General features: G+C 39.1%; 1 long non-coding RNA gene across 1 annotated transcript; it reads right to left on the bottom strand.

Moving 5' to 3' along the window:
- Nucleotides 1-42,128: 42,128 nt before the first annotated feature.
- On the bottom strand, nt 42,129-51,970 carry LOC113485902. Its single transcript, XR_003399493.1, has 4 exons — nt 51,959-51,970; nt 48,546-48,549; nt 45,299-45,300; nt 42,129-42,290 (listed from the first exon to the last, which is right to left on the bottom strand). It is a non-coding gene; the product is annotated as an uncharacterized LOC113485902 (long non-coding RNA).
- Between the last annotated feature and the right edge of the window lie 20,119 nt (nt 51,971-72,089).

Genomic DNA, 72,089 nt, shown 5'->3' with positions numbered 1-72,089 from the left:
TAACAGTGAATGTGTACAAGATGTCTGTACCATTTCCTAAGGAAATAAACACAGATATGTGTATGCAAAAATGAGTTTCCTAGTATATTTTTGTTTCAGTTTGTCTGTCTAAAGACCTTGACAGTCAGAACTGCATGCCAGATGACTTCCAAATGGCCCCCCATCACAACAAAAGATTTATCAGGAACAAATCAGCTTGATTTCAAAGTGCTTTTCCCCACTCTAGTCTGCTGTAGTTGGAGTTCTCTCCATCTTCTTTATCAGTTTTCACAGGCTTAATTACTTCATTAAAAACATACAAATGATGTAAATCAAACCACTAGTTCCATTATGCCTGTCCAGTATATGTCAGGAGAAATAGATTATAAAATAAGTGATGGATTTATCATTGGTAAGGTGAGCTTATGTTGACGGGTGGGGTAGCAATCATCTCACCTACATTTGGGCAAAATTACTTGCCTCATAGTTATCGGAATTAATCAATATAATACTTCCAAGACAGAATGAGTCTCATGAAGGTGCTGGTCATCTGACCTGTTTTAAACTTTTAATTTAGAATGAAATTACTGTCTCTCCTTTGGCTATACAGAGAATTCAGGAAATGTAGGAAGACTACCCAAGATTTCATGATCTACTTCACAGACATTAAAAAATCAGTGACTCTGCACCCATCTGTAGAAAAGAGGTGCCCAAATCCCCACCTGAGCATGACACACTCATGAACACTGGACTGCTTAGTATCTCAGAAAAGCATAAAATAACTGAAAGACCAGAGCTTTATCTAGTCAGAAATGTATCTTTCTGCAAATCCATTTCAGAAGTTGAACTGTGTGGAAGCAACAGTTAGATGATGAAAATAAAAGCTTTCACCTTTGAAGTGCATATAAATAATCACTTCATTTCTTTTATTTTTTTACTCTGTTGCCACTTTATTTGAATATTACAATAATCAATCCCAAAAGTATTTTTAAGGCAGTTCATTATTTCTTAAGCATTCAGCCTAGCAAACTTCTGGATGGCAATGGGCATTTCACAAAGCATTACAGATACATAGGTGATTCCAGATTATAACAGATAAGTATGAAGAATATAATTCTAATATGTGAATTACCTCCAAAGTGTAGGTGCCTTCTCCTCGCTATGCGGTGGAATAAATCAGGTGAATGAATTTCTGACTGCTGATAATGCTTACTGCAAATCTAAGCAATATTAAATAAAATATTTACAGAAAGTTTCATAATACACAACATAAATATATATATATATGAACATGCCATACAAATGTATGCCAGAAAAGTGCAAAAAAAAAGACAAAGATATAATGCATTTTCTCAAAAGCAGTCATTACTTGTCCATTCAAAAGAAATTGATTAATTCAGAGTGCTAGTTCACAAATACAGAGTGATGATCCCTTGATGGATAGAATTAAAAGACTCCCAAGTAAAAGGAAAAGAGTTTATTGGACACTTCCCCATTAAGTTCCTGTCTGCCACACTTGGGAATGGCTCAGCCAAGCACTATATTTAGATATTAAGGTTTCCTGGGCTCAAATTTTTAAAGACAAGATAGCCTTACAATTCTGTAACAAAATATGCCCAGCTCTTCATTTCCTTTACTTAGAACACTGAAAGATTTCATTTTGACTCTGCTTCATGAAGATTAAACAGTTTTAGTTGGATATGTATATATGTATGTATACATATACATGCATATATATATATATATATATTAGCTAGGGAATTAAATTTCTCTATGATGGGAATGATTAAAAGATTGATAGATCAAACTAGTTTTTAACCCTAAAATAAACCTTTGCAAGCCTGAAATTCCTTAATATTGTCTGTATTCTTAATTCTTAATACTCTATGCTAATAGTTCTTACTAATTTTCAGTCATTAGTGCTATGTAATCAAAGCAGTCAGCCCCTACCAACCAAATCCTACAACACCTTGGGGCTAATCTCATACTGTTAGCACCGAAGGCTATAGCCTTTGATGGTTTAATTGCTGAAGTCGAGATGATCAGGTTCACAAGCATGTCAATAAAACAAGCCAGAATTGAAGTCAGTAAATGCATAGGTAGGACTCAGCTCCACTCAAAGTGTTTAGTTAGGGATCTTGTCCCTTTGTAAGATGTTTGGCTTTCTGGAGAGTGACTACCCTTTGGCTTCCACCCTGGACTATGTGCTGCACAATACTTGGGGCAGGGGCAGAGGAAATGATTTTCCCAGATCACAATAGATGACTCACTCATATGGGCTGTTTTATTTCCATTGCTTTGTTGATGCTGCTTTTTTTTTTTAAAAAAAAAAAAAAACCAAAACAACACAAACCCAAACCAAACCAAACCAACCAACCAACCAAAAAACAAAAAACAAAAACCCCACACCTTTTTTCCCTATTCTGTTGACTGTGTTATTTCAGTGTCTAATAGCTGATCATCACCAAGTTGTAACTCTCAGGTGTCTCCTTGCAACCTGTGCTCATATTTTCAAAGCATTTACTGTTATCCCAGGCTTAAACTGTACATTTTAACACGAAAGACCTGTTATAAATATCTCCCCTCCACAGCAATTGCTTCTAACAAGTTGGTAACAAGACTAAAAGTCTGTGACTGGGGCCTTGCAAAATTAGCATAAAGTGCAGTTAGTGTAAGGTCTGTTACTAGCATGGCAATACTGGTTCAACAAGCTTGTATGGTTATACTAGCGTGCTTGTCTTTGGATTCAAAACAACCTAATAATGAATTCTGCACATTGTTGCACATTTATGAGCACAACAGGCCTCTGTTGTAGCTACACAATTATTGCAAAGAGAGTCTCCATATTCCTACTAAGTCTTGCGCTCTTCTGTGCTCAGCTTCATGCACCTTTTACTACCCAGGCTACCTAGCAGGCAAGAGGTAAAATGGCTGAGGTGGTTTATCAATACTCTGAGGTAAAATGACTGTTTTGTCAATACCTCTGTTCCTCTGGAGTGCATATAGGCCTCTTTTTTTGGAATACTCTGACTGCAGTAATGCAGTGAATTTTGGGGGGTTGCGGTGGGGGTGGAGGGGGCGGGAAGGTTTATTTTCTTTCCACCCCACATTTCTGAGAATCAAAACATTGGAAGGATAAGACTAGTTATAACAAAGAGGGGATAGAACTGGGATTTTCACAGACAGGACTACTGTATATCCAAGTATCTATGAATATAGTTTTGAGGTTTTTCCATCTTTAAAGTCAGTTGAGACTTAATGTAAGGGATTTGTTTATTGTAAGAGGTTTAGGGTATTCATTAGTGTTGTCATGTCTGAAGTGTATGTGGACAAATAAACTCTGTGGCACAAATAGAAAACTCTTAAGAATGAGATAGAGCAGTAAACCATTTCTTAACTCGCAGGTTGGTTCCAGTGTATAAAGAAAAGCTACTGCTAGGATGTGATAAATTAATGGTGATGTACAGAGGCTGCTGAATTATCTCCCAAGCTCGCTCCTGCCTGTCTGATAGGAAATCTGTCCTGTTGCTATCATCTGGAAATGTATTACCTTTATGTCACAAACAGATTTGTTTGAGAATATGTTCCAGTGGGTTGAATAGGCCTTCACTGTCAACGGGAAGAATCTTATAAAGATGGACTATATACAGGTGATGGGTATGTCTCAAAGGCAGTCATTAATCATCAAGCTTTCCCACTGCAACATTCTCTAGAGCCTCCTTTTTTTTTATATAAGGGAGTATCTTTTTTCACTTCTGTGAAATATCGTTGGGTAACTCTGCCTCAATAGGCTGTTAATGCTAAACCTATCCTAACAGATTTTAATTAAAGACCATATTCTGCATCTTTAGTTAAAATCAAACACAATGGCGGTTCTCAACCTTTACTTGCACACTAAGGGGTATAAGTCAGAATGTCTGAATAGGTTCTTTTTTAACCAAATATGACATTTTAGTTTGATGTATAATTTATTCACATGGTTTAGAAAATACATGTTACGCTATAACCAAAACTCAGTAGGGTAGCCCAAAAGTAAAGCTAAATAAGAGGAAAAAAAGAAAAAAAAAAAAAAAAAAGAAGGTGGACTGGAAAATATAATTAATTTAAAAAATAAAAGTCTAGTGTTACTTTTTTATGCCTATAAATAAATCACTTCTTCCTTAAAATCACTTTCAATCACCTAAATGGAAGATTTCATAAGAAATCCTTGTCAAATAAGAAAGCACAAAGGAATATTTTTTTGAGGGTTTTATGTACAACATTAATACATACTTAAAAATAGTTTGAAATACATAATGCTGAAGAAAAGACAGTTCAGTCAACGTAATAAATGTTTTGATGTAAATTCTACATCATTATAATACAAAGCACAAAATACTAAACACTGAATTTGACAGTAAATCTCAAGCCTAAATTCCATCTAGGGGAAAAGAATAAAAAGAATTGTGAGAATGCTGTCAAATATAAACTGAAAAGTAAGTTCTGTTATAATTCTTTGTCTAAGAGATTTAAACCATAAGGAATAAAGTGAACTCTGTTCTAAACCAAAACTTACTATTCATAGAGACCATTGGGTGGTTTGTTGGGGTTTTTTTATTATTTTTCTTTTCATTTTAATCATATACCCCTTGTGTCCTGATTGGTAGAAATTGTTCAGATCAATCTCAAAATGTCAGGCTGGAAGAGGTCCTTAATTAGTGCATTTAAGCATTTGATAAATGCATTTTTCTGATCATACGTATGTTTGAAATTCTTAAAAATGCTAAGTGAAAAATTCCGGCAAGATACCATGTTTGTCTGAAAATACAATTATATGTTGTGACTTAAAATAATTATTGTTTGTGTTTCCTTGACAAATGCTTCCTCTCCTACCCCAGTTTTCTACCCTAATTTCTCTTATCCCAATGTCCAGGACTCACAGAATCATAGAACATCCTGAGCTGGAAGGAACCCATGAGGATCATTGACTCCACACAGTGCATCTTAAAAGTTAAACCATATATCTAGGAACATTATCCAAATGCTTCCTGAATACTGACAGGCTTAGGGCCATGACCACTTCCCTGGGGAGCTTGTTCCAGTGCTTGACTACCCTCTCAGTGAAGAACTTTTTCTTAATGTCCAACCTGAACTTCCCCTGACATAGCTTTAAGCCATTCTCCACGTTCTATCATTGGACACCAGAGAGAATAGCTCAGCTCCTCCATCTCTGCTCCACCTCATGAGAAAACTGTAGACAGCAATGAGTGTCAGTCTCCTCTAAGCTGAACAAACCTCTGCTGCTCTTCATACATCTTGCCCTGTAGCCTTTTCACCATCTTTCTTGCCCTCCGTTGGACACATTCTGGTATTTTTATATCCTTCTTATATTGTGGAACACAAAAATGCACACAGTACTCAAGGTGATGCTGCACCAACACTGACTATATTGGGACAATTGCTTCTTTCAGTAGCTTGCTCTTTTGGCCATCAGAGCACATTTTTGACTCATATTGAACTTACCATCAGCCAAAACATGTTTTTCTGCAGGATTGCACTCCAGCCTTTTGTCCCACAATGTATACATACATCCAGGATTACACCATCCCAAGTGCAGAATCTGGCATTTGTCCTTGTTAAATTTCATGTGGTTGTTGATTGCCCAGTGCTCTAATTTATCAAGGTCTCTCTGTAAGGCCTCTCTATCCCTGAGGGAGTCAACAGGTCCTTCTGATTTAGTACAGTTGACAAATATAGTGTGCTTTCAACTCCTGTGTCCAGGTCATTGATAAAAACATTGAAGAGAAATGGTCATAAACTTGAGTCCTGGGGAACACCACTAGTGACTGGCCACGAACCAAATGTTACCCCATTTACTACAACTTTTTGAGCCCAACCCTTCAACCAGCTGTTCACATATCATATTGAATAGATGTCTCGATATATGCTGGACATTTTGACCAGAAGGATACTGTGAGAGACAGTATCAAAAGCCTTTCTAAAATAATTTTTTAAAACCCACATGTTCACTGCCTTCATCCATTAAGCTGGTAACCTTGTCATAAAAGTAAATGAAGTTAGTAAAGCATGACTTTCCCTGCATGAATCTAGGTTAGCTTTGGCTGGTGACTGCATTGTCTTTCAAATGTTTTTCAGTAATTTCCAAAGTAATCTTCTCCACAATTTTACCAGGCAGCGAAGTGAGACTGACAGGCTTATAATTAGCAGGGTCTTCTTTCTTGCCCTCTAGAAGATTGGAATAACATTTCCTAGCTTCCAGTCAACTGGGACCTTTCCAGGTTCCCAAGATCATGGAAAAATAACTGAGAGACAACTTGCAATAACATTGGTTAACTCTTTCTGTACACTGGTATGAATCCCATAGACTTATGTGCATTCTGTTGCAGCAGCTAATTCCTCCTTATATCAAACAAAGAGTTGAGAAAAGATGTGAGTAAAATGCTGGCAATACTGGATGCAGGTAATGTGAGCTTTTTAAGGTCTTAAAATGTAGACCACTGGCACAGAAATGAGCTCTGCTACTGCTGACTGGGATAAATCGTGTTCCCAGTCTATGTCTCAGTTTCCCCTAATGTTCCTTTTCTTCACTTGATAAAATCTGTGGGGAAAGGATCAATCCCTCGCAGTGCATTCTGACAGTATGGCTCTGTAAGACCTGCACTCAAGTGAGTATGTCTTGAGCACAGATAATGGTAATTTGAGACAGTATTTTTTCCAAAGTAATTTCTTTCTGTCACTTCAAGTTAGTCTTATTACCTCACTCTTTTTTTTTTTTTTTAAATTCCCTGAATCTGGTGACACTTAGGAGAAAGAGAAGAAACTGGAGGCATGACAGAGTTGGACCTTAAAAATATAACTCTATTTAACAATGTAAAATCAAAATGTTCTTAAAAGAACCTTTTCTAATTGCTGGTCATTAGCAATGAGACTTCCAGAGCACAGCTGTCCATGGCAGTTTGAAATCTCGTTGGATGCCAGGCCAGAAAATTAAAGATAAAGGCTCATCTGTTATGAAAACCAATTAAAAATTCCTCACAGCTATGCAACTGCAAGATATCTGAAGGAGGAAAAACTCACATAGGCAAATGTCCCAGGTCATGCGCTTTCTGGCCGGATTCTCTAGCTCTTTTTCCGTGAAACTAGTAGAAAGGAATTAACGGCACAGTGGTCTCACAAAGAGATTCCTTTTCATCACCTTGGATGGCAGTGAATTATCAGTTCTCACTAATGAGCCAAGACAAAATAACAAGACAAAATGACTGGGAGTGTGTCCTTGACTATCTGCAGGTCATGAATCATGCACAGAACATGGGGGATTTGTCAAACTAACAGAGCTATCATCCACGGCTCATGTAGCCATTGCCCCAGGTTGTTCCCTAGGAAGACAAAAAGGAAGTATTTTGTATCAAAGGGAGGGAAGAGAGCTGCAGGATTAAAAAAAAAAAAAGAGAGAACAATTAGACAATTTTAAATTGTTCTGAAAAAAGACAACCACGATCTATTATTGTTCTCTTCTTTGTCCCCTCTCCTCACAGAGTAGGAGCTGTTCTGCTGGGAAGCTCCTCTACTGGCAGCTGCAGGAGACTGTTTAGAGAAAAGATGTTCCTAGAGTGCTGAGGAGGGCCACAAACAAGCCAGGTGTGGCAGGGACAATCCACATAATTTATATTTTTTCAAACTCGGTTAATGGAGATGAAGATACTCACGAGTTCAGGTGAAATCACTTATCATTATGTCATACCAAAAATGCTGAATAGCATATTCTCTCAGAAACTGTTCCTATTCCTTTTCCCTCATTATTATTATTATTATCCCTATTATTATTGTCGTTGGTTTTGTTGTTGTTGTTGTTATTATACACAGATCTTGCAGTAGATTCTTTTCCTTCCCTTTTTGGGCAGAACTTCAGTTCTACCAACCTCTTTTGCAAGAATTACCCTTGTCTAAAATCAAAAGATACCATGAGGTGTATGAAATACTTATTTGTAAATGCCATTATTTCCAAATGAAACCATTAAATATTAGAAAACTATTCTAGCTGTGGTACTTTATTTATCCTGCCAAGGAAGCTGGAGGATTCTACTCTTATCCTAAACTCAAATATTTATTTTCCTATTTATATAAAGCTGCTGTGAATACAGGTACTGCAGGTAATCCTGTCCAACCCATCAGGATACACCCACTTCTGATAGAAATCTAACACTCAGTGATAGAGATTTCCCGAACTCACCAGACAATCTGTACTCATACTATACTATCTTTAGAACATCTTTTCCTTTGTATCACCCACATTTTTCTGCTGAAAGTTATAATCTAAATATAAGTAATGGTTCACATTCCTCCAACATTTGTCTGAGTAGGCAGCTATCATAAATGCAGGTTTTCCTATAAGCACCAAAGAACACCAGATGCTGAGCATGTCTTAAAATCAACCCATCCTCTGTTCAAGCTTGCATGACACAGATTTCACAACTGATTCATAATCAGACAAATAAGTGGTCTGGATTTTTACTTCATTAGGAGTAACAAAACACTCAACATACTTAAAAGTAAATTAACTCTACTGAATACTGAAATATTGAAAGAGATCCATAATTGTACACACTCAGTTTTGGAAGTGTCTAAGGCACATATCTTATTAATGCTTCCTTTTTACTCCTGGGAAATTATTGGATAGTGCAAAAGTTGGTGATAACTAGGGCATCTGATATGGGTATTACTCAGCCATTTTCATGGAAATATTTCTTTGAATAATTGTCTATTTTAAAAACTAAATTAGCATACTTTGAATAACTTAGAAATCCTCAAATGCTAAGTAATATGTTGACTATTGTACCATCAGCTTTTTCGCATGTACACTGGCAGACAATTTCTTGTGACTGAAAAGAACTTATGATACTCTGACTCAATTTTATGTTTTGTTTCCATTCAGATGTCTGGTGAATCTTGTTGATAACAGCAGCACCTATCTTGTCTGCAGAATCACCTTTCAAAGCATTAGCACATGTACAAATTTCAGTATTTAATTACATGTACTGGAACAAAACTAAGGGACTCTACCCCAGGAGTGTGGGAAGTGATTCATCATTCCTTTCCTATTCCGACTTCCCCATTATGATAGATCACTGGAAGATAAGGGTTTAAGTTTTTTTGCCTGCCCTTCTTCAGCGTACTAGCATTAAAGAAAATCTTCTCCACCCTAGGAGTTGCCCAGTGCCTAGCATAGGCTGTTCAGTGAAGGGGTCGCTCACTCATTTTCAGTGAGGTACTGGCAATTCATGTAAATGTTAGCTGCAATGGCTGTTTAAATTTATGGTTGTGTGAGTACTGAAATTACTTTTAAATAGTTTAAGTTGACAAAACCAAGATTTTTGTCTAAATGAGGTCTTAGTTTAAAACACAAACAATCAAATGAAAAGTTGTTTAGTACCTCAACATCTGACAGCACTGTCCTTATGAGCTTGCTATAAACATTTTCTTTGCAGAGGCACAGAGGAACTCTTGAATGTACTCATACTAAGGCATTGTTCGTGTGTTTCAGTTCTGTTGATGCCAACAGGATGCAAATACACATACACAGGGTGTCTTGATGTGTGAAGGGGGTCTTTGAGTGAGTTTCAGAAACTCAGAGGCAATGGCCAACATTTATACATGAAGTAGACACAGAACAGGGAAAAGGCTGTACTTACAGTGCACCATGCATATGCTTTGATTCCAGTCTAGAAAACACACCTTCGCTGTACTGGCTCCAGCATAACAGAATTTCACCTGGAGAATGCAAGAGAGATGTTGTGTACAGCCTTCCAAGCCTTGAGCTAAAATTGAAATGTTTATTCTGTTTATTTGTTAATGGATGGGATAGTCATTATGACATATATTCTTTTCTATTAGTATATCATTAGCAGATGACCTAAAAGTTATACGCTCTAAAAGCCTCTTAGCATTTTGATTCTTCCTCATTCTTCTACTCCAACAGATATCATATTTATACAAGAAATTGTGTACAAGTTCTACAAATGACTTGCCTTTTTGTAAATCAGTTTGTTTCTTTCAGTGCACGTTTTCAACTATCTCAAAAACCATTGCCTACTAGGTAGTGTGTTTTGCAATATGAAGAAGAATAATCTTTGTTTCTAAGGGATAACTGAGCAGTAACACCATAATTTCCATGTGGTTTACACCAAGACTTATGTCTGTATTTTAAGGCAATGTGGGCACAACACACTGAAAATTGATTTTCAGTTAAATATATTAGTCATTTTCTGACCTTAGGACATCACTAGATAATCTTCTGAGCTCCAGCCTCTTCAAAAGAATCTTCTTAAATTATCAATTTTACATATAAGTGATGGTGTATTTCCAGTGAGTGTACTGTGTTTCTCAGAAAGGAGCTGACCTAAATTGTTATTTTTCTTTTCAGGTTGTATAGTTAAATTTACACTTTCATGATTTTTAAAAAAAAAAAAAAAAAAAAAAGATTTTTAAAAAAAAAAAAAAAAAAAAAAGGAATCTTTTTCAAGTGAATGAAGACAATTTTTTCTTGCTTTCTGAAATGCTGGGGTTTCAACGCCAAGCCCCAAATTAAGGTTGACATATGGGTGATTCCCACAGCCCTTCACAAAGGGATGGTGAGTTTGCCTTTAGGCTTCCCTCCAGGGTGCAGCCAGCCTGGCAGGGAGAGCCATTGGGTAAATGAGCCCCAGGTGTCCCCCATGAAGTAAGCAAAGGTCAGGTGTCCCACTGAGGGATAAAAGCTGGGACCACTTGCAGGTAGGGGCAGTGTCTGTCTGTGAGGTGGATGCACTTTGCAGAGTTTCTTGTTGGGGAAGGACCTCCTGTCTCCCTGGGACTGGGCTCCAGTCAGGTCTGGCTTTTGTAAACATGGGCTGTGTAGAGATTCAGTATGTGGCTTCCTTGGTCTTATGTGTTTGTTTTGTTGACTTGGTTGTCTCCTGTCCCTTTATGGGAGACTGCATTTTACCATTTATTCCACCCATTGTTGGTTGTGCGGTGTCATTGTTGGGGTCAGTGGGATTGATGTCAATTATGTATAGTTTGACTGACTTGTTTGCACCATAGTGCTAACCCATGTACTGACCCTTTTGTATCAAATACAACTTAATTATTGGTTCATCTTTATGCTGGCTGTGTCCTTTATGCTAGGCCTGGTAATTAGCAAAACACTTTCCCAAAAGGAAAATTTTAAAATGAAAACAAGTCATTTTGTTGCTCTTTACTCTCAAGCAGCTTGTCTTGTCCATGATAATAATCATGTTGGGATATTTGTTTTCTTCCCCCCTCTTAATCCCTTATCAGTACTTTTCAAGAGTTTTACATAATTTTGCTTCCAGATTTAATATAAAGTATACCTTCTAGGACTAATATCTTCTAAGTGGCTCCAAGCAAACAACAAATAAAGCATGTTTTCAAACTTGGTTTACTTTTCCTGAAAACTCAATTTCAGTGTTGTTTATTGATATGGACCCAGGCCTAATGAAGTATTCAGGTTCTTAGGAAAGATTAAGGCAGACTGCATCTCATGGTTCCTGTTCTACTCCTACTGAGTGGTCAGTCTGTGTTTATTTCTATAAATCTGTGACAAAGTAAAATGTTGCCGCCTTAAACTATTTTTCATATTCCCTTTCCTAGGTATAACTGTTGCCACAGCTCTGCTAGGGAAACATATAATTAAGCAAAAAAAGGAAGCTGTTTTGGACATGTCTGTTGCATATTAGAAAATATTTCTATACAGCCCTTGATATCAGCAAAGCTATAGAGCTGGAAATCTTCAAAAGGCAATAAATGAGGAGCAGTTGGGATAGGTAAAAGTTTCACAGCTGGATCCAGACGACAGCATCTGTCCATGCTATTTTGAGCCCTCCAGCTCATGATTCTTATGGAGAAATTATGACTCTCTAAGTATTTGCTGTATGCAGCTTCTATTTAACTTCCTAGCACTGTTGGCTTAGCACATTCATCACCTGTGGGATGTTCTGACACAGCCTGGACTTCATTTATGACAGGATTGGGCCTGGCTCATAGTATTTGAAGAACTGAAGGAAGAGGATAAATGGGTACATTGTCAAATGCAAATTGACAGAGCACTCATCTGCCCTCATTCTTTTATAATCTTTTGACTACAAATTCATTTAGCCATGGCATAGAAGCCCTTGATCTGCTTATGCTTTCCTTACATTGTTAACTCTCTCACTGATACCCATGGAAAAGTGTGTAGCGTGAAATCTCTCATTACAATTTGTCTTTAAGCACTGTTCCAGGCACTGGAAAGCATAAATGACAGCACATGATTCCCATTAATGGAATAGTTCAAAAGGAGACAAAACTATATAAAAAAAGTCTATTCATCATAGATTCCAATAAATGGACAACATACTATAAAAGATACAATAATTCAATCCCCCACGGGTTTTTTCCTTCTTGTCTAAAACTATATCTTCCGGAAACCTCACCTACTCCATTTCATTAGAGTATTTAATACATTTTGGAAATATAATAAATAATAATAAAAAAAAAGTCTTAGTACAGAGTTTAGCAAGAGTCTCACAGAAAAATTTGCGGATCTCAGCATGCAGGCATATGCCTGAACACAACTGGCTGGAGTTTCATGGTCAGTTAGAGAGATCGTGGTAAGAGAGGAAGAAAGATGCACAACCTGACTGTGTAATCCCAGTTTGTAAACTAACTGTTGAGCCTGCAAAGAGGATTGAGTAAGCAGAGGAATAAAATAACAAAGCCTTAATATTTGTAATTTGAAACATCTAAGTACCCCAAGCCATAGTAAGCAATCTGTGGAAGGCAGGGATGTGATGCTGTTTGTGCAGGATGATTGTGTATTAAAAGGGAACAAGATCCTGAGAGGAGGTTGTGTTCCAGTGCATATTGCAATCTGATCTGCAATGTTTCAGCATTTACTGATTACTGTATTGCCTAAATAAGGTAATTTAACTGATAGATTGGATAGATATCCTAAGGGCCTATGTTTCTGAATGATGAGAAATATGACCCTTAGAAAGATGATGGTTGTAAAGTCTTGAGGTTTGTAAGTAAATATGTTTTTTTTCTTAATTTACTCCCCGCCAGTGTTGTCTCTTGCATCATTAACTGTTCTGAGTTATCTGTTTAATTGTGCACATATAGGGTAGCAAGTATAAGGGGCTTCTTTCTTTTGAGCACTACAGAACATTTTAAGTATGTCCCTATTTATTCTGTCTCATCGAATGAGGAGATCTAGGACTCTGCGACACAGGATTTTTTAAATCTAGGACAAAGGAGTTAAATTCAAATTCTCCTCTTGTTTATTCTTACATACCCAGGGAGTAAAGTCCCCGAAATGAACAGGATAATCCTGGTGTAAATAGGAAGAGATAAATGCTTCTTTAGTTTTATAAATATTCCCTTCAGAAGATAATTTTAAAGTGTAGAGGTGATTGACCTTTGAAAGCTAAAATATTTTCATTATGGACAAATAAAGTCTTTGAAAAAGGCTTTTTAACTTTTTCTCTGTAATGTTCAAAATTACTCTGTGGGAACTAGCTCTTTAAAAAAAACAAAACAAAGGAAACTGAAATCTCCCTCTCCCCCAGAACCTTAGGGGTTCAAATTAAGTCAATCAAAATCAAGACCTTTTGTGGGCTAAGAGTAAATGCTGTTTTTCTCTGCAATCTGTGACCTCACATAGGCCCTTTTCTTTCTAATCCCATACTTACCATGCTGTGAAGAATGAAATGCATTTAATTCTTTGACTCAGCCTCCCTTTATGTCTGTGTGAAAGAGTTGGTGAAAATTGTAGGTAAAGTTTAGTAGGGAAGAATAAAGAAAAATTGGTCTCATGCACATTCCCCTATTCCTTGCAAGTGTACACACAGCATGGGAGATTACCTACAGTGAAAAAATTCAAGGGTTAGAAAGAAATTAAGTTCTGGAATGATAAGAAGGGGAGATCATGGACTTGGGTTGAAAAGGAACTTCAGGATCATCCAGCTCCAGCCCCCTTGCCATGGGCAGGGACACATTCTACTAGACCCAGCCTGGCCTTCAACACTTCTGGGGTAGGATCATCCACTGTTTATCTGGGCAACCTGTGCCAGTGTCACAGGAAAGAATTATTTTTCATATCTAATGTAAATCTACCCTCTTTCAGTTTAAAACTGTTACCCCTCATCCTATCGCTACACTCCCTGATAAAGAGTGCCTTCCGCTTTTCCTGTAGCCCCCTTTAAGTACTGGAAGGCAGCTATAAGGTCTCCCCACAGCCTTCCTCTTCTTCAGGCTGAACAACCCTGACTCTGTCAGCCTGTCCTCACAGGGAAGGTGCTCCAGACCCTGATCATCTCTGTGGCCCTTTGGACCTGCTCGAGTAGGTCCATGTCCTTCTTATTGGGAGCCCCAGAGCTAAACACAGTACTCCAGGTGGGGTCTCACGAGAGCAGAGTAGAGGGGGAGAAACACCTCCCTTGATCTGCTGGTCACACTTCTTTTGATGCAGTCCAGGATACAATTGGCTTTCTGGGCTGTGAGTGCACATTGCTAGCTCATAGTCAGTTTTTCATCCACCAAACCCTTCTCTGCAGTGCTGCTCTCAATCCACTCATCAATCAGCCTGTATTTGTGTTTGGGATTGCCCCAACCTATGTGCAGGACCTTGCACCTGGCCTCGTTAAACTTCATGAGGTTTTCATAGGACCACGTCTCGAGCCAGCAAGGTCCCGCTGGATGGCACATCCCTTCCCTCCAGCATGTCGACTGCACCACTTGGCAAACTTGCTGAGGGTGCACTCGGTCCCACTGTTAATGTTACCAAAAAAGATGGTAAACAGCATGGGTCCCAACACCAACCACTTCTCATCGCTATTTTCCACTTGGAAATTGAGCCATTGACCACCACTCTTTGAGTGCGACTGTCCAGCCAATTCCTTATTCACCGAGTGCCCTATCTGCCAAATCCATGTCTTTCCAATTTAGAGACAAGGATGTTGTGCTGGACAGTGTCAAAACCCTTGTGCAAGTCCAGGTAGATGATGTCAGTTGCTCTTCCCTTATCCACCAGTGCTGTAACCCCATCATAGAAGGCCACCAAATTTGCCAGGCATGATGTGCCCTTAGTGAAGCCATGTTGGCTGTCACCAATCTCCCTTATTTTCCATGTGCCCTAGTATAATTTCCAGGAGGATCCACTCCATGATCTTGCAAGGCACAGAGGTGAGACTGACTTGCCTGTAGTTCCCCAGGTCTTCTTTGTGTCTTTTTTAAAAAAAAAATAGGATTTATGTTACACCCTTTCCAGTCAGCAGGAACTATATTGGACTACCACTACTTCTCAAATATGGTGAATGGTGGCTTAGCCACTTCATCCTCCAGTTTTGCAGATGCATCTCATCAGGTCCCATGGACTTGTGCCACCTTCAGGTTCCTTAGGTGGTCTCAAACCTAATATTCTCCTACAGTGGGCTGTTCATTGTCCCAGTCCCCGCCTTTATGTTCTGCAACTTGGATGTTGTGGCTGGAGCACTTACCTGTAAAAACTGAGGCAAAAAAGCTGTTGAGTACCCCAGCCTTCTCCATATCCCAGTGACCAAGTCTCCCTTTTCCTTCCAGAGAGGGCCACATTTTCCCTAGCATTCTTTTTTTTTTTTCACCAACGTACTTGTAAAGGCTTTTTTTTGTTGCCCTTGATGTCCCTGGTCAGATTTAATTCTGTCAGGACTTTGGCCTTCCTAGCCTGATCTCTGGCTATCCAGACAATTTTTCTGTATTCCTCCCAGGCTATCTGTCCTTGCTTCCACCCTCTGTAGGCTTCCTTTCTTATGTTTGACCTTGTCCAAGAGCTTCTTCTTCATCCATGCAGGCCTCCTGGTGGTCTTCCTCTTTGTCAGGATGAATCATTCCCGAGCCTGGAGGAGGTGATTCTTGAATAACAACATGCTTTCTTGGGCGTCTCTTCCCTCCAGGACTTTATCCCATTCTACTCTGCCAAGCAGACCCTGAAGAGGCCAAAGTCTGCTCTCCTGAAGTCCAGGGTAGTGAGCTTGCTGCACACACTCCTCACCACCTTAGGAATCTTGAACTCTACCATATCATAATCACTGCAGGCAAGGATGCCCTTGAGCCTGATATTCCTCACCAGCCCCTCCTTGTTGGTGAGAACAAGGTCCAGCATAGCACCTCTACTCATTGGCTTCTTTATCACTTGGAAGTTGTCACCAACACATTCCAAGAACCTCATGGAATAACACATTTTATTTGCTTAGGGTGGAAGAGGATCTTTGAATGACTCTAGGACTACCTCTTCAGTGTGGAATGGAATGGAATGGAATGGAATGGAATGGAATGGAATGGAATGGAATGGAATGGAATGGAATGGAATGGAATGGTTGGAAGGGATCTATAATGATCATCTAGTCCGACTGACTTAACAGCAGCATAGTCTTTACACCAGAGCAGTTGTATTATTTCCCTCTGACTTGTGGGGAGCTGTAACTCTCTTTAGCTGTTTGGGAAAGCAGATCGTGTGTCAATGCGGTGATTACTTCTTTGCTTCTCATGGACCTTCTCTGCTGGACCATTTTTTTACATGTCTACCTGTGGATGATAAAAATGTTTCGGAGTTTTTGAAGAAATATCATGACTTTTAGCCACTGCTGCTCTTTGGAACAAGATGGATTGGTTTTATCTATACTGGTAAAAGAAATATGCTCAGGACCATGGTTTGGAACAAAGCAGTTCATACACACCTCATGAAATATTTTTATTTCCAAAAGAGTGTGTGTGCATGAAGACAGCCTACTGGGAACAGTGCTTGATGCATGCTAAGCTACTGAACTTGGAAATGCATGAAAGTCTTTTCAAGGACAATTCAAATAATTTTAAAGTATATACTATTATTGCTAGCACACAAGAAAGTTTCTAGACACTGTTTAATTTACTAGTAGAGGTGTAAGCATAGAAGACCTAGGGTGTGTCTGGCTGTGACTACGCATTTGTAACCTGTATTTTACTTTTTCATCCTCAATATTTCTATGTAAACATCAATATACTTCTTTCCATTCTTGCACTAATGCTCAGTGCTTTGTTTCCTCTAGCCCCTAATATTAATATTTTTTTCCCTGCAGTGCTCTTAGTATAATTCTTTATCTCATCTCACCTTTCCTGCTAGTTGACTCTTTTCTGCCATATGCAACTATTTTACCGTAGTCCCACATATGTATGATTCTTTTCCTCACCTCTTTGTATCTTTTTTCTCCATAGCCTAGAAAGAAGAAGTTCTTTCATTTTCATCCTCTCAATACTTATCTTCGACATTGCTGGCTCTTTCTTTATCTTAACACATAACTGAAGATGGATATATATATTATGGAATTATGCTAGCTACCTATATCATAGAGGGTAAGGACTTAATAAGAAATGGAAAATATCTAATGGAAAACACCTTTCTGAAACAGTGAATCAAGTCTGTTATGGAAAATTCTAATATTTCCTCAGTGAGGTAATGACAAAGACTCCACAGAAGTGGAATTTTCTTACTGCACTATTAACTGTGTAGAGTGCTGCCCAACACTCCAAGTAACATTGTTGTGGCTCTTTTTGTGATGACAAAATTATGTCCCCAGTCTAATTTTCCTCCATCTTCTCCCTAAGATATTCATAGAATCATGGCATGGTTTGGGTTGGAAGGGACCTTTAAAGATCATCTTGCACAACCCGCCTGTCATGGGCACAGGCATCTTTCACTAGATCAGGTTGTTCAAAGCCCAATCCAACCTCACTTTGAACACTTCCCCAGAAAACTTGTGCCAGTGTCTCACTACCCTTAATGAAAAAAATTTCTTCTTTATGTCCAATCTAAACATACCCTCTTCCAGTCTAAAACCACTGCCTGTTGCTACAGGTCCTATTAAAAAGTCTTTCCCCAGCTTTCTTATAAGCTCCCTTTAAGTACTGAAAGGCTGCAATACTGTCTCCCTCGACCATTCTCTTCTCCAAGCTGAACAACCCCAACTCACTCATCCTTTTCTCACAGAGAGGTGTTTCAGCTCTCTGACCATTTTTGTGGCCCTCCTCTGGACCTGCTCCAACAGGTCCACGTCTTTCTTGTACTGAAAAACTCAGAGCTGGATGAACTACTCCAGATGGGGTCTCATGAGAGTAGAGTAGAGGTGGAGAATCACCTCCCTTGACATGCTGGCCAGGTTATGATTGTCTTTCTGGGCTGAAAATGCACATAAAAAGATTTTTAGATGTAAGTTTATGGGCCAGAACTGGACTTCATACACGGAAACATGCAATAAGCAGAGGCACAGAAAGTCAGCAAGAGATTTTCCAATGTCATGCTGCCAATAGGGGAGTAGTAGAGGTTTCCAGCACACTCATGTGCTAAGTTTTCTGTCTTTGGTGTTCTGCCAACACCAATCAAGATTTAATTTGAGAAGCAGTATTTTGTGGCATGTGGCATCTCTTTTTCAGGAATAATAAAGGCATATCACAAGCTGGCTTTTTAAGCTATAATATGTCACCTTTTTCTAAAATGATTGTGAAACATGCTTTTCAGTCCATTCTACATGTCATAAAATCCTGCAGTTGCCTCTGATTTATTGATTTTTTTTTCCAGTATTGTTAGTCCTTCTTCCATCAAGGAAAATAGTATAACACAAATAAAGTCACATATATAAGTAGCATGTATCAAACTAAAATTCAAATACATTTTAAAAGAAGTTTTATTGTAATTATTATTGAAAGAATGGACCGAGGGATAAGTATAACTCAGTGGCTGTATATTTTTGTTCTGTATCTTCATATCTTGCTTTAATCTTGCTTTTTTTTTTTTTTTTTTTTTTTTTTTTTTGACCTAGGATGGACCTGGAATTCCTTTAACTGAAAGCCATGGTAAAGTTACAAGACACGGTATTTTTCAAAGAGTAGAAGAAATGAAAGCCAATCAGATAGGTGTTCATAATTCCATGATCCTTAAAAAAACCCACAACTATTGCATATATATTCGACATCTGTGCTGCCCTTCTATGATCTTACCAAAATTATCTGGAATATTTACAGTATAATAAGAATTATTTATCTCTCCACTGCCAATGCACCTGAATCTGCTGTTATGTGATTGTCTTTTTAGAGTGAAATATATGGCAGTTCTGTCATGTGTCAAGGCTATGGTTATATTTGACAGGAGTACATGAAGAGCTGACAAATAACTCAGAAATATTTATCTTTTAGAAAATTAAACCTTTCCAGGAATATTTTTTAGTACAAGCAGTGTATAATATCTAAATGATAAATCAAGCAGTAACCAACCACAAGTATTTCTCTTGATGAGACAGCCATCAAGCCCTAAAGATCAAGACAATTTCAACCTCTGGATAATGTTACATATTCAGATTGCCAAGCCAGAATGACAGTTTTAATTCAAAACTGATTCCACTTAGTTTTTGGCATTGAGAGCATAGAGCAAATGAGAAAACTCTGGGCATAACCAGCAAGAGATTCTCAACTCTATCATGGACACCTAAAGATGCTTGCTAAGGCAGTCTGTTTTGCCCCACTATACTGTCAGGAAATCCTAGATGACCTTTAGCTGGATCCTTAACCAAGCTGCCCAGAGGTGAATCCCATACAAAGCTTAGTGATCAAATAAGAGCTGTTATACTACATGAGAAGATTCAGAGTGTTCCTTTCTTACATGTAAATAGCTTATACATTTTTGATCAGCATCAAAGGAGGCTTTCAAAGCAGAGTCTTGACAATATCCTCAACTTATGATTTATTTACTGTCTTTATTTTATTAGTTTATTAATTTATTTATTTTAACTTAGAAAACCTAGAGAAATCCACATGTTCTGTTTTTATTTCTTAGTGATGAATTCCCGTTATGGATGTGGTGGCACGGACACTTACTTTACACCAGAAAAAGACCACAAAATCCAAATGGCAAAATCTCTTAATATGAACCATTAACAATCACAACAAAATCACATCTGATCATTACCAAATCTCAGCTAGTTCTAGGACAATAATAACAAAGGAAACTTTTCCAAATTGTTCCCAAAATCCAACTCACTTCTACTAACAGCTTGCATGTTTTCTTTCAGGAAGAAATGATATCATAGATACTCTGAAGCACAAAAAATAACTCTTGGGGTCATTCAAGGTTGAAAATGTAGTAACTTAGCCAAAAACTCATACCAGACTGATTCCAGTCCATATTGACAGCAGATGTCAGTATTTCTTAGGGGTTATGCATATTAGAAAGGAAAAAGTGCCTTGAGGCTTTGAACAGGATTCTGGGTATTTGTGAACACTCCAAGTGATCTAAATTTGTGAGCAACAGATTTTGTTGTTTTCATCACCTTATTTTTAAAATGTGTTGAAGAAGGTGTTTGTCACTGAACCAAAGGAGTAACAATTTAAATTTATGTATGGTCTCAATTCTGAGTGGTGCTGAGTAGCCTGAACTCAAACATGGCTGTAGCTGGGGTTGGAGGAAGAAGTTGCTGTCATTCCTAAGCAGCTCCCATCACAGAACAGTCAGTGGGGGTATGATCTTAACAAATGGAGGAAATAATTAGGTCATGATTCGGGAAGGTGACCTGCTAATCTCAGAGTGGGATGAAAAATACTGTGTAAACTTTTAGAATTTAAGTTATTAAATATAGAATAAAAGTTGAATATAAACCTTTCAGAGAATATGATGTTATTACCAAATAACTTTCGAACATATGTGTAAAACAGATTTTCATCCAGATTATTCAATCCTTATGACATTTACTCAAGCACACACATCCACTAAATTCTTTGAGACTACCTATGAGAGTAGTTGTACAAAAATCATTAAAATTCACATAAAACTGTAACATCTTTCCTCATATCATATAACCTTGAATGACACGTTGGAAAAACTTGTTACACCTATACAGGCTGAGGAGCTGGCCCGAAGCTCTTACCAAAGGAAGAGAAACATACTGTCTTCAAGGATCAGCTCCGAATGTACCTAGCAGCTGCTAATGCTTTCTAACAGTAGGGAGTCAAGAACTACAAAGCCTCATGTGGTGCCCGCGAAGAACAGTTACAGAATTAATGTGGTTCTCGCAACTACTCAGCATTGAAGTAATGTCAGAAATACTGTGCACTTTTCCAAAATGTTGTGTAATTAGGAGGGTAGCTGTAGACAATAACGACGAAGACATGGTTACAACGTTCCCCAATGCAAAGAGAGAAACATGCATAACAAATAAAATGGAAAAATTTTTAAGATTTTTTTTATTTATACAACTCTAATTGTTTAGTGGGATTGCTGATGTGCAGCATACCTGGATTCATGAAGTATAAAATCAGACACCACTTTATATTCTGAAAGATCCCAAGCAATGTAAAGAATATAGAATTATAGGCTTACTTTGATCAGATTCAGCTTGCAGGTGCAGAACTGGTTTTATCTGTGTATTTTCTTGTGCTTTGTAGAGATGAGATAAGAAATCCCCTGAATGACATTTCTAGCATTTCTGGAGCTGCTGACCACAATCACAATTATACTGAAGGTAGAAATGGGATTTTTATCACCTAACTTTAGATCAAACCAGTCAGTCAAGTTTCTCTTTACAGCCAGTGGAGAGAAATAAGCTGTTTTATAGTGTCATTCCCATGACCAAAGGTGGATATCTTTAGGAACAGAAGATTCCACCACAGAAAGTGCTTTTTCTTCCCAGTAGCTATAATGAAAAGGACCATGGAAAACTAACACAGATGTAGATGCTTTCTGTATAATCTATATTGTCATATGTATTTGCTAAGCTTCATTTCAGATGAGAGATTTTGTAACAGAATGGACAGTATTTTGCAGATCAGAGACCACTCATTTCAGGTACCCTTCTACTGAACCTCTTACTGAAGCCGACTAAAGCACAACTTTTGAAAAGTCATGTAGCTTTGATTTCAAGACATGAGATATGGGGAACGTGCTTTTTTTCCTGTGATAAATATTTATTTTGCTATGATTCATAGTATGCTATTAAGAAACAGTCACACCTAATTTCTGCTTGGAATTTGCCTGGTTCTGTGTTTTGATGTCGTAAGTCTCTCCCTAATGGATTAAAGAACTGAGCCAAAGGCAATTTCTGCTTTTAAAATGTCTACATACTGTAATGAAGTAGCCTCTTGGTTCTCTAAGCTAAATAGTTTAGGCTCTTTAAGAGTTCCTATATAATTTTCCACCCTGAATGTAAGTTTTATGACTCTTTTTAACCCAAAACACAATCTTGTTTTGTGATTTGAAACTGGGAGAATCTCGAATCTGATGAACTGAGGCGATCAGATTTATTACAAGTTCAGTATGAAACAGCTTGAGTGGAGTTAAATTTCACAAAGTATTTGTCACACAGATAAAAAAAGCATCTTAAAATCTTCTGTCCAAAATAATTGCTTCAAAAGATTAAATACAAGATATTGTCATAGTATGCAAGAGAAGGGGGCAAATGAATCTCATTTTACTCTTTCAGTGTTTCAAGCTGTCTAAACATCAAATGACTGAAATTTTATCTTGAGCTATTGTATGAAAACGTAAAAAAAATGACCAACTAAATGAAGAATGAGCAGAAATGGAAAAAGTAATATGAGTACAACTTCAGTAAACTCTGAAATTAATGCCATCAAGGGCACTCAACAGTGACAACATAACTTGATGGCTGTGTTCTACTCAATACAAGGTCAGGCTAAATTAAAAAAAAAATATATATATATTTACTAATCTTTAAACGAAATCATTCTCTAAGTTTAGTCCTGGGGGCACCCCTCTGACTGGTTCTCTTTATCAGGTACAAAATTGGCCATGCATGTTCAAGTGATAGAAATATTAAAGATTTCCACATTTAAATTACTTCTGAAAACACAGTGAAATCTTTCCCCATGTTTGCAGATATTTCACTTCCATGAGCTACACTCAGTTCTGCTTACAGATTATGACTAGGATCCTGCCTCCTTTGTTTGGGAGTTGGATGAAGTCTCCTGATCTTTAAGGGCAGCTCTCTAGGCAGTTTTAAAGACAGTGGTAGATACGGAAAAGGTTTTCTAAACAATCCTGTTAGGTGTTAATAGGATCAGAATGATTAACTCTCTTATCATACTGAAAATGCACCCTCAGAGACGTTTTTCTTCATGGTATTTATACTTAGGTAAGCCTGCTGCAGAAGTTTCAAACCAACCATGACTTTGAAGTAGTATAAGTCTGCACAGGGCAACAAGATGTTAGGACACACGCAGTCTGCAGCAGAAGAATAAGCTTTTACATAATCTCTCTGAAACTTGGTATAGGTTTTGCACCATCCCACAAATCCCAGTTCCTGTTTATAAGGAGTGAAAAGAAACAATGTTCAGAGAGCAGAGACTTCTGGCTAATTTGGAGTAGCAGAGAGCTGTCAATCAAGTGGTATTTTATGTTATTGCTTAGTATTTCCACTTTGAGCAAACTAATTGGACTAGAGTTCAAACTAAATTTAGAAATGCCAAGACAAGGTGGAGGAATTGGGAATGAAGCAGTGAAGTTGAGCCTAGGAAAAAGGGCAGGGAGGAAAGTGCGATTTTAATTGTTTGCCACTATCCAAATCTATTTTAATTAGTGAAAAATCAAATTAATTTTCTCCATGCCTATATTGCCCATGATGGTAATTTGTAAGTGATAACTCTCTCCTTAATCCAACCCATGAGCTATTTCATCTTCGTTCCTCCCCATGTCTTCCTTGAGGAGAGGGATGCGTGAGAGTGGCTAGGTAGGCATCTGTTAGCAGGCACTGGTCAAGCCATCACAATATCCATTTCTTTATTCCATACTGCATATTATTTTGGAATCAGAATTTTCTATCACAAAGCATCATATTTTTTTTGCCGTAATTTTCTCTTAGTCATTTATTATTCTCATAGTCTCCTCTTTAAATGAATGTTTTCATACATCTCCTAGAAATACACACAGGCATTACTTTGAACCTTGGCTTCAGTAAGTCTTTCAGGCACACTGCTCCATTTCTAATTGTCTCTTCTTCGTTCTGTTTTATTTTATACCTCCTCTACTTAGAATTTAATATTTCCTGTCTTTATCCTGAATAAAGTCTGGCTATGATATGAACCAAAAATAACATATCCTATGACATTCCAAATGTATAACGTGATAGACACAATGAAGTAAAGATTACTGTCTGCTGAGTTCTTCTCATTGCATTTCATAAAAAACAACCAACCAAACAAACAAAAACAAACCAACACACCTTAGAATGTCTATGGGACTTGTCCTAACTCTATAAGACCTCAAGTTCCATGACCCCAGCATAAGAAATAAGCATTGCAGTCAGATACTTAAACCACTTTAATGAAGGTCTTCAGGTCAACACCTCTCAATGCCTTGAATACTGCCTTACAGGGAATGAGAAACCTGTGCAAACTCTGGAAATCAGGGAGAACAAAGAACCAAGAGGCTATTTGATCAGTGTGACAGGCAGCTGTGAAAATGCTCTGGCCACTCTAGTTCAGTACCTCGGTTAAGTTTTCTCACAGTAAATGAGAACTTCAGGAGCTGATCTGAAAGACAATTTTAAAGTTAACACTTATGATTTGTAAAAAAAATTTCAGAATTAAACACTTTATGCTTAGTAATGCCAACAGTATCATTAGCCCACATATTAAACTCATATTGGTCTGAGATACTCACAAGATACAAGTACCTGAATAACCAAAATGGTAATATATTTATATATTTACACCTTTTTGGAACCATACTTTTCTACCCCAAAACATCACTTTTTTGCTTTGTATCAGATTTTTTGCAGATATTAATATGGGTAGTAAGGACAAGAAGTAGCAAAGGAGCATCAAGTGCGTCTGAAAAATTCAATGCATAGGCAATGGAGACTGATAGCAGGGGACGACTTGACATGATAGTTAACCCATTGAAATTGAATGAGGGGTGGGTGATTGCTTCAGTTGCTGGACTGAAAGAGACCCGATACCATACAGGCCACTGAACTGAAAAAGTAATTATCTTCACAGCACAAAGCAGGAAGCATAACAGTCACACAATATTCTGAAGAACGTTTTTGAACAGAAAACACTGGAGATGCCAGGAGTAACACTACCAAATCATGTATATTTTCACAAATGTATCTACATGCTACCAATTATTTCGAGGTACTCTCCCCATATCTAACAGCTATTTGTCTTGGTTTTCTTTTTGATCTAGACATTGATACATAGACATTCACAGCAAAGTTCTGGATAGCTTTCTAGAACATCTTATTTATCATATCCACCATTTAGACAGCAAGCAGACTCCTAAATATCACATCTCTGTATAGTGTCTAACAAGAAGCAAAATAAACCTACATGTCTCAGTCTTTAGACTTGACCCATGACTCTTCCTTGCTCAACCCCTCTTCTTACAGCCCTGCATTATTTTTCCCACAAAAATTTGGATTCTGATAAAATATTTACTTATGCCTTCCATTTCCTCTTGACTGTTTGAATACTAAGATATTTGGCACAAACTAGACTTTAATAAATATCTAGAGTTTGAAGACATATAATACACGCATAATTCATGATCAGACTAAATCAGGTAAGATGCTAAAGACTAGATCTCATCTTTTTACAGATGTAGTTGGTATTTTATACAAGCTTTGCTGCTTTTGATCTAAGAGGATATTAGAGATGTAATGAAAGAACTATGCATTTGCCATGTCCTAAGACATTTTTTGTGAAAAAGGAAATATAAAATTTTCTCAGAAAGTCACCTAAAAACAAAACAAAACAAAACAAACAGTATTTTACAACTCATCGCAGTCATAGGACAAAATTCAAATAACAGGTCATTATATTTTTTTTTCCCCATAGAATAGTTTCTAAATCTGATTTTAGAAGGCTGAATAAATATGGTACCAAAGACATCATTGATGGGAAAACAGAAACACTGAAATAAGTATTTTGGTGGCATTTTTTATTTGTTTGGGTTTGGGGTTTTTTACTTCATATGTTCATGAATAAATAAACATGAAATTTCAAAGCAGAAAATATGTGGGTGTTTAAAGTCCAGAATTATGAATATAAAAGTTATCATCTTTATTAATATCAGCTGGTTACCTAAATCGCCTATGCTGATATCATTAGCAAAATTGCCTCTCAAACGTAGAAGAAATATCTTAGAAAATAATTAGAAGAACTCAAATTAAGTTTTGCTTTTATGACAGTGTCTTCTGCTTTAATGAGGGGGTCATGAATGATACATATGCCTATGCATAAATGTATAAAAGTGTTAAAAATGTCTGGATTCAGTTTGTTCTGCTGATTATTGGAAAATAAACATATTCTCCAGTACTCCGGAAATTTTATTAAATTGAATATTGTTAGTAAAGTTAGATTAATGACAATTTTAAAGTTAGCACTTCTGATTTTTTAAAAAATTCAGAAATGAAAAAATTTGTGTCTGAATAATACAAAGAATGTCATTAGCCTACATATCAAATGCATGCTGGACTGACATATTCACAAGGTCTGAATAGCAGAATGACAAAAACAATAATATGTTTATGCTTATCCATGAGTACAGAATGTGTTGTCATGCAAAGAACAACTCCAACACTGGGATTTCCTAAACTAAAACAATATAAATAGTTCGTATTTACAATCTAAAAAATAACCTTGAAAATACCAAATTTCCAAACAATATTATAAGTAATAACTTTTGGAAGAGAACATAATTTTACACAGAGTTCCAGAACCACAGAACCACAGAATCAACAAGGTTGGAAAAGACCTTGAAGATCATACAGTCCAACCATCAATCTAACATTGACCGTTCTAAACTACACCATATCCCTCAGTGTTATGTCAGCTCCACTCTTAAACCCCTACAGGGATGGGGACTCCACCACCTCCCTGGGCAGCCCATTCCAACGCCCAACAACCCCTTCTGGAAAGAAATGCTTCCTAATATCCAGTCTAAACCTTCCCTGGTGCAACTTGAGGCCATTCCCTCTTGGCCTATCGCTTACTACTTGGTTAAAGAGACTCATCCCCAGCTCTCTGCAACCTCCTTTCAGGGAGCTGTAGAGGGTGATGAGGTCTCCCCTCAGCCTCCTCTTCTCCAGACTAAACACCCCCAGTTCCCTCAGCCGCTCCTCGTACGACCTGTGCTCCAGACCCTGCACCAGCTTCGTTGACCTTCTCTGGACACGCTCGAGTCATTCAATGTCGTTTTTGGAGTGAGGTGCCCAAAACTGAACACAGGATCGAGGTGCGGCCTCACCAGTGCCGAGGACAGGGGTCAGATCCCTTCCCTGTCCCTGCTGGCCACGCTATTGCTGACACAGTCCAGGATGCCATTGGCCTTCTTGGCCCCCTGGGCACACTGCTGGCTCCTGTTCAGCTGGCTGTCAATCAACACCCCCAGGTCCCTCTCTGACTGGCAGCTCTCCAGCCACTCCTCCCCAAGCCTGTAGCGCTGCTGGGGGTTGTTGTGGCCCAAGGGCAGCCCCCGGCATTTGGCCTTATGGAAACTCCTCCAGTTGGCCTCAGCCCATGGCTCCAGCCTGTCCAGGTCTCTCTGCAGAGCCTCCCTACCCTCGGGCACATCAACACTCCCACCCAACTTGGGGTCATCTGCAAACTGACTGAGGGTGCACTCGATCCCCTCGTCTGGATCATCAATAAAGATGTTAAACAGGAGTGGCCCCAGCACCGAGCCCTGGGGGACACCACTCGTGACCAGCTGTCAACTGGATTTAACTATGTTCACCACAACTCTTTGGCCTCGGTCGTCCAGCCAGTTTTTTACCCAGAGAAGCGTGTGCCCATCCAAGCCTCGAGCAGCCATTTTTGCTGGAGAATGCTGTGGGAAATGGTGTCAAAGGCATTATTAAAGTCAAGGTAAACAACATCCACAGCCTTTCCCTCATCCAATAAGCAGGTCGTCCTGTCATAGAAGAAGATCAGGTTTGTCAGGCGGGACCTGCCTTTCATCAACCCATGCTGACTGGGCCTGATCCCCTGGTTGTCCATTATATGAATTTTAATGGCACCTAAGGTGACCTGCTCTATGACCTTCCCTGGCACTGAGGTCAGTCTGACAGGTCTATAGTTTTTGTGGATCATCCTTTCTGCCTTTCTTTCACAAAATAGTTGAGGCTGGAGATCACATCCTGAGATGATCTAGTCTGATCTCGCCTCTCAAATAGGATCACCTATAGCTGGTTTCCCAGGATCACGTTCAGCCAGGTTTTGAATACCCTCTGTAATGATTTACCACCAGCCATTAATTGATTCTCCCTCACTCCTGCCACCTAGTGGGATGTGGGACACAACCTGTCAATCAGGGGGAGAGACAATCAAGAGATTATCAGGAAAAGTGAAACTCAGGAAACTTAATAGGACAGAAAAGGAAGGGAAAATAATAATAGAATATAAAAAACAAATAATGCACAAAACTGTTCCTCACCATCCACTGACAGATACCTAGGCAATCCCAGAGTGTTCCCAGAATGCAGTGTCCCCCATTCAACTTCTCCCATTTTATATACTGACCATGACATCATAAGGTATGGAATACCCCTTTGGCTCATTTGGGTCAGTTGTCTTTGCTGTGCCCCCTCCCAGGTTCTTGTGCACGCCCAGTCTCTGCTGCCAGGGCAGTCTGAGAAGCTGAAAAGTCCTTGAATTAGTATAAACACTGCTCAGCAACAACTAAAATATCAGTTATCAACATTATTCTCATCTTAAATCCAAAACACAGCAATATACTGGCTACTAGGAAGATTAACTTTATTTCAGCCAAAACCAAGACACCTCCCCATGGATGGAGTCTCAGTTACCTTCCCAGTCAACCTCTTCTACTGAGTGACAACCCTCACAGTCAAAAAATTCAGAAAATATATCTTGTATTTTTGACTGTGTTTATTGTCTCTTGTCCTGTCACTGGGCACCACTGAGAAGTCTCTAAAACTGCCTTTTTCACCACCTACCACCAGGTATTTATAAGTTGATAAGACCTTCACGAGACTTCTCCAACTGAACAGTCCTATCTCTCTCATCCTCATATGACAGATACTCCAGTCCTTTAATCATCTTTGTGGCCCTTAGCTGGACTCTGTCCGTTATGTTCACATCTCTACATGTTCAGCCCAGAATTGGACCCAGCACTCCAGTTGTGTCGCACAGTGCTAAGTAGAGGAGAAGAAACATCTGCTTTGATATGCTGGCAGATCTCTTCTTAATGCAACTCAGAAGGCTGTTGTCCTTGTTTGCCACAAGGGCACACTGTTGATCCCTGGGTCAGCTGTGCTTCAATTGTCTCAATGTGTCATCCACCAGGACCCCCACGTCCTTCTCTGCAAAGCTTTGCTCCAACTTGCCAGCCCACTGATCAGCCCCCAGCCTGGGCTTATTCTTCCCCAGAAGCTGTTGGCCACAAAGGAATATTTCTGGTCCGTGGTATATTTGTTGTCCACTAGGGCCCAAAGGTCTTTCTCTGCCAAGCTGCTATCCAAAGTTATTCCTCCTTATTCCTCCTTAGGTGCAGGACTTGGAATTTCCCTTTATTGTAACTTTGTAAGATCCCTGTACACAATTTTCTCCAGATTGTTGGAGTCCGTCTGAAAAGTAGGACAAGATTCTGGTCTAACAACCACTCTTCCCAATTTTTTATCATCTCTGAACTTGTTGAGGGGTCCCACCATCCAGGTTATTAATGAAGCTGAACACTATTGCCACAGTATCAACCTCTGAGGTACCAAGGGTGACTGGCTTCCAGATGGATTTCATCTCACTCATCACAACCCTTTGAGTCTGGCAGTTCAGACAGTTTTCAGTCCATCTCACTGTCCACTAGCCCATACTTAATCAGGTTGTTGGTGAGGATAGTATGGGAGACAGTATCAAAAGCCTTACTAAAGGCTACCAGGTTGGTTAAACAGGATTTCCCATTTATAGACCCATTCTAAGTATTCCCCATCAGCTTCTTGTCCTTCATACGTTTGAAAATTATTTCCAATATTACTTGCTCCAACAACTTCCAGGGGAGTGAAGTGAGGCTGAGGAGCTGGTAGTTCTCCAGATCCTCCTTCTTGCTCTTCCTGAAGATAAAAGTAATATTTGGCTTCTTCTAGGCCTCAGAAACGTTTCCCAATCCCTATGACTTTTCAAAGACAATCAAGAGTGGCTTTGCAATGATATCAGCCAGCTCCTTCAGCACTCATTGTGTCATATGTAATTCTCTATGTCTAGCTTGTTTAAATGTTCCCTGACCAGATCTTCATCTACTGAGGGCAAGTCTTTCTTGCTCCAGACTTTCCCACTGGCTGCAAGAGCCTAGATTCCTTGAGGTAGATCATACCAGTAAAGACCAAGGTGAAGAAGGCATCCTCCATGCCTTCAGCCTCATCCACCTTTGTCAGCTGGTCTCCTGCCCCATGCAGCAGGTACACATATTTTCTGGTCTTTCTTTTGTTGCTGATACACTTGTGGGAGCCTTTTTGTTGCCCTTCACATACCTCCTGATATTCAGTTCCAGATGGGCTTTTTACTGCACACCCAATGTCTCTATATTTCTCCTGGGTGACTTGGCTTTCTCCAATTTTATACTTTCTTTTAATGTTTGAATTTTGTCACAACCTCTTTCTTCATCCATGCAGGCCTCCTTCAGTCTTTGCTTGACTTTCTGCATGTTGGGACTGACCACTCTTAAGCTTGGAGGAGGTGATCCTTGAGAAATCAACAAGCTCTCCTTGACACCTCTTCTCACCAGGACTGTAAGCCATGTGATTCTCTCAAGCAGCTGAACAGACCAAAGTTTTCTCTCCTGAAGTGCAGGGTTTTGATCTTGATTTCTGCTTTTTTCTCCTCCTCTCAGGATCCTGAACAACACTGTCTTGTGTTCACTGCAGCCAAGACTTGTCTTGACCTTCCCATTGTCAGTTAATTCTTCCTTGGTTATAAGTCTTAGGTTCAGCAAAGTGTCTTCCCTCATTGGATCTTCATTCACCTGTGTCAGGAAGCTATCACCAGTGCACTCCAGAAACCTCCTGGATTGCTTATGCCCTTCTTTGTTCTCCCTTCAGAATATATTGTGTTGAAGTTTCCCATGAGCACTGCAAATTTTAGAGTTTTTTTCAGTTGTCTGAAGACAACCTCTTCTACATCTTGATCAGGCAGTCTGTAGCAGACATCCACCACAGTGTTTCCTGTTGGTCTTTAAACCTTTAAACTGAGTACCTTTATGGCAAAGAAGGATGACAGTATGCTGGGCAGCACAAGCAAGTGTGCACCCAGAAGGTCCAGGAAACTGATTCTCCTCTGCCATTCATTGCTTGTGAGACCACAGCTAGAGTACTGCCCAGATTTGAGCTCTCCAGTACAAAAAAGTCTTTGACAAAGTCGACAGAGTCCATCAGACAGGCACCAAAATGGTCCAGAGAATGGAAAAGACAGTGTATGAGGAGAGTTTGAGAGAGCTGGGTTTCCGCTGCCTTAAGAAGAAAAAACTGCTGTGAGACCTAATTAGCCTCTAAAATAACTTAATGAGAGCATATCAGGCAGAGGAAGATTATTCTCAGAGCTGCATAGTTGTGGGACAAGACAAAATGGTCCACAGTGAAATACAGGATACTACAGTTAGACATGAGGGGAGGGGGAAAAAATCACCATTAGGGTTCTCAAACACTGTCACAAGTGCTCAGGCAGACTGTAGAATCTCCATTCCTGGGCAAGGCCTGAGCAATCAGATAAAAATTGTCCTTTGAGCAGGTGATCAGACCAGATGACCTCTAGAAGTCCCTTTTGACCTGAATTATGTTATTATTTTGTGATTCTGAAGCAAAAAATGCTCCCAAAGTACTTTATGGGGCTTGAGTTTCAGAAAATACTGGACAACAGATATCCAGAATTGAAACCATGGGGGCTCACAATCGCAATCCAACAAGACATATATGACATCTTCAGACTGAAAGTTTCCTGGGCAATAGTCACTCAGAGAAGGAGACATCCAATCAAAAGTAGATGAAAACATCTTTGTTCATTGTCATTAATTGACGTGATGATGATGATGATGATGGTAGTGGTGGTGGTGGTGGTGGTGGTATATTTGGAGCCAAAAGGATGGTTGGGACACTCCAACACTGTGTTGAGAGGAAAGGGAACAGAGACAATACCAGCTTTTCATAATAACATTAGAGGTACCCACATTTCCTACATTTTATTACAATTATGTACAATCAAAAACTATATACAAAAATTATATACTTTTTTTTTTAAAACCATTTTAACTTTGTTTTCAGTTTAATGACAACTTGAAATCATGGAAGAACTAGGGTAGAATTCAAAATATTATAAGAAATATTAGTTAGAATATTGGCTTTTGAGACTTTGTAGTGGTACACCTAGAAACTGTTTCTTTAGTTAACTCCAGACATGAAAAGCTTTTCATCATTACAGTTTCACAGAATTATGAGATACTTCTTAAACCTTCAGAGAGGATAAATTTAATTTTACAGAATTTGCTAAGCTGAACATTTCTCTTTGCTTGTACACCTAGCAAAAATAAATATGCACCATCCAGATGGATGTTCCAGGTTTGGATCTGCAAGAATTTGTCCTTCTGGGAGATACTGTCTGGAGGAGAAACTGAAACTTCTCTTACAAATATTTAAGTGTTGTGCCAATACATTGAAGAAAGACAATAAGTCAAACAAGACCAGTACAAACACAGAAGTAAAATTAGTGTATAAATATTTCTTACCAATATTTTTATTTATGCCTATGTAAAAATAGATGAAAATCAAACACACACCACTGACTATATTAAATATCCATGAAAACTCCTAAGAGTAGCTAGTGTTAAGTTTAGAACTGCCTACTGACTATTTTACTTTTGTCTCTGTTCTGCTACCAGTATTAACTTTTTGTAAGTGATTACTAATTTTTTCTGCAGGAGTGGAAAATTATGACAAAAAAGCCTGAGACCCAGACCAATTAAGACTTTAAGTACCTGACCCATGCCGAGCTCTGCCAGTTAGATCTAACTACTACCAAGGATTCAGACCTGAGAAACTTTTCAGCATCTCTGAAAAATTTCCTTGTAGAGTGTATAGTTTCTTAATTGAACTGCTGAAGCATTAAAAAGAAGAGCTAGATGGAAACCATCAAGGTGAATGAAACCACTTTTTTTTTTTTTTTTTTTAGCATATAGAAGCAGAAATAAAGGAAACACAAAGGCGAATATATGCTAATGAATGAGCTCAGTATCTGTAAACTACATTATATCAAGCCTGCTGATTAAACATATTAGATGAACCATTTTCCTAGGATTTTATCATGATTCACACTGAATTCCTGCTTCAGCAGAAGCCAATCAATCCTTTGTCAAGGAGCTGTGATGGGTTGCTCATGGCTGGCTGTCAGGTATTCACCCAGCTTCTCTTTTTCACAGAATCACAGAATCATCTAGGTTGGAAAGGACCTTGGAGATCATCCAGTCCAACCGTTTACCTAGTACTGACAGTTCCCAAATACAGCATATCCTTAAGCTCTAAATTGACCCTACTTTTAAACACCTCCAGGGATGGGGACTCTACCACCTCCCTGGGCAGCCCATTCCAACACCTAACAACCCCTTCTGGAAAGAAATGCTTCATGACATCCAGTCTAAACCTTCCCTGGTGCAACTTGAGGCCATTTCCTCTTGTCCTATCGCTTATTACTTGGTTAAAGAGACTCATCCCCAGCTCTCTGCAACCTCCTTTCAGGGAGCTGTAGAGGGCGATGAGGTCTCCCCTCAGACTCCTCTTCTCCAGACTAAACACCCCCAGTTCCCTCAGCCGCTCCCCGTACGACCTGTGCTCCAGACCCTGCACCAGCTCCGTTGCCCTTCTCTGGACACGCTCGAGTCATTCAATGTCCTTTTTGTAGTGAGGGGCCCAAAACTGAACACAGGAATCAAGGGGCGGCCTCACCAGTGCCGAGGACAGGGGTCAGAACCCTTCCCTGTCCCTGCTGGCCACGCTACTGCTGACACAGTCCAGGATGCCATTGGCCTTCTTGGCCCCCTGGGCACACTGCTGGCTCCTGTTCAGCCGGCTGTCAATCAACACCCCCAGGTCCCTCTCTGACTGGCAGCTCTCCAGCCACTCCTCCCCAAGCCTGTAGCGCTGCTGGGGGTTGTTGTGGCCCAAGGGCAGCCCCCGGCATTTGCCCTTATGGAAACTCCTCCAGTTGGCCTCAGCCCATGGCTCCAGCCTATCCAGGTCTCTCTGCAGAGCCTCCCTGCCCTTGAGCACATCAACACTCCCACCCAACTGGGTGTCATCTGCAAACTGACTGAGGGTGCACTCGATCCCCTCGTCTAGATCATCAATAAAGATGTTAAACAGGAGTGGCCCCAAAACCGAACCCTGGGGGACACCACTCGTGACCAGCCAACAACCACATTTAACTCCATTCACCACAACTCTCTGGGCCCAGTCGTCCAGCCAGCTTTTTACCTAGCAAAGTGTGCCATTGTCCAAGCCTCGAGCAGCCATTTTTGCTGGAGAATGCTGTGGGAAACGGTGTCAATAGCCTTACTAAAGTCAAGGTAGATAACATCCACAGCCTTTCCCTCATCCAATAAGCAGGTCACCCTTTCACAGAAGGAGATCAGGTTTGTCAGGCAGGACCTGCCTTTCATAAACCCATGCTGACTGGGCCTGAGCATCTCGTTGTCCTGCATGTGTTGTATGGTGGTGTTTAGGATGAGCTGCTCCATCAGCTGCCCGGGCACCAACATCAAGATGACAGGTCTGTAATTTCCCAGATCATCCTTCCGACCCTTCTTATAGATGGGCGTCACATTGGCCAATTTCCAATCTGTCAGGACCTCCTCGGTCAGCCAGGACTGCTGGTGAATGATGGAAAGAGGCTTGGCGAGCACCCCAGCCAGCTCCTTCAGCACCCTCGGGTGTATCCATCCGGTCCCATAGACTTGTGTGTGTCTGTGTGATGCAGCAGGTCATGATCTCTTCCTGGAATGTGTGTGGGGGGTTGTTTTCCCAATCTCTGTCTTCTGGCTGAGGAGGCTGGATTCCCTCAATACAACTATCTTGCTATTAAAGACTGAGGCAAAGAAGGCATTAAGCACCTCAGCCTTTTCCTCATCATTTGTCACCATATTTCCTCCTGCATCTTGCAGGGGATGGATGCTCTCCCTGGTCTTTCTTTTGCTACTGACATACTTATAGAAACATTTATTGTTATCCTTGATTGCAGAGGCCAAATTAATTTCTAGTTGGGCTTTAGCCCTCCTGATTTCAGCCCTGCATAGCCTCACAGCCTCTTTGTAATTACTGTGAGTCTCTAGCCCCTTTTTCCAAAATCTATAAATTGTCCTTTTGTCCCTGAGTTGCAGCCAAAGCTCCCTGTTCAGCCAGGGTGGTCTTCTCTGGCATCAGCTTCTCTTACAGCACCTGGGGACAGCCTGCTCCTGAGCCATTAACACTTCCTTCTTAAAGAGCGCCCAGCCTTCCTGGGCCACTATACCCTTCAGGATCGTCTCCCAGGGGATCCCAGGGGATCTTTTTCTCTCTGTCTTCAGCAGAATAGGGGGAGAAAATAAGATGAAAAACTCACGGATCAAAATAGCAGGTTTAATGGAAAAAACAAAAAAAAATAAAAACCCAACAAAAAAAAAAAAGAAAAAAAAAAAAAAAAAAAAATACCTGTCTTCCCTGATGTCAGTTTTTTGTTTTTTGTTGTTTTTTTTTTTTTTAACTGAATGAATAATTTCCCAGTTCTTTGTTTTCTCACATTCTGAATTTCTTTGGTTATATCACATACTGACTTCCAAGAAATATGGAAAGACTCGAGACTATAAAACTGAGCACATTTTTATGAAGAAAACTCATTAAGAGTACTACAGAGAGAAGTATATCTACTGTAACCAGCATTTGCACTGGCTGTTTTCCAAATCCTTCCTTCAAAGCTCTTCCTCATGTGCTTCAATCCTTCCTTCCACACATTTGCATGTCAACATTTACCAACAGAACAATGCAGTGCAAGGCTCACTGTGAGAGAGATTCTTACTTAACTAAACAGAAACCTTTTTCTTAAGTTTTCTTTAAATAACCTTAACTAAACAGAAACGTCTTCTGAGCACTCTTGAAAATCCTCATACCCCTGCGTTCTATTTTACCATATATAAGTATGCTGTTTCTGCATGAAGATTCTTATGAAAATCAACAGATGGAGAATCTGGAGGGACCAAACACCCCTCAATAACAAAAATAAACCCCTAAAAAAGCAGTAAAATTATTCAAGGGGGATATTTCATGAATGTCTATTATCACTGAGAATTTTCTTGGTGGCCCTTTTACATCCAATAAACCCATCCAAATTCTAGAAAAATTCTAGGATACTGTTCAAGAAAGATTGGGGAAAAACCCTGCTCTGTAATGTCAACTCCATCACATAACAATTGTCAGTTTAGTGAATTAGTACAGTTAATAGGGAGTGCTCAGCAGTGTGAGGAAGCTCCACTAACCTGTTACTTTACATTAAAATGAATCTTTGCATTCAAAATAACACAGGGCATTTCAATCATTTGTTCTTTCTTGATGAGTTTCCCACTCTAGCATACCTTGAAGACAGTGATCATGTTTTAAAGCTGCCCTTCAACAAACTGCTCCTTTTTTTGTCCTCTCCAGCAGTGCTTGCCCACCCCAATTCCTGTATTAAGCCATCTTTTCACAGATTTACAAAAATGAAAAATCCTCTTTCTCTGCCCACCTGCTCCTACCAAGAACAGCGAATGCCTCCCACATTCTCTATTTCATGCTATAATTAGAACAAATATTTTAAATACAAATACTCTCTATTTCTGCTTCAGTTTCTTGTCGCTCTCCTGTCACTCTTCTGTCACTCTCCTGCACTGCCTAGGAAGACTTTGAGTCCTTACTGAAAATCAAATTTTCTGCTTATTTTACCCAAGGCTTTGATTTAGCACAACAAATATCAGTATTAAGCTACTCTGTTAAATATGCCTGTGGGTCTGTACAGGACCTGTATTGTCCTTAGAGCCACCAGCAGATCCTTTAGTTCATTCTGTACTTCCTCTGCTCCCTCTGAATTTGCATCTTTGTGAGCCCTGGCAAGCAGATATCCCTACAGTAAGTATTCCCTCTGAGGCAGACAGATGCTGTGATGCATCTCAGCCTGACTAAAACATCCCTTGTTTATCTCTTGTTTATTGCTCTGTACCCCAGGAAGATCCTCATGCTGCACATGGACCATGGGAGGTACATCACGTTTCTGTTACTTTTAGATCAGTCAACATTGCTCTGGATATGCCAGAGTCTATCGCTGAGGGCTGTTCCATATATAGCCCCTTTCTGATGCCAGACCCATAACAACATTTTTTATTAGTTAAGCGTCAGACCCACAGCCTCTCTCACAGGCACATTCTCTCTTCTGCCTGCCTTGCACAGCTGAATCCAGTACTTCAGCACGGGGCCAGACTGTAGCTCAATCCTTGATGGCAGCAGCCTCTCTAGAGACAACCTGAAGCAGGCTAAAACAGAGCAACAGAGCTACCAGAAATGAGCAGAGGGATGAGTTCATATTTTTCCTGTCAGTCACCTGTTTGCTTGAAAACAAATAGCAAACCAACAGCAACATACCATACATCTACTAAGATGCTTGCTATGTTTTCCCACCCCCATCGTAATGACACTTCTACAGACCTTCTGAAGTCCCACAAATCCACCAGACTGTGAGCTAGCAAGAAGATATTCTAGGATAGCTGGAAATTTTATTGTTAGGTGTGGTTAGGCAATAGAGGCTGCTTTTCATTCCCATCATGCCTATTACTCTTCCAAACTTTTTTTAATGTTTCTGAGACTTCGACAGCCTTGAATTATTAAAGATAACTAGCCTATGAAGGAGAAAAATTCTGAGGCAGGAGGAAGTAACTGCATTGGTTTTACTGGTAAGACACTCTACAGATCCAAATCTGAAACCACAGTCACATACCTAGTTTGAGCATCTTCCATTGGGGCAGATCCCAAGACACTCTCCATTAAGAAGGAAAGTGTGGGCAGATATCCTTCTTTCTTTCCTTCAGTGACTGATGCATCAGGAAGTGGTCTTGGACCTCTGAAAGCACAGCTGAAAAGCATTCCTGCTCCCATCACCAACTTGTGCCTTGACATCTCTTCCGTCTGTGTTTCCAGTTACAAGAAAAAAGATTGGTCGGGAAAAATAAGTTAATGTGGGAGTCTACCTGAATCCTCTGGAAAAGCAGTTCTTATGAGGCATGGCTGTTAAGAAATTCACTAAGATCATATTCAGACTGCCTACTAGGTAATGTCCAATTTTCTTTCAGTTGATGATCAGTACATAGGTGCTACTTGAATTCACTGATAGCACAAAGAGTGAAGATTTGGAAGGCATGGGACTCTGCACATTTTCTTTCTTGATCCCACATAGACACTTAACATCTATCTTAGGAACTAGAACAGGTGGTGGAAGTACATCCTTCTACCTAAATTCCTCTATTTTTTCCTTCCTTTTTCGCTTCCCTTATTGAAATCTGAAATTCTTCCACTTCTTTATCTGTATACAACTGAGAACAATGGACCCCTCATCTTGTTTGCTAGAATAATGAGATTAATTCAACTGTACATGCATGTTCATAACTGTGATAAAAGAACACTGAAAATTGAACATTAGGAATTAAGAGAATTAAATAGAATTGTTTGTGGAGTCTGGAATCAGTTCTATTGTGTGTTTGCGTGCCCTGTGATTACAGCTGCATTTCTGGTACACAGAAGATGTCTTCTGAAATGTAGTTCTGCATCAAATCAGACTAAAATGTTTTTTCTCTAAGTTTTCTACCAAGCAGAACTAAGAAATTGACATTCTTGTCTGTTTCCATCAGAGATCTTTGGGTAAAGCTTAATGAGCCAGATACGTTTTGAAAGAAATATTCAGGACGCAGCAACAAGGAATGCTCTTACAAAATTCTTGTATGTCTCATGCTAATTTTGATACAATATTTGTTTTTATAATTTTGCAGAGTCTTTTGTAAATTATCCCTGGCTGATTCAGGCTTCATTTCCACAAGATACTAACGTGTCTTTCCATTACTACATGTAGGATTTGATTGATGCATTTCCCCTCCATGGTTGGTTGCACCACGGTCTGACCCCTGTATCAGTCTGTCATGCTGTGGTGCACACCAAGATCTGAGACTTGGAAGCACCCTTGCATATGCAATATTAGACTTAGCATTATGAAGTTAATAACGATTTTTAATTTATTTTTACTAATCAGTTCTTTTAAATTAATTATTAATTTTGTCATGAATTATTTTAAGATGTTTATCCATACATTTGTTTGGTTATGAGCTTAGAAATTCAGAGAAGATGGAAAACTCTTAACTTGTTTAGCCTAGTGAAATGGAGTCTAAAATTGGTATGATTGCTCTCTGTAAATACACCAGGAAAGTAAACACCAGAGAAGAGGGAGAAGAGCTGTTTAAGCTAAGAACAATATTGACACAGACAAGTTAAAAACACTCATTGTGAATGGCAGGTTTACAGCTGCAAGGCCCTTAATGGTTTTCCAGTTAGTGAGTGAGGCGATGAGAAAGAAAAAGCCTAAAAAATTTCAGGATTCTGTGACATATTTGCCTCAGATAACAGTGTTGAAGTCAAATATCCAAGAGGTTCCCTCCTGCACCGTGTTCCCATATTTAATGTGTTTATCTTCAGAATGACTGAGACATCTGGCTGAAAATATCAGCACAGTGCAGAGATACTCAGTTTGGAAATATCAATCCAAATGTTTTATTCTTACTCAGAACAGAAAATCCAGTAGTAAGCATCTGACAGTCTTATTAATGAGTGCTACTCTAAATCTCCCCCACGCTATCAGTAAGTTTGCCTACACAGGTTTGCCTTAAAATATGACACTCGGGATTTAGGATAGTGTAAGTGACAAATAATTAAACAGCATCCTTAAATCCAGCTACATTTCCTTTCAAACCAAACTCTAGGCTCCCAATTTATACTTGCATAGAACTTAGAAATCAGATCTTCTTCTGTAAATACACAGGTATTTCTACTAAGTGACCCTCTTATTTTTTGATGTACATGTGGAGGTAATCGCAGTTGATTGTTAAGGTGATCAGATAAGACTGTGAAGTCTGTTCCAGTGTCTCTATAGAAGCACTGATATTTTTCCCTTGTTGGAACAGAAATAACAGGGGAGTCTAACACTAGGAAAAATTAAGACCTGGTGTTACTGTGACATTACTGTGGTACAGACATGCCAAGGCTATTTTGAAAAGATCTAGTTCATTTGCTAAATCATATGTGGTGCTACTATTAGCACTTCAGCTATAACTGAAAAGCATAACTCTCACAAATTCCAGCTAAGCATGACTTTTATATGTGATAGGTCTAATGAGAGAGAGGTGCAGAAGCCATGCATGAAAGGACCTAGCATTATATCTTCATCAGCTGTCAATATTATTTATATTTAGAAGATGGATAGTACATTCCTGTCCTGTATTCCAACCCATAGCCATCCTGGTTTGTTCCCATGTACAGTAAACAGAACAGAAGTGTTCATGATATTGTCCCTAAACTTCTACCTACACATTGGCTAGCTTTAAGGCTACCTCTGCTGTCTCACTGATAGCCTCCAGTCAGCAGCATCATCTGTTAAGGGAAGAAGCATGTACCCATTGTAGTCCATCAAAATAAAATACAGAAGACACATAGATGATTCTATGTCTATGAAGAACGGAGAAACACTTATTATCACACAGGCTTAGAGAACTAGTGTTGTTCAGCCTAGAGAAGAGAAGGTTCCAGGGAAAACTTACAGTGGCCTTCCAGTACTTAAAGGGTGCCTAAAGGAAAGATGGGGAGGGTCTCTTTATCATGTAGTGTAGTGACAGGATGAGGGGTAATGGTTTCAAACTGGAAGAGGGTAGATTTACATTAGATTGTAGGAAGAAATTCTTTACTGTGAGGGTGGTGAGGCCCTGGCACAGGTTGCCCAGAGAAGTTGTGGCTGCCCCCTCCTTGGCAGTGTTCAAGGCCAGGTTGGACGGGGCTTTGAGCAACCTGGGCTAGTGGAAGGTGTCCCTGCCCATGGCAGGGGGTTGGAACTAGGTGATCTTTAAGATCCCTTCCAACCCAAACCATTCTGTGATTCTATGGTGATTCTATGATCATAGGAGTGAAGATCAAGCAATTCAGCTTACAGCAAAGGGAAACAGCAGTTTTGAGAGTGGCTGGTTGTTGCCAGTGAGACTTATCCTAATCCACACTGAAGGGCAGAGGCCAATGGCTGTTCTCTGCCTGATTAAGGATTTGCCTGCCAGCCTGCATTTGATGAAGCATCTCAGGAGGCTGTTAAGTGTGCCAAAGCATGTGCCTTATTTATATGTATAAGGACTGCATTCAGTCTTGAGAATTGAGGATAACTAATACTAATAAACAGATAAATAAGACTGCTCTGTCTTTGTAGCAAATGTACCCAGAGATACCTGACCCACAGTAAATCAGATAGATGGATAGCTTTCCACCGGATCTGCTGCAGCAGACACACACTGAAAGAGAAAACATGAACCAGGTTTCCTGATGCCATATATGTGCATGCAGAGAAAGTTGTCTCTAAAAACCTGTCCTGCTAGTGGAGTGTTCTCCCAAAAAAGCTTCAGTGAGTCTGCTCAGAAACACCGTGCTTAGTGTAGCATTGTGTTTCCATTTGTATATCAGTGTACTGGCTAAAGACCTTAAGCAGGTCATTTGGGTAGGACTACAGGAACAGTGATAAGGCTTAAACTGAAGTGCCATAGATTACTACCCCCATTCTTTTGTAAATTCCTGTTCATTTTACTGTTACTGACTGGAATAAAATCATATTGCAAAACTGCTAACCAACATGTAACATTGTAATACTGGGACTAGAAAATTCCACCAATGTCATTGTGATGGTTTAAGCCCTGCCGGGACTGGAGACCACGTTGCCGTTGTCCCTCCCCCACCCTCAGCCGGTCAGGCTGGCAGTGAGGCACAAACCCTGGGTTAAAATAAGAAGAAATTTAATACAACAGTGTGATAAACAATCTGAACAACAACAGTAGCAATGATAACAACAATAAACAGCAATAACAGTGAACAAGACAGAAGATATGCAGAGAAATACCGCAATGGTCACGGAACAAACCCGATGTGTGCTCCCGCCACCAGAAGCCACCAAGGAAAAAGTACCTGTGCGCCGACCTGATCAACCTGATGTCAGCAAGGTATGAATAACCCGGATGGAGATCCCTTCCCCTCCTCTCTCTGCTGGGGAAACTTAACCCTATCCTAGCTGAACCAGGACAGTCATCATGAAAATCTTTGAAGTTTACTGGGAAAGCCCTGCCACACTAGGAAAGGAAGCTGTTAGTTAAGGAAACACCACTGTCTTTTATATCTTGTCCTGGAAAGATGAAAAGATCAGTGATCAAGATTAGCCCTGCAGCACTTGGCTTCCAAAGAAGTGCAACTGGTCAGGTTTCTGAGTTGTTCCTTTTGGTGGCACTCCTGGTTTCATTCCAAACCTTGTGAATTAAAACAAAGAACAAAATATGGCACTTCAATAAACTTTTCATATTCAAAATATGAATAAAACTTGGCTGCTGATTGCATACATCTGAACATCTACTTTAACAATATGTTATGTCTAAAGGATTTTGTTCTTTACTCATCCTTCTCTCCAGAGTTCCATTTTTGTACTTAGGAACATTAACATATATTTATAAATTGCACTCTGTGGGCTTACGCATTATCACATCCCTCTTCCACCATTGGTCTAAGAATGTGCAGATAGTTTATGCAGTAGTTTAAAATAGTCTGCAAGAGGTAAATAGCTGACTCTGCATGGCAATCAAGATGTTCTTGATAGAAGAGATATTTTCAGAGATCATAACACTACTGCAGAAGTCTTGCCCTTTAGTTCCTCTTTATCATTCTTATGTGCCACAGAAATTTTGTCACTAATTTCCAATTTTATAATTCAGCCTGAGTGACAGTATGTTCAAAGTCCCAGTCATTAGTTTTCTCACTGACTGAAATAATTCTCACACATCAGGGTGCACATAAAATATGGTCCTGCAATCACAGAACCCTGAAGACAAATAGCTATATGTGCCTCCAGCGCTGCCTTCCTATGAGTTTCTAAAAGATAAAATATTAAAACAAATAATGCTAGAGACAACTAAGCAGGAGACACAGTATAATAAGAAAAACATATTTACTTTTTTCCTTAGTACATTTTCATGAGAGGCTTTGAAAGGATTTTAAAAGCTTTGCTGTAAATAGGCTTCCCAGTATAGCTGTCTGATAGCTCCAGGACTTTGACAGGACCCCAAAATGCATCAAGCCCCACAGAGACCTACAGAAATCATTATTAATATTGTGCAATGATTTAGGCCAACAGAAATCTGAGATAAAAAGGTGTATTTCGACAGATAGTACATGCACTTGCAAGAAATTGTTTTAAGAAGCAAATTTATGAATGGATATAATGAAGACCATGCCTTTTTTAGGAATGTGGCACCCAACTTGTTCAGGCAGTTGTACTGATTAACTGAACTAGGACATCGGTTGTAGCAGATAAGCAGACATCTCTGATTAGCAATGCTGCTACTGCAGGTGCTTGCCTCAGACACCTCTTCAAACATCAAAAATATTCCTGGAGGTCTGAGTAAGCTTAAGTGATTAGGAGGAGGGTAGAAATAGTGCAGGACAAATTCATTATTAAGGGGCAAATGGAAAATCTAGAATGGCTATCACAGAAGTCTTCAGTGTAAGTCTGAGGAAACGTGATCTCATCCATGTCCACTGAATTCAGTAGGAAGAGATTGAAGTTCATAAAAAAGACAGCAGTAAGGCCTCCTACTAAACTTTTGTGACTTCTGAAAAAATCAGTTAGAATGATCTCATGATTTTTGGAATACTTGATTTTACATAATTTTCTAATTTCACTTTCTTTCCAAGTTAATATTCTGGTTTTAATATGAATAATTGAACATTTGTGCATTGTCTGTTTGTATCTATAAAAATATACATTATATATATATATATATAAACCATTTTCTTTCATTTATAAAAATGAATGCCTCAGAATCTTCCCCTAATGTCACTGAACTTCTGTACAGATGCAAGAAACTGCTGCCAGAAAACTGCTACTCTTTTGTGCCCTTAGTCATCAAGCTTTCTTCCACAGTGCCTCATCAGTCGATGTTTTAGACAGTATAGTTGCCCTAAGTCTTAATACAAAGAATACATTTTCTGGTTTGTGTTCTACTTGAGAAATAAAATGTAAAATCTCACTATCTGATAGGTAGATGATGCAGTGTGTGTATTTTGGATTTTAATTAAATTGAAAGTTTAAGGGGCCTGAAATCACAAAATGAAAGATACCTTTCAAGCAGTTTACAATGCATATGCAGTCTTGTATAGAAATATACAAATGTTTCAGGGTAGCTGGCTTGGTACATGTAACCCTGATTCTTTGTACTATACGACAATCTAGGGGTTAATCTGCCTTGCCAAGGAGCGGGACTTGCCTTGTTATTTACGTGATGGATAGATGTATCCTGGTATGCAACCTTCACTGTGGGTAAGCTTATAGCCAATGAACAACAACAGCCAGCGTGTGTACTTCTTTCTTCCTAATCTTATAAACAGTGGTGAGCACAGGTTGTTTCGTGTTGTTGGTAAGTGGAGGTCATCTCCTGTTAGAGAAACTTTGCTAAGATAAGCAATACAAATTGCTGGGCTGGTCTCCTGAGCTCACTGGCAGCCCTCACCTCTGGGTGACATCTTCTCAGTCTACATGCAAGCTACTTCTCCAGGGCCACCTGACCTGCAGGCAAAGATGCTGTTACTACAACTATGCAACTCTCTTGGGATCAGGATCTGCTGTGCAGACAGCCATGACAGCATGACATTCTTCTTGGCCAGGCACACACTGCCATCCCTGTGCTTTTTCTGTCAGCCTTAGCAATGGAAAGCCCAGGTCCATACAGATCTTTAAAAAAAAATATTTCATGAGCACAACTTTTTTTTTTTTTTTTTTTAAAGCCTTGACTGCACAGGTAAATTGCTGAAACTCACTCCCTTATTGGAAGAGATCTCTCTCCATTTTTTTCCTTTCTAAATATTTTCCTTGCTGCCAAGGAAACCTGGTGTAGGAATAGCAGCTGAGATAGCCTGCACATGGCTCCTGTTGCTAAGGAAACGTCTGAAGATGCCTGCAGACCTCTGTGCAGAGCTCTTAAGAACTGTTGTGCACTTGGAGGGCTGAGATCCACGTGGGTGAAAAGGCTATGGAGCAAACAGAATTGCTATTTTTCGTTTTGTTTGATATCATGATGGTCTTTAGCACTTAGTGTCTGAGATTGGTTTTCCAAAATCATAGCAATGAGAGTATCTCCCATATTCCCTTAGCACTGCTGCCTGCCTGTGCTTGTAATCATTTGTGCACAAAGTAAATAATCAGACAACTACTGTAACTGCCATATCCAATTCCCCTCACTCTTATGCTGAGTTATCCTGAAGAGAGAGATAGGAAGGAAACATAGACAGGTGTGATCTGTTTGGAAATGTAAATGATGACTCTTCAAAAGTTTTTTGTACATCTGTCTAGCCAGTATAGAAAACCAGTTTCACCTTTCTAAGAACAGTGGAAACTATATGTATTGCTAAACCACATGCTGGAATGATATTAGATTAATTCTCAAGAGTCCCAGTGATATTTCAAATGTTTCTATTTTCAGATGAGGTTATATATGCAAAATCACGTAGCAAATCTGATGACATTTCTAGTCTCCCACAAGGACTGCCACTTGTCTGCTCATTAGTTGACCTTCATGGGTTCCTCATCAGATATGCATGGGCATGTTCAGCTTTTTGACTGTAATGGTACTTCTCTTACTCATTTCAGCTCACACTCCTCACAAATTGTTTGCCTTCTACCTTAGCCAACATTCCTATACTAATAAGGATTCAAAACTAATTGCTGAAATGAATTATTGAGCAGAAATAAATTGAACACAGAAAACAAGTAACAATTTAAGATGTGAAATAAGCAAAGTTTTATAAATCAATCCACTGTGCTCAGTACACATGCTGAGTGTTTCTCTTCTAATCGGTACACAGACTTTTAAGCCATTTCTGTACATTATTTGCAGTACGTGAACTCTGAGTATATAAATTGTTATAGTCCTCTCTCTGACTCAGTCTTTGAGTGAAAATGCTAACAGGTACACAAGCCATTGTGCTCTGTGTCTTGTGGGACTGGCCAAATAAAAAGCAACTGCATAAATTAATGACTCATATGGAGAGTTTCATGAGCTTTGGGATTATACTGGCAGCAGAATAAGAAGCAGGAGCTGGAAATGAACTGAAAGCCCAGATCTTACCTTTCATATTAAAAATGTAGTTGAGGTTGTAATAATAAAATGTTGTTATTATTTAGTATGTCTCTAGACACAAAAATACTGACCACATCATGGTATAAAGAATTAATTCAGCCACACCTTCAGGATCTCTCTGCCTGCTGGCCACAAAACTAAGGAGCTAATCAGACTTTATCTTCATGTTCACCGTGAGCAGTTAGTCTGTGAATCTGACTCATCCTTAGCAGCTTTGGAGAAGTCTTTGGAATGTTTTTTTGCTCTTTTCCATAACTGTCCTTCCAAAACCTTACCAGAGTTTTCTCCTGTTACCACACTGTGTTGCATGGGGGCTCTAAAGAGAAAAAGTTTGGAGAGGGTTTTGAGAGGGTACCTTTGCAAGTTAAATAGTTATAACAAAATGAGGTCTGTGCTGGGAACAGCTGACTTTTTCCTCAGGCAGGCTTTCTGAGGCAGAAGAGTCCAGGAGAAGTAAGAAGAAAAACTGCTTCTTTCTTTGCAAAGACTTCAAATTAAGAAACATAAAATCACATTTTTTACTGTAACTGAAACAGTATCTTTCAGCGCATCATGAAAACTGAGAGAAGTAGCAGCCTATCATTTCAGCGTATCTCTTGAGCAGAATGCTAGCTTAAAGAATAATATAATGCAAAGTCAAACGCTTGGCCCACATCAGTCTGTCTATACACTTTAAAAAGCCTTGGTCTTCCATAACCTGTACAGATGTACTCATCAGAGGCCAGGATCAGATTTCCTCTTCTGTTATACCACCCTAAACTATAAAATTCTCATGACTAGACATTAAGTAGACTGGTATATTCCAGTAAAACCTGTCACAGAAATAAATTCAAATGTTCCAAGAAGAAAATAAAAAATGGTTTGTCAAAAGCAAAGCACAGCTCTGGAATCAACTTCTTTAGACATTCGTAAATAGGGAATCCTGACTCACATTGCCTTGCATTGTGATGTTATCTTTAGGAAAAAAAAGGGCTAGGCTCAGTTCAGATAAGAGCTGAGGTATTTGTATTATTCTCCTGTATTTCCACTTCTACTTTAAATCAAGTGTAACTAGGGCCCCATGGAGTTTGAAGTGCAATACTAAATATTTAATCATGTGAAAAAAGCACTATAAAGATAGGGAATACTGAGGTTTTGGATAGCACCAGAAAGGTCATTATGCTCCTGGTGGTGTTCTCTGTCTGACAGTATGATAGATAGAGGGGATAAGTAGGACTCATCAGAGTGGCCAGAGTTTGAATACCAGAATAAAGCAAAGTGTCATGAACAAGATATAAAGCTGTGCTTAAAGATGTTTTTGTTATTGTTTTCCACTATTTCAACAAAAATAACTGAAATCAGTGTTAAATCCCATATTGTCTGTACAAAGGACTCCCTTGTCCTGCTGAAGGATGTTTTCCATAAAAAGATAAGAGATCATGTATGACCAGTGTACTCAGAGCAAACCTGTGGAGAAGTGACCCTATAGCAAGCAATGGTCAGCCAGGTTTAGCTGCTACATACCTACCAGTAAGGTCAGGAAGATCCCTGGGGAACTGTTGTTAGCCCTTCATCTCAACCTTCTTCCAAAATCACTTGGCCAACTGAACTGGCTCAGTCTGAGTCTGAGAGGGAGCCTTTTATTCAGTTAGCAATTGGTTTCTAATTAGTCAGCACTGTGAATTCACTGTAATGCCACTCTGTCTAACCCCTGGTGATCTGAGAGGACCTAGACTTGCAGTTTCCCACAGTTGTGAATTCATAAGCTTGGAAGATGGCTGGAATTCATATCCAATGAAAACTAAATACTCTTTTCCCAAAGGTACAACGATTTCTAACACATGGATAAATTTCCCTGTATTTCTTTTATGGTTTACCCCAAAACTTCTTATTTTCATGAGTTTACAAAAATGGTCACTTCACTTAGCTATAAAAACTGGTTTAAAATTTTCATGCATATATCCAAAATAAAACTCCATTTCCACAAAATTATAAAACTGGAATGAATTACTTCAACAGTCATAAAGAAACATAAAATTATTCCTTGTGAATATTAAAGCAGGTGTCTCAGGACTCCCCTGGTTAGAGGTAAGCAATAGTTATTGCTACAATTATGATTACATATGCATAGTTTATGTTAGAACCTGATTAGCAGGCAATAAGAACAAATCCTGTAATGGCGATAAGGAAGTGTTGTTCTCTAATGAAGCGGAACTACAATTCTGACTGGGGAAGAAAGAGATGTTACTGTGGTTGAAATAGGAGAAAAAAATAGCAAAATGTTTGCCTAGCTCATGATGGTTTTCTTCACATGATTTTCCACTCATTGAAGATTTGAATTTTCTGGGACATAAAGATTATTCACACTGAAGTGCTGGTAAAAGTGAAGCAGCTATTATACAAAAAATGTCCTGAAAGTGCAGATGAAACTCATATTAGCAGAGTGAAAGCTACAAATAGAAGCACATGGCTCAAAGTTCTGTTACCCAGGATTCTCTTCTTTCTCTTAACAAATAGTCTTACCACACTTTACCAGTTACTTATACCTTTTCAGTAATCAAATACCACTGATATAGAAATAGTGCCTATGCTGCAGATCAAGATCTCTCAAGCTCTGAGCACTTCACAGAATTACAGAATGGTTGAGGTTGGAAGGAGCCCCTGGAGGTCATCTGTTCCAACCTACGAGCAGTATCACAGGCCCAGGACTGTGTCCAGATGGCTTTTAAATATCTCCAGGTATGAAGACTCCACAACTTCTCTAATCAACCTGTGCCAACATTTGCTCATCCTCACAGTAAAAAAGTTTCCTGATGTTCAGAGGGAACATCCAGTGTTTCAGTTTGTGCCCACTGCCTCTGAGCCGTCAGTGGGCATCACTGAAAGGAGCCTGGCTCCCTCTTCATTACACCCTTCCACCAGGGTTATTCTGCATATTGATGAGATCTCCCCCTGAACCTTCTCTTCCTTAGGCCAAGCAGTCCAAGATCTCTCAGCCTGTCCTTATGTGAGAGATGTTCCAGTCCCTCCATCTTCTTAAGGGCTCTTTGCTGGTCTGTCTCCAAGAACTCCATTTCTCTCTGGTACTGGGGAGCCCAGAACTGGACACAGTACTCCAGGTGAGGCCTCACCAGGGCTGAGCAGAAGGAAAGATCACCTCCTTCGACTTGCTGGAAATGCTATGCCTAATGCAGTCCAGGATGCTTTCTTTGCCGCAAGGACAATAGTTCTTCCATGAATGGCAGATTTCTCATGAACATGGTTAATTATTTAATTTATCTCTCAGAGAAGAAGTTGTGGATGAGGAATCACAAAGATTCAATTGTCTTCCCAGATTTCACAAATGTGGTGAACAATCTTGGGCAAACTATCAGACCTCTATGTTGCTTTACAAAAAAAAAAAAAAAAAAAGATATGATTCATGTTTCCCATGTTTGAAGAATATTGAGACTTACGGAAAAGATATAAAAAGGTGCAATTCTCTGAATAAGAAATTGAAAGCTAAAAAAAAAAATAAATTAAATGTCCACTTTTTTAAAGAAGTACCTTTTCTAATAACTCCATGCAACAAAGGAGGCTCAGCTCCATCTAATGAGAAACAGTTTTGCAGAGGAAGACCTAGGGACACTTGTAGACACTTCAATCAAAGGTGCTGTGTGAAACAAGGACTCATTTTCGCTGAAAACCAACAGAAATAAAAACCTAAGTGTTGCAAACATTTCCATCAGATTTGTTTTGATTTTTATTTACCTTTGGAAATATTTAAATGTGTTGAAAATCTGTGGAAAAGTTAGTGCAAATATTTGATTCATTTTTGCTTTGTTTTTCTGTGCAGTTGATAAGCTTTTGCCCATACTTATCAAGCAGAGGGAAGTATGACTCTTCTCATGCTGAAGCATTAAAGACTGCTGCAGTCAGGGTAGGCATGAGATACACCAAACTAAGAATTAAGTGATAAGCATGAAAAAGCCAAGGATCTCATCTTTGGCTATGTTTAGAAAGGAGCAGACATATCTTCCTGGCAAGATTCCCAAAAGTGCATCAGTGTTTGCACATACAAGAATAAGAACTATAGAATAAAATATTTTTTTCCTGATTTTAATCTACATTTCTATTTATTTATTTACTTTTGTTTGCTTTGAGATTAGCTTTATGAGTGAGAGTTATACATCCTGTTCTACTTGTAAAATTTGCCTTTTGCCAACACTTCTGTCTGAGATCACATTTCAAAACTGCACCCAGCTGGTTTATCTTGGAGGATTTGACTTCCCTCCTAGTGGCTTACTACCCCCTATTCAGATATAATGACTATGCAGCTACCCTATTTTCTGTACCATTATAAATTGTCCTTAAGTGGTATTCCAAGCATCCTTGACAGAGGTCACAGTTTAGACACCTGTCTTCAAGGGATCACAGTGATGGAAAGCTTTCTCTTTGGAAACCCTCAGCATTTGCTAAATATGCTACACTGTCTGTGTAAATGCACAGGTCTGAGCAGTGGGATGTTGACAACCAAATTACAGCGATGTTTCCTGAAGAGGAGGAAGTGATCAAAGCTTATTTATTCTACTAACTCATAACTTGCTCTGTGTACTGGGTTTGACCTTGACTTGCTGCAAGACGCCCACCCACCTGCTCTATCACTCCCCCTCCTCAACAGGATAGGAGGAGAAAATAAGATGAAAAAAAAATCATGGGTTGAGATAAAGACAGAGAGGTCACTTACTAATTACCATCATGGGCAAAACAGACTCAACTTTGGGAAGATTAATTTATTGCCAATTAAAAATAGTGTAGGATGATGAGAAGCAACGACAAAGCTAAAAAAGCTTCCCCCTATCCCCCGCATTTTCCCAGGCTCAACTTCACTCCTTCCTTCCCAACTCTTCTACCTACAACCCAGAGTGGCACAGGGGGATGGAGAATGGGTGCTGTGGTCCCAGCAGCTCCTATCTGCTGTTCTTTCCTCCTCACACTTTTCCCCTGCTCCAGTGTGGGGTCCTTCCCACAGGAGAGAGTCCTTCAGAAATTGCTCCAGTGTAGATTCCCCATGGGCCACAGTTTCTGCCTGAAAATCTGCTCCTGTGTGGGCTCCTCTCCATGAGCTGCAGCTCCTGCCAGGAGCCTGCTCCTTGTATGAGCTCTCCACGGAATACACCATTTTTCAGGGCATATCCACCTGCTGCATCATGGGGTCCTCTATGGACTGTAGTGTGGATACCTCCTCTGACATTGTCCTTCACAGCCTGCAGGGGAATGTCTGCTTTGGCTCCTGGAGCACGAGCACCTTCCCTGCCTCCTTCTTCTCTGACCTTGGTGTCTAAAGGATTGTTTGTCATATTTTTCTCACTTCTCTCTCACAGCTACTGCAGAGCATTTTACCTTTTCTTAAATATGTTAATACAGAAGTGGCACCAGCATCACTCATGGCTCAGCTGTGTCCTGTGATGAGTTTGCTGAAGTGGGCTGGCACTGCCTGGGACCAACATGAGCAGACCTTGGTCTCTTCTCACAGAGGTCACCCCTGCAATCACCCCACTACCAGAACCTTGCCACATAAACCCAATACACTGCGATAGTCTCTCTGCTATTAGAGACAGGTTGATCCTTCATGTCACTTGGCTTAAGCATTCCCTTCTCACCCCGCTTTCATACATATGGACACACACACACACACAGAGCTCAAAGCCATTCTACTGGAAGCTCCTGCACTACAGTGAAGCATGTCTGCCTCATGTCATAATGTTATGAATATTTTATGAGGATGTTGTAGTGAGTTTCCTCAGTAATTTCAGAAACTGGTCAGTGCCTCCAGCACATTTTCAGGAATTGTTTGCATCATCCATATTATCTAACTGATCTCACTGTTCTACTTGCTATCAGAAGCTTGGCTGACAGAGAAGAATCAAAATCCCTGTCTGTCATGATGAGAGAATTCTGGCTGTTTATCATCCACAGTTTAGATAAGAAGTCAGATGATGGAACACTGAGAAGTGACAAAGTTATGAAATAAATAAAAACCCCTTTGAGCTCAAATACTCAGAACCAGAGGGAAGAGTTTATTTTTTTCTCTTGTATCTATCTGTGGGACTCTGAACAACAGCAGGGATGCCCTCTACATCAGACCTTTTACTGACATCAAACCAGCATATTCCCTGTGCACTGGCCTCACACAAGAGGGACAAGTATTCACATGTTACAAGGATATTGTGCTGTTAGTAGATGTCTGCTAAATATTGTGATAGGGCTTGCTAGTGTAAGTCTAGTGACTGTATGTGTGTGTGTAGACAGTCAAGCATCCTAAGGAAGTGCTGTTTAAGTGTATAGGGGTATATCAGTCTAAGAGTCCTTTTCCCCTTCCAACTTAACAGTTGAGTCTTGCCACTTTCAATTGAATTTCACAGAGAAAAGTTAGGCTTCTACAGTTTTTACAGAAATGGGAATCTGGGTAGAAGAAAATATTTGTGTCCCCAGATAAAGTAGGGGTAGCAGCTGATTTAATCTATGTTATGCACCCAATATTATGCTTGGAAAGGAGAAGTTATGGTGACTCCAGCTACACAGAAAGCTTTGATCTGAGTTCACACTTTAGCAGATATGAGGTAATTTAACTATGTTACAGAGCTGCCAGAGCCCAAGATACGCTAGGTTCAGTGGCCCTAGAGCTAGCTGGTTTTCTCCATGATCAGGGTTCTGTCATTCTTTTAGATAAGTTTTACATTCTTACTTATTCTAGAAACCAGACCCTTTTTAACCAAAGGCTATCTAAATATAAAGTTATGAGAGATATGTTTCAACTGGGAATGACAGACAGACAGAGCTCTCAAAGATACCAGCTCTGTGGGAACAGGCTGGGGAGAGAAGTGACTTTCTGTTGATGTCCCCATTATGGAAGAGTTGTGTAAGCCTGGAATCAGAGGTCAGAGATCTGAATCTCACATCAGTACTTGCAGCTGACATGCAAATGAAGCCTGCAAAATGTATGGTGTCCTGTTGAAGAAATACTACCATTATGCCCACTTGGTAACACAGGGAGAGATCCACTCATGTCCAAGGGGGCAGCATAGGACAGCACTGAACTGCGCTGAATCAGGGGATACAGACCTCAATGACTATCATGCACACCAGCAGAGGTCTAGCCACAGAGGTCAATGGTAGCAAGTTTTCACTTTTCCACCTCAACAAGTTCAGGTTTATCTCAAAGCCTGTCTTCAACTCCAGCAGTTTTTGTCTCTGGGACATTTGTAGCCTCTGGAACAATGGTGTGTTTTATTCTGGCCTTTCCCCACACCCATGAATAGGGTCTTCTGACAGGACTTGAACTTCTATCACTTCTGCAGAAAGGGAGGTTTGGGATGAAGAGATCTCAGTGCACAGCCCATATTACTACTTCTTAAAGCTTTCCTAGGATATAATATAACGCTTTTTTTGTTTTTTAATGTTTTATAATCTTTTAAATAGCTTTGCATCTAAATATTAACATCAGTAATCTGATAGGTAGGATAATCTATGAGATAATTGAAACAGAAGCACAGTTCCAAAATAAGTGCTGTCTGGCATTTTGCCCTTTCTTAAATATGTTTTCCTAGAGGCACCACCAGCTTGGCTGAGAGCTTAGCTGTGATGGTCTGTATCCAGCAATGGGCAGCTTCTGGCCTCTCCTCACAGATGCAGCTCCTCTGCCTGCTACCAAAACTTGCCACCAACACCTTACAAGTATGAAAATAGAAGATGTACATATGTTATACACTGGACAAACGAGAAATATTCTAGTGAGAGAGAGCATAACCCCAGAATTTTCCTCCATCTTCCCATGAAACACCCTTAACTTCTTTCTCCCTCTCTCCTAAACTCATGGATCGTGTTCTGCTCTGTATTCTCCTCTCAAATCAGACAATTTACATGTCACCTGTTTTTTTTTCATATCTGATCTACTTCACTTAATTGAAAATTTCTTACCATTGTGTTTATCTTTTAGCAGCTCTAAAGATTTGAGGATCAAATTATTTTTATAAAGGCAAAAATGGTGAAAAATAATTGGATATACTTATTGGAAAAAAAGCATGTTCAGCAATATGGTTACCATCTGCATAATATTTTTTTCCATCATCTTTTTTTTTAGCTTTTCTTCTTTTTAACTTGTGTTGTCCATATTGTTATTGGGTATCCAGTCCTTATATAAATTCACAAATTGTGTAGTAGATAAGCTTCCTAAATGGAATGTATAGCTTGGATTGTGAAAAACAAAAAATGAGTTGCTTTATGTACAAAAAAAATCCAGCATGCAAAAGTGCAGTACATTTTAAAGTCAGATGATAAAAGATGAAAAAATCCTAATTATTTTTCTTGTCTTGTTATGAATAAAACAAAATTTCACACAATGACCTCGTTCAAAGTGTAAGATTTAGTTGAGTAATTATGTTTTGAATTCTGTGTTTAAAATAATCTCTGAAACTTGTTTTCCCTCTTTCAATGTCAGTTCTTCTTTATGCAAAACTTAGGAAGAGGCTCTTCATGAAGAATAAACCAGCCACAGAAGTGACAGGCACCTGTTTATCCAGTCTGTCAACATTTATATTGAAAGTAAGTACATAGCAGCAGTTAATATCACCTGTAAAATTACAGAACTAAATACTGTTCCTAACTGGTACAATCAGATGCTGAGAATATGTTTTTAGGGGCTTTTCATTTTTAATGCAGAATATCCATTAAGATACGCTATGCTGAAAAATCAGTGTCCTTTTTTTTCAGCTGAAAATTCCACTAATAGCCAGGCTAGTATTGCCTCTGAGGCAGAAGCTGAAATAAAATGTCTCTATTTATCCTTCTCTAGATTTTCATCATCACAATGTCATTTCTCTAGATATATTAAGAAGGAAAGCCTTTTGCTTTTTTCTGTACACAGTGAGTACAATGCTACTGCAAATATAGCACAGTAGGTTATAGCACTGCTTTCATTTGTGTCTCTATTTCCACATTCCTGTTCACCTCTCTTAACGTTACAACATAGCCTCGTAAAGATTTTTCCAATGCACTTTTCATCATCCAAGATGGTCTCTACAGGCTGGTTGAAACAATCAATGTTTTGCTTTTTGGTGGAGTTACCACATGGTGTTACAGGCAAATGAAGGCAGAGGATGGCTGTTGGGAGGTCCTCCTCCAGGAGCACTAGAAAAGGGGTCAGGAAAGGGATGGTAGGAGCTTATGAAATGGTAACCAATGATGGTAGGAGACACACAGAGTAGAAAGGAGGAATGATATACATGACCTGGAGCATGGATGAACATGCATATTTGACATTAGGTATTAATATGTGAAAGATTTTCTTTACATTGCTTCATTCACACCTGTGTGGGAAAAAGTAAAAGAAGGTTTTCTTTGCTGTTGCTGCTCCCTGTGCAACAGAAACACATCACCTTCATTTTGCTTATCTCAGTACCAAAGGAGCTTGCTGACATGGAAGCACTGAACTATTTCTGTACTGTGTATCTGGAGTACTGTGCTATGAATGTCTCTGTAAGATAAGGCAACTGTAGCCATCAGTGGTAATACACTGAGAGAGCAAGCAACCAAGGCAAGACCAGTAGCATCTGGTTAGCACAACTCCCACCCACAATCTTGTTCAGTGCTAATGCTAGCATGAGATTTGTGTTAGTTAATCACTCCATAAGCCCTTGGATTGTTACTAATGCTAAGGCAGTACTTAATTTTTAGGTACTTCACCAGTGGAGACTATGCCATGAGACATTGAGGATACGTCTATACAGTAAATTAAACACAGTTAAAATGGCTTCCAGTACTAAGGACAATTGACGTGCAACAGCTGTCTCCATGTTCGCAAATTTTCAAACCCTCCAAAAAGTGCCTTTTAGAAATTGTTCCTGATCTGCTCTAACTCCCAGATTATTCCCTGGTATTGCCTCAGAGAGCTTGACTAGTTGGCAGAAGTCAAATTTATGGCTTGGACTCTTCTTACAATTTAGAATGAATTGATTTCTACAGCCAAGAAATGTTGCCTGGCACTAGTTAATTTTCAAATACACTAGGACCCTTCATTTTACAACTGACTCCATACGAATATCCCTTTGCTTCTACACAGGACCCCAGTAATTTAGCTGGAATTCTGCATGACAATAAAGTACTAATACTGCAGGTACAATGAGAGTGTTGGGATCAAGTTGTGAAGACGGATAAAATGTTAGTGAGAGATGGGGAAAAAATTATAACAAGATAGTTACTGGCCATGAGGAAAACCAAAAAATACATCAGCCTCACTACAGGCACCTGTAAAAAAGTGGCTTCAGAAGGGTTTTAGTGTTGCTAGGATTCCAACGAGCATCTGTAACTTTAGTAAGTTTGGGGTTTTTGGGATTTTTTTTTTAGGAAAGCAATAGAATAAATATCACCTATGGTCTTTTAGTTTGACTATGGGAAAATACTTTGTTGGCTTTTTAAGCCTTTTATTGTTTTGCAGTATGTATGCACCGTTGCAGAGACCTTGGCTTGAACTTTAATGTCTTAGGAACACCTAAATGTTACCTGTGGGTTGACTTTTCTTAGTGTACTCTGTTTTCCGGTCATCTCTGCAATTAACAACTGTTTTGCTCACTGAGGATACCAATTAAACTCGGACACCAGAGTGAAAAGAGCAGGCATATTTTACTGGTGATAAAATATACAGGATTCATCATAGGTCAGTCTGGCTTGGGCTGGTTGTCCAAGCCTTAGCACTTCAACAACTAATTCACAGTAGAAAAAAAAAAGATGTGCTGGAGAAATGATAGATCTAATTTAAGTGAAGTTAGTAGTGTGAACTTTCATTTTTGCTGAAGCTAAAATACTTAAAATGTTAAACTGTGGCGTTGATGATAAATCTACAGTCATTCAATAGATGAGCAGAACTGGCTACTGATCCAAAAACCAAAAAGAACAGGATGCAGGTGCATGTTAGGAAAGAGATTGTTTAAAGAAGATCCTGCCCAATGTCTCTACAGAGCTAGATTTTGAAGTGATCATTAGGGCTGATCAGAAGCTGATGAATTTAACTTCTGTTTTTTAAATAAATTATATTTAGTAAATAATTCTGTCTTTTCACACTCAGAAACCCAAAACTGTCTCAAGAAGAAATGTAATTTTTCAATAATAAAGATTAGCACTATGGTTTCTTGTGGATCTAGAAATAATATTTTTTTAAGGTATGAAATCAAGTTTTTTATTATAACAAGGAGATAATTTGCATTCAACAATATCACTTATATAATGTGCTTCCATCTAAATCTGACTACAGAGAAATTAAAGGAAATTATATATACACACATTGCAGAGAGGATTCCAGATCATGTAGTTAGTATCTCAAAAAGGACCACAAAAGTAAACAAAAGCCTAAACAAGTTGGAAAAAAAAAATGTTCTGCAAAGAATATTACATCTAGGTTAGGTGCCTAAAAAAGGCAGGTATTTAAAACAGGATGACAGTTTGGAAGTGCTTAACTTTCTTCTTGGACTGGCAAAGGTGTTTTGGCATCTGTTGTCCACTGGCTCTCAACTACTGCCACTTAATTAAATTTAGATTAAATCATTCATCCTTATAAACACAATAACAATCAAAATAACATCATCACCACACTAACGAATGTGGACAATTTACACACATTCCACCCCTCGTTCTTCACCACAATTACAATAAAATTTCCCCACAATTATTCTGCTGTCTAACATTGTTCAGTCCGTTTCACCTATTATCTCTCCCAATTACTATCTTTATATTTAATTCCGAAGAGTCCCCTACTGGGGTCCACAAAGGATTGTGATGGATTGACCTTGCCTGGCTACCAGGTGCCCACCAAGATCCTCTGTCACTCCCCTTCCATCAACAGGATGGGGGAGAAAATAAGACAAGGGAGTGGTATTCAACAGTTACCATCACCGGAAAATGTCTTGACTTGGGGGAATTGATTTAATTTATTCCCAATCAAACCGAGCAGAATAATGAGAAACAAGAACAAATGTAAAACACCGTGTCCCCACTCCTTCCTTTTTCCCAGGCTCAATTTCTTTCCCAAGTCTTACACCTTCTTCCCGTGAGCAGTGCAGGCATATGGGGAATGGGGGTTGTGGTCAGTTTGTAACAGTTTGTCTTTGCTGCTGCTTCATCCTCCCACTCTTCACCCTCCCACAGGATACAATCCTTCACTAACTGCTCCAGTGTGGGTCCTTCCCAGGGGCTGCAGTTCTTCAGGAACTCCTACAGGGAGCCTGCTCCTGTGAGGGCTTTGCACCACCTGCAGCTTCCTTCAGGGCACATCCACCTGCTCCAGTGTGGGGTCCAGCACAGGCTGCAGTGGGGATATCTGCTGCACTGTTGGTCCTCCGTGGGCTTCAGGGAAACAACCTGCTTCACCATGGTCTTCACCACGGGCTGTGGAGGTATCTCTGCACTGGTGCCTAGAGCACCTCCTCCCCCTCCCTCAAGTCCAGTACTTTGGTGTCTGCAGAGTTGTTTCTCTCATATTGTCCAACTTCTCCCTCCCAGTGTTTTTTATCCTTTCTTAAATATGTTATCACAGAGGTGCCACTAACATCGCTGATGTGCTTAGCTTTGAACAGTAATGGATCCATCTTGGAGTTGGCTGGAAACGGCTCTGTCTGACATGGGGGAAGCCTCTGGTGTCTTCTCAATGCCTGGAGCCCCCACTACCAAAACCTTGCCACATAAATGCAACACAGACACCCAAGTACTTGCTGCAAATTCAGTGGCAAGGTAAACAAAGGTAAGGAATAGCTTTAAAACATGTAAGACGTGTCAGGGGACCATAAAAAAGCTTACATGTGAAATTAGAAAAAGGAGTCTTCTAGCAGTCCAGAAGTGAGGCCCTAGACCTGCTTTTCCTAATGCAAAGCACTCAGTACAGATTGTTTCAAAGAGAACTTAATGCATTTATAGGTGGGTTTGTTCTGTTTATCTATGACACAGGGTTTAACTTGATGACTTGGAAATTGCTGTGAAATTTCTGTGCTTTTATATCTGCCGATAGCAATAGGCTAATGATAAAACATGAGTTAAAAACATTATCGTCAGTATGCTTTCATTAGAAAACAACAGGAGGTCCATTCTTATTCAATTTATCCCGGAAAAAAAAAAAAAAAAAAAAAAAAAAAAAAAAAATAAATTAAATATCTATCAGACTCAAGACAATATATTTATAGAGATATCTTCATAACAGGTATTTTAATTAAATTCCAGCATCCACATTATATGAGTGCTCACAAGAGAGGCTGATGTAAAATCATCCAGTCAGCTTCACTGTTTAAATACATGTTGACACTTAAAAGGTTCTTAACAAAAAGAACATGAATTCCCAAGTATAGATTTATATGTAGTACTAGAAAGGAAGGATTTTCTTCCATGATGCATTTGAGGTGTCAGGATGTTATTTACTCCCATTTCACTAATCCATTTTATGAACAAAGAAGATGCAGAAATCTAATATAATTACAAGTTTTTCTTTTGGATCATGAACCAGCACATGTTCACTTCTCTCTAATTTTCTAAGTATGACCACCTTCACCACAAGGGTGAAGAATATATCTTGGGGCAGGAATTTCTGAAATCATTGAAAGTGAATTTCCCAGAGGTCCCTGTTCATGGCCCCTTGATATATAAAACTTATTGCATCCTATTAGATTTTTGTAGCTTTAAGAATTATTTTAGATTAATATTAATGTTTTGCATATATTATTTCTCTTAATATTTACCTTAAACATAATGTCACTGCAGTTCATCCTGCATTGCTGGGGTTTTACTCCTAGGCAGCAACAGAGGGTAATAACACTGAGACATAAATGACATCTAACAGTAGTGGGTGTGAATACAACACAGTATGCCATTTCTGTGCTGCTGAAGTCTAACTGTTTTTCAGGGACAGATTTTCTTTTTTGCTACAGGCAATTAAATTACTTTTTATATTAGGTATTCAGTTCCCACTCTAAGAAAGGCCACCAACCTTTATTGAGAAAGGCTGGAAGTGTGAAATATATTGGAACTTTCTCTTGTCTCAGTGAAACATTTTCAGGTCATATACAGTCTGAAGGGAATCAAAAGACAAATTTTCTTATGGTATTTGAGGGATACTGGCCACAGAGATGTTCATCTTGTAAACAGAGGAGTGGCACTACCCTTATATAGGTAGACAGTAAATTAGGCTGCTACTGTTGAAACCAGGAAAGATCCTGCTAATCCTGGTGTTCATCTCCATTGCAGGACCATGAAACTGAAGAATCCTGGATGAAGCAGCAACTGCAAGTGAGTTTCTGAGATTGTTAAAATCCAGCAGATTTTTTATGCTCTACAGAAGTAACCTATGCAGAAGTGATGTCAAGAGGGCTTTGCAAAGTCATCTGGCCCTCTCCTATGACTCTAGCCTCTTCTGTTATTCTCAGCATAAAAATGTCTTGCTTTTTCCCTGGAAGAAAAACATATTGCATAAACCCAAGTAAACTGTACACCATGCAAAATACTAGTATCTGAGGGATTATCTTTGATAAACTGCTCAGTCTTACAGCCTTTGATAGAAACTAAGTTTGCCAAAACTGTGAATGAGAATACAGTGAAAGACTGGAATATAGAAGGTTTCAGTCAGAAATGCTCATTAAAAAAATCAACAAAGAAAATGTAGATGATGTGCTGAACATTAAATATCTCTGTTCATTGAATGAAGCATTTCCTTTTGTTCTTCTGTCTTCTTTTCTTTCTTAAAAGGTTTATCAGTCATTTATTTGCTTTTCCTGTGAAGAGAAAGAAAGTCAAATCCATATTTAGAAAGTCCTAACATGACAGCTTCAAGTACTAAACCCCTGAGATACAGCTTTTTAAAGTAAAGTAACAATAATTGGGACCGGTGAGAGAAAAGGAGAATTGTGTTTTATTTTAATGGGCCTTTACACTGACTTGAGTGTATCTTTTTAAAAAATATCTATACTTTAAAAAAAGACTAGATAATTATGGAGTTAATTATATAGCAGCATATAAGAACGTGACAAACTGCTCATAACAAAACGAGTTCATCTCAATCTGTTCCACTGGTCAGAAGAAATCTGTAAAAGAGAGTTGCTCAAAGCATCAAATTTGCACCTTGTGTTATCGTTTCTTTGAGGTATTGTTTATGTAGGCTGACTTGAAAAATTACAATTGAAGCTTTTATCTTTCTTGCAGAAATTTATATACACTTTGGAGACTCAAATTACTTTCCAGCGCACAAGGCTCATAAATTAGACACTTTGAACTTGAGGATATGGAATTAAGAAATACTGAAGTTTAGAGTACATTTAAGAGATGCTGTAGCAACAAAAATGGACAAAAAGGCTGCAAAATAGAAACAAGACAGTCATTAGGCACACAAACAATGCAGAATATTTTCAGTCACTCACATTCTTGCTCTTCTTTGCTAGCACAGTTGCAGCACAAAGCCCCAAGCTTGGCATCAGTTTGGAAACAAACAGTGGAGCCTGCTTTGGGAACTACTGGTACCTCAGGCTTGTACAATTGCAATATATGCACATTATCGTTACAGCTAAGAAATAATATGAAGTAGGAGTCCAATATAATGTCAATATCTACCATGCTGATGCCTGTCTCTGAAGTAATACAGTAATGTTGCCAGTGGAAAGAAATAAGTGCTAGCAGGTCTAAATGAATTTCTTCCTAACGTAGACATTTGAAATAGATCAGATGAATCATTTTTTAGAAGTGCCCATTTCTTTCAAGTATGGGATATTGATAAGAGAATTAATGCAGCTGTAGATCTCTGCAACTAAAATAGAAATAAATCCCAGCTTTCACACAATACTGTATACCATAATCACACAGTAATAGGTATTTCTCTGAAGCCTAACAATCCAAGCTGGCATGTGACATATAATATAGACATCAAATACTATCTGAAGACATGTCCACTATCATTAATAGAGCAGATACATAAGAGACTATACCTCCCTAGTTTAACTAATTGAAAAATAAATTTAAAGGATTCACTAGTTATCAAAAAAAAAAAAAAAAAAAAAAAAAAAAAAAAAAAAAAAAGAAGAGAGAGAGAGAGGCAAAGAATTTAAGTTATCTAATCAGAGAAGTAGGTCAATATATTCCCTGATTTTAGAATGGGAAAATAAACCATGATGAGAGCAGCCAACCAGGACAGACCTGATTTTTCTTACAGTTAAGTAAATGATGGAAGTTAAGACCAGAGAATGGTTGGAAACTTACAGCTCTCCCCAAGATGTATCAATCATGGCAATTTCTCACATACAAGCATAACCCTGCCTCCCTTATAGGCTGCAAATTAAAGAAAATTACACAAACATGAAGTTTTAATTATTTAAAACAGTGTGACAGCTAACCTCATTTCTCCAATTAATAAAAGGGAAGAAAAGAAAGTCTTCACAAAATGCTCTTCATTGCTATTATCAGTCCAATTCTGCCTTCCTGGTGGCAACAGAAGGTCAATTTAATGGCTTTGAAGGATCCATCATTAGTAACAGCCCACAACCAAAATAAGCATCACACCATTATCAGTCACTCATCAGACAGTGAACAAGTGGAAGATGATTTTGTGGTTCAGACTTAGTTCCTATATAATGATCCTTTGTTTCCTCTGAACTATCTGAAAACTGCCTGTAGAAGTGTTTTGAAAGGAATTAGGGAGGACAGATACTTGCAAGATACCCACTTTACTCATCCATGAAGAGACATTTGTGAAGACATTCTGGAGATGGATGAGGTGGCCAGCCATGGAGTTTAGCCTTAGAGTCAAAACAGGTTCAGCAATACGATGTATGGTTCCAGACTATGATCCTGAGCAACAGTGAGTCTAAAGAAATCTGTGTTATACATCTAACTTTACTGTCCAATCTGTGACTAAATGAATTCTAACAAATACTGGTTTACCTGGAATATTCTCAGGCATATTCAATTTACTCATATGGACACAACATGTGACTGACTGTATTTGGGTGAGTCACTTAATTCCTCCGTGCTTCATTTTTTATATGTTGATGTCTTACTCAGAAATTGCAGTGATATTGCCTTACACATAAAGACTAACCTGGACACATACTTTGGGTAAATCTAGTGATACCTCCACTGAAATAGTCTTGTAACTTATTCCATAACTTCTACTGTATTATGTGAATAAATTTTTAAAAATTAAAAAAATATTAGAAGTGGCCCATTTAGAATGCCACATTCTCATACTGCATGCTTTCCTTGGAAAGGATTTCTTGAGAGAAAAGACTAGAAAAACAACACTCTTTATTTTCAACATCCACTACTTAAAAAAGAAAAAATAAAATTTCTCATCTGAATGGCCAAAGAGAGGAGTCATCATTTTTATGCTCTTAGTTATTTGATTCGCCTGAGCAATGACCCCTCTGCATGATTTTCTGCACTATATGACTCAGCTGTGGAAAAGCATTAATTGTTGCAAGATGTTTCTAAGAAAAATATCTGTATTTATTCCCTGTCTTTCTTCAATGTTAATCTAAGCATCATGGGGATGATGAGTTCTTAGGTATCTATGTTCTCATAGTATTTAGATTATTGTGTTTCAAAGTAGAATATAATCCCCAATAAATTAGAAAATAATATTTCAGAAGATTTTTCAGGAGGTAAATTATAAATAATAACTTGCTACAGTCATACTCAATTAAAAGGAGTCAGCAGATAAGAGTAGGTGCTGTTGTTCTGCAGTTTGCATTGTGTTAGACTGTTCCCATCTTCTGTGCAGGTTTTTTTTCCAGAAGAAAACCCTGAGGTGTAGTATTTCTACTGCATGCAATGCATTTGTTGGGAAAATAGATTATTAATTTATACATGGGAAAAGCAGCTGTCATATGGCTATGACTGACCAGTACACCTCCACAGTGGAGAAGAGTTCAGATGAGAAGGGAAAAGAAAAACAGTGAGCTCAGGGAAGAATGTATCATAAAGAAAGCTAAACTTAACACCAGGGAGGCTGGAGGATAATGTTGGGTTTAGATAAGACAGCTGCACCACTGATTCATCGCTTTCCCTGAGAAAATTAACACAAAATAATGTTTTCCTGAGCTATCCAGACAAGTGTGCCAGGGCTGGGAGAGCACATACATACTTCAGCCCAACATAAAGTATAAAATCTGGTCAACTGATAGAAAAAATTTGGAAGAGAGCTTGATCTGACTTCAACTCATGTCTGCCTTCCTAGGGACTGGGGATGCCCAGCATTGTAACAGTGAGCATACAGAGACTGGTGATGAGAAACATGTTTGTACTGTGATTCAGTCAGTATACTGCAAGTGGTATGTTATTTTTCTGTTGGGATTTCAGTACATTGTGGCATCACTCTGCTAAATCAAAATCCTAAAGATACCAAATAAGTAAACTTGATAATAAACATTAAACCCTTCTCCTGGTCAGAGAGTATTGAACTTGAACAGTGGCAAATGTGGAAATGCTTTTCTTAAGATAGAGTCAAGATGAAAGTTAGATTTACTGTTGAAGTGCATCAACAGAAATTTCCAATAATATGGTCAGAGTTCACAACTCATGGAAAGACAAGGCATAGGAAGCATGTAGTACACACCTGGTTATACCAGATTTTAAGTGACAAAATGGATCAAGCCTATCGCTGATTTCTAGGAACATCCCACATCCCAGTCTTTCATTTTAGCTGTAGACTGGCTGGGATACTCCTAAACAAAGAATTACTTCTAGAACTGTAAATTAATAAATGACCCTATGAAAACTTCTGTGGTAAGACTATCAATTATGCTATTATAGGAAAAAACCCCAAGCAGACAGGAACACAATGCATGCTTGCCTTGCTTGCCTCAGCAAATCAGACTGTGATAACATGGACAACTAATCAAAACCAGTTAGCTTTCAAATCATAAAGAACATGCTTACAAGGATGTATTAGATTACTGTTGGACAAAATCAATCACTGGGCATTTTAAATGTACTTCTACAAGTAAAATAATCTGTAATACTACTATTTCTGGAAGTTCATAATAGCATAGATCTTTCTTTTTTTTTTTTTTTTTTTTTTTTTTTTTTTTTTTTTTTTTTTTTTTTTTTTAATATAAGGAAAAGCAGAACTGTTTCAGTGGAGAAATATTGTACCAGATGATTCTCTCTTTACTGTTCAGTGAAAAGCTGTGACAGAAAATATTGCAGGTGTAGTACTATTGCATAGCATTGAGTGCTCCTTGAATTATTTTCTGTTTCCTTAGTAAGGTGTATATATGTTTTTAATAGAGGGAGGTGGTTCGTTTCTTAGGCAGGTCAGGTCTGGTTTTCTACAGTGGGTTTTAATTAAGCACTTGTCAGTCACTTCCCATTGTAAAAATGCAAAGTAAAAATAAACTTGAGGTTGTTTCACTCACAGACTCCAACACCAAAGCTGGTGTATGAAGCCAGCTGGATGTGCTGTATGTGCCATGTTTCTTCACACACTTCATTGAGTGATCAAGCTACAGTGGAAACACTGTGACTCATAACTGGAAGTAACAAACTGCAGCACATTTTGACCAGATGAAATTAGTGAGAGAGAACCTTAACTCAATAAAGAATGTTGGGAGCAGATAAAACTATATTTTCTGATTTTTGGTCATCATGACGTACGTCATATGGTGAATACCTAAAGCAGTAGGCGACAGTCTACATTCCTCACTTGCAGTATATGGGGTGGGATTTAGACAAGAAAACATATATGTCTACTGTCATTTTAGGCACTGTGGGAGTATCTTGCCAGCTTCCAGATGAAGCTTCAGAAAGTTCTAAGTTGCCTGTAAATATATGCCATTTTCAGGTAGGTGTCTTAGATAAAATAGGACATTTTAAAAAGCACTAAATGCCTATAGGACAACTGAGACAAGTCCTTAACTGCTTTGCTGAAGTATATAGATGTCCATGTGTTTATCTATTATCCATACAAATACGTACACAAGCATGTATGTCACCCACAGTCAAAGTACATAAGCATCTGTATTTATGTACGTGTATCTGCATATGTATACAATTTCCTTTACACAAGCACATAAATCCTTTGCATCCAGCAAAGTGCCAGCTGAATTCAAAGAAAGGCTTTCTCCAGTCTGCTGCACCACTAGTCTTCCCTAGGCAATTAATGCACAATGTTACCCGTTCTTCATTTGGGACCTTCACTACAAAAAGGACATTGAATGAGCGTGTCCAGAGAAGGGCAACGGAGCTGGTGCAGGGTCTGGAGCACAGGTCGTACGGGGAGTGGCTGAGGGAACTGGGGTGTTTAGTCTGGAGAACAGGAGGCTGAGGGGAGACCTCATCGCCCTCTACAGCTCCCTGAAAGGAGGGTGCAGAGAGCTGGGGATGAGTCTCTTTAACCAAGTAACAAGTGACAGGACAAGAAGGAATGGCCTCAAGTTGCACCATGGAAGGTTTAGACTAGATATTAGGAAGCATTTCTTTCCAGAAGGGGTTGTTGGGCGTTGGAATGGGCTGCCCAGGGCGGTGGTGGAGTCCCCATCCCTGGAGGTGTTTAAGAGTCAGGTTGACATAGCGCTGAGGGATCTGGTGTAGTTGGGAACTGTCAGTGTTAGGTTAAAGGTTGGACTGGATGATCTTCAAGGTCTTTTGCAACCTAGATGATTCTGTGATTATTTTTTTAAAGTTATGTTGTAAGCATTTTAGTACAGCTTTTTTTTTTTTTTTTTTTTTTTTTTTTTTTTTTTTTTTTTCTTTAATCTAGATGACCTGTTCCTTTAATGGGGCTGATGGGTTCTTCCAGAAAAGTGGCAACCACCATCAGTTTTCACAGGTGAGTTCTCAGATACCATTTCCCTGTTGTTGAAATATTGTCAATTATTTGCTAAGGTCTAGGAAATATTGTCAATTATTTGCTAAGGTATAGGATTTTTAATAACACTGAGGTATTTAAAGATCCACAGTGTCTTCTCTGCCAGAAAGGCTTTTTGGTTTTTTGTTTTTTCAACAGATAACATTTGGCTAAGGAGAAATTCCCTCCTCATTATTTGTCACAGACTATACTCCAAATCAGTGAATCAAGTGAATCTGTGCATTAAATGAGTTGCATAAAGGAGTACTCAGCTCATCTCCACAGGTGCTCTCTATTGTTGATAGCAGCATCAAAATGGTAATGGTTAATCAAGCATGTCACCTCCCTTCTTCTCTTTACTGGGTGCGAATTTGGTACAGTCTTGCTCTTTTCTCGCATCTCTGAGTGTTAGACAGTGTGCTTGGTTTGATGAGAGGAGGAAGAAAGCAAGTCAGCCTGGGAAGCAGGGCTACACCTTCTGTTTTGTCATAGAATAAAGAAGAAAAATAATCAAGACTCTGCTTTTCAAAAATGGAGTCTTTATTCTGAGGGACAATCTCTCTCTGACTGAGCACAAACTGACTTAAATCTAAACTGGACATTTTTGTATTGTGTATGAGCAAAGTATCAGACACATATTACATCTACCTAATACATTCAGTCAATAATTTCAAAAGAGTACTGCTTTGCTTTTAATAAAAGGGCTGACATACAGCTATACAATCAAACAGTCATACAATGATTATAAATGTATCCATATTTTATTTAAGACAGATGATTTGTTCCAATTAGAGAGAAGTACTGTATAGTAATTGGCATTTCTCTAAGGGTTGCTTTCTGTGAAGAGGCAATAAAAAAACCCCTAAGTCTGAAATGCAAATTGCATTTAAACCAACACTTTTATTCTGTTTCGGTAAACTCTGATCTCAGATGGAAAGAATTGTGTAATGATATATTTTTTGTACAAGATGAGAGTAGTGTGGGATTTTTTCCACTATAGATCTCCTTCAATCAGTCATGTTGGATGGAATTCATGTCACCTGTCTTTAGCCAGATAAGTGTTAGTCATCTAGTCTAATCTAATTTTGCTGGATTGCCTAGAGACAGATGGGCACCCACAAAAGACAGCTGAGCCATCCTCAGCTGTTCAGCATCCATGGGATGAATTGTACTCCATATCATCTTATGTCTTCCCTGTAATTATAAAGAAGGCATAAATGGCTATTTGTGGGGGGTTGACTCTGTCTGGATGCCAGGTGCCCACCAAAATCACCCTATCACTCTCCTCCTCTGCTGGATAGGGGAGAGAAAATATATAAAAATGCTTGTGGGTCAAGGTAAGGACAGAGAGAAAAAAAAGAAAAAGATTAAAAAAATAAATTCGACTTGGAGAAAATTAATTAAATTTATTGCCAATCAAATCAGAGTACAGTAAGAAGAAATAATCTTGCAACACCATCCCCCCACCTCTTCCTTCTTCCCAGTGTTAAGCTAACTCCCAGTTTCTCTACATTCTCCCCTCCAGTGGCACAGGGGGACCGGGAATAGGGTTTGTGGTCAGTTCATCACATGTTGTCTCTGCCGCTCCTTCCTCCTCAGCAAGGAGAACTCCTCACACTCTTCTCCTGCTCCAGCATGAGTCATTCCCACAGGCTGCATTTTTCACAAACTGCTCCAGTGTGGGTCCCTCCCACAGGGTTCAGTCCTTCAGGAACAGGCTGCTCCAGCGTGAGTCCCTCACAGGATCACAATTCCTGCCCAGCAAACCTGCTCCAGCGTGGGCTCCTCTCTCCATGGGCCACAGCTCCTGCCAGGAGCCTGCTCCAGCGTGGGCTTCCCACAGGGTCACAGATTCCTTTGGGTGCATCCACCTGCTCCAGCGTGGGGCCCTCCCCAAGCTGCAGGTGGAGATCTGCTCCCCCGTTACCCTCCGTGGGCTGCAGGGACACAGCTGCCTCACCACGGGCTGCCCCACGGGCTGCAGGGGAATCTCTGCTCCGGCAGCTGCAGCACCTCCTCCTCCTCCTCCTCCTCCTTCTTCACTGACCTTGATGTCTGCAGAGTTGTTGTTCTCACATGTTCTCACTCATCTCTTTGGCTGCTGTTGTCCTTTTTTATCCTCTTCTTAAATATGCTATTTGAGAGGCGCTACCACTGTCACTGATGGGCTCAGCCCTGGCCAGTGGTGGGTCCATCTTGTAGCCGGCTGGCATCGGCTCTATTGTACATGGGGGAAGCTTCTAGCAGCTTCTCAGAGAAGTCACCTTTGTAGCCCTGCTGCTACCAAAATCTTGCCGCACTAACCCAATACATTAGTTTAGAATAGGTGCCTAAATTTTACATAGCTGAAGTTATGCTACATGAACATGAGTCTTTGTCTCACCGTGACTCAGCTCTTCATAGTACTGCAATTTCATTATTAGATTCATGATGTAGTTTTGACTTTAATCCACAACAACTTCTAAATATACTTTGAGTACATACATCTTTACTTACAGGAAAGTTCCACAAACATCAGTCATATTGTTTGTATAATACAGCAGCATCATTCATAGTCCTCTATTTTCTAGAGGAAAATTTGTTTCCACTTCCTTTGTGCTTTGTTCATTATCTCTGGTTTATCCTTAAGCTGATAAAGGAGAACTAACTTTTTCAGTAATTTTCTTTAAAAAATAATTATAGATTTCCAGAATTTTTCCAGAAAAATGTCAACTGTAACTCAATGCTATCTAAGACAGCAACTAGTGAAAACATTTTAAACTTCTGCCTAGGAATTGTAAAAGACTTGACTAAGGAGTTCTCTAGTTACTGAATACCAATTTTCAATAATTCTTGCAATATTGGGAAGGTTCCTAAAGACTGAAAAAGGCTAATGTTGCACTCACAGTGTTGCTCAAACAAAGTAATTCAAATAGAGCAATCTGACCAGCATCAGTAAATATAGGAATGGCTGACACTCTGTTAATGAACAATTAAAACAATGATTAATGATTTATGGAAAATCATTATATCTTTTCCAAGTAGTTTGCTCTTTTAATGATCCGTTTGGATAATAAAGGTAATGAATGCTGGTGTAACATACCTCCACTTTTGTAATGATCGTGACTCAATATTGCTTGACATTTTGATTAAGAACTAAAATGATCTGAAATTAACATGATGCACCAAATGCATGCATTAAAAATAGCCATGACAGATCTCAAAGATAATTAGAGAATCAGCCAATGTGTTTCTGAGAGAGCAGAAGGATCTGCAGGAGTTGGTTCTTAGCTTTATGAAACATGCAGTTCTTTTCAATAACTTAGAATGAAGCAAAATCACTGATAAAGTCGGCTGATGGCACATATATTTGGAAAACAGCAAATATGAAGGGAGTAGATAAGTTCCCCAGGGCTGAGCAAGTGGATTGCTTTGTCTGCTGAATGGAAGCAGACACATGTATTTTTATTTTGTCAGTGGAAGTTAAACATCTGGAAAATAGGTGGTGTTGAGAGAACAGGAGAAGCTGGTGGGCAGTGCCCCTGGAGAGGTCTCTGGAGTGATGGAGGAGTGACAGCTGAATCTCTTACAGAATATCCATAAGACCAATATACAGTCACAAGCAGGACTTGCACGGCTACATTTCCTTTGTACTGACAGAGCTGTGATTGTCACCACATCCACATATGCTGGTCACAATTTATGAGGGTTGTTGATAGCCTGGAAACTGAGAAATCAGAAGTCTTGCCTTGTAATGGCATCCTGGAAGTTAAAGCTAAACTAGTTTATCAAAAACTCTAGAGTGATAAAGACTTCCCTTAAGTACCTACACTGAGAGTAAAACATGGATAATGGGTACTCCAATCCAACTGCCAAAGTTATAACAAGATCCAATGCATACTGGAAGTTGCATTAGACAAATTAAGGCTAAAATAAAGATGTATTTTTGCAGAGTTCAGTTTAATTACTTACTGAGAAAATTTACAATAGCTCCCAGTACATATTCTTGACACTGAACATTTAAAACTAGGATGCCATACTCATTTTTAAAAGTGTAATTCAACTAAAAATCTGGTGAAACGTCATGGTTAATATTATACACAGCAAGACTTTTTCTGGGAACTCTAAGTTGAGTTTTTCTAAACAACAGCAAAACAATGACCTAGTAGATGCAGATACTTTTAGTTTTGAAAAAGTTTAAAATTAGCTCTTAGCATCCAAAGTTCAGTCACTTGTCCCAGGTCATACAGGATGTATGAAGCAGAATCAGACACTAACTCATGATCTCCAGTGTTCTCAAATATTCTTCTTTCTCACTATTTGGGGATCATTCAGATCCAGCAGTATTCCCATTCTTAAAATGATGAGTGTTGAAACAGCAGCAACAGAAATACAAATGCAGCTGCAAAAGCTTTTGGTTTTGATTCATTTTCAAATCACTTTTAAAATGATAACACAAAATTCAATTCACACTGGATGATATGGTTAATCCATCTGGAGTGGAGGTGATGATGTTATTCCTTCAAATGAATTATTTACACCTAACTTCAAAATATTTGGTTTGCATGATTTATAGCTGATTCTTGTTACAGACTTGCTAAGACATCTTGCCATGCAGGCCATCCTGTTTTGTGCAGTACAGCCACTACCTAATGCTCGTCATGCAAAAAAATCTCTACTGTACCAACAGTCAGCATTTCAGTCTCCAAAATGTCCCATGAAACCTCATAGAGAAGCACTCTACTTTTAATACATACTTTCTTCTTTTAGCTGAATGCCTGGCACCATGATACTATC

Source organism: Athene cunicularia (assembly GCF_003259725.1).
Source record: "Athene cunicularia isolate RWA chromosome 1 unlocalized genomic scaffold, athCun1 chr1_part1, whole genome shotgun sequence".
Classification (NCBI taxonomy): Eukaryota; Metazoa; Chordata; class Aves; order Strigiformes; family Strigidae; genus Athene; species Athene cunicularia.
The sequence above is the reverse complement of the archived record's forward strand: the minus strand, read 5'-3'. Positions and strand labels throughout refer to the sequence as shown.